This window comes from the organism of the source record quoted next, unplaced genomic scaffold, assembly GCF_019419815.1.
Source record: "Pyrus x bretschneideri cultivar Hongxiangsu unplaced genomic scaffold, Pyrus_bretschneideri_v1 Contig51, whole genome shotgun sequence".
NCBI lineage: Eukaryota > Viridiplantae > Streptophyta > Magnoliopsida > Rosales > Rosaceae > Pyrus > Pyrus x bretschneideri.
Window position 1 is genome coordinate 670,140 of NW_025999789.1, and position 72,089 is coordinate 742,228.

The following is a 72,089-nucleotide window of genomic DNA, read 5'->3' on the forward strand; positions in this document are numbered from 1 at the left end:
TTTTTTGCTTTTAATTTTTGTTTCTATACCTATTTCATTTGAAATTTTTTTATTTGGACTCGCAAAATTATGTTTTTATAGAATATACAGATATATAAAGTCACTTATATCATATTCAGTTACACAAAAACCAAAATGTAAATAAATATGTATAAATAACCCAAGGCCTAAGTTGGGCTTCACTCTCAAGTCTCGATCCACACAACACAAGAATCGGCCCAAATTTACAATTATGGACTTCTCTTAACTTATTAAATATTAAAAAAAACTAAGGCTCGTTTGTAAATATTTTTAAAATGATTAAAAGTGTTTTTGGTGAAACTAACTTTAGGCTTCAAAAGTACTTAAAGTGTTTTTTAGAAGAAGCATCAGATATGTACTTCTTACAAGAAGCAGCAGATATATGCTTCTTGCATGAAGCAATTAAAGTGTTTTTTCTGAATCCACTTAGATTTTTACTAATAAATGGTTTCAAAAACATTTTCACAAAAAAACTTCCAGTTAATTTAAAAATACTCCCAAACGAGCCCTTAACCATTTTAGTTTTGACAATTTGGATGGTTAAAATGCGTCACGATGTTATAGACAATGAATGGTGGATACAAGTACTTTCACTAAAAGGAATATATAGAATTAACAAATTAATTAACTAGATTTGATGAAACATAGCATTAGTAAGAGACTGCAGATAAGTAAACTCCAAACAGAATAAACAACAGTTGACATTTGAAAAACCTACGACAAATATAAGGGCGTCACCAGTATATATATACATCCTCGTTACATAAGTAGCTTTTCACGTCGCTCAATACTATTGGTGCATTCTTGATCATCAATGGTGCTAGTAGCTGAGTCGACATGATCCTACCGTAGCATCAATGGTGGTTTTCGAAATTGAATTGTTTGGGGTAGGATACTTAAAACCATGAGGCTTGCAATATTTATTGAAGTGAAGATTGCAGAGAAGTACAAGGAGGAATGCGGCGCTGTAGATAGAATAGGCAGGCATATTGAACCATGGAGGAAATGGGATGGTGATGTATATAAAAAAAAAAAGGTTGTGACTCCAAAGAAAAGGCCAAAATGATGGAAAATTGAGGGGATTGTTATTCCATCAAGACAGTAGCTGAAATGAATACATCTGCTAACCAAGATACAAGTGAAGGCAAGTAAGACTGATGGTCCAAGAAAGTTGAAGATTTTAGGGAGAGGGAGCTGGCTAGAGGGAATTTGGAAGGGGAGAAGCGCTAGTCCAATAGCCGCTGTCAAGCAAAACACGAGGATTATACTTGCCCAATCTAAGTTGTTGTTGTGGGACTTATAGTTAGTCCTCCAATCCGAAACTTGCTGCATTGCGGCTTCTAGGTTTGGTTCGCGATCACGATCGACTGGACTAATTATAAGAAGTTTGAGTAGTTGGATTATCTTTGCAATAACTGCAAGGAGAAAAGGCTTTAAGTTTCGATACCAAGCACTATTAACAACACAATTTATTCTGCACAAAGATTGGTGTCTTAGAGATAGTTGTTAGTAACAAGATTAGTTAATGGTTAATGTTGGTTTGTTTATGTACAACCTGTGGTATAACTTCCGGGTGATTTCATTAATGAGAGCGCAAAATCGGTTCTCAAAAGAGTTAAATATATTAGAATTTGCGTAAGAGAAATTTTATTTAAACTTATATAATATCTCTTTCCACCCATCTTAAATATTATATGTGAATTGTCCTTTTTAACTTATGACATAATTAACAAACAATGAAATTAAAATTCATTAATAAATTCACTCAAGAATCAAACTCTGTCATCACATCAAATCATATCATCGCATAATTTTTAGTTACACAATGGACAACCTAATTTGCTATCGAATTTTCCATCCACGAGATTCAAACATAAAACCTTTCACTTACAAGTGAAGATGAATACCACCAAAATATAGTACTAAGTGGCCAAAAGACTTCAAGTTAATATCATTGATTTAGTCAACTTAGGTTTCCATAAGATCTCCTGTACAATATTATAAGGCAAAAATTCTTGTAACCAAAGCTTCAATACCATATTAGACAACACCCAAAGGTAAAAATCATATGAATTTAGGAAATGGGTAAAGTATTAATCCTATCACAAATGTTACAGCTACATTAACGTTTAGACACACAAATATTCTAAAGCCCATTTATTTGTCTTAACATGTACCACTTTTTTTTTTTAATAGAAAAGTACGATATTTATTAATATAAGATAAAAATATACAAAGTGAAGGATAGTATGCTTAAATGAGCCTTGATAAAATCCTTGCTGGGGCTTTTAACCCGATCGAAGGGAAACAAAGCGTTATGCACGAACAACTAACTTTACTTATCCTCACACCAAGAGAGAGAAACAAGCAAAATTATAAAAAGTTGTCTTCCATAAGAGGATCCAGCAATAGCTCATAAGCAGTCCCCCTCCATTGAAATTCATCAATCCTGCTAATCCCAGATCGAGCAAGTCTATGGGCAGCAGGATTGGCCTCATTTCGAACATGATTAAGCTTAACATGGCCAAGTTCCAGCAAAAACAAACGGATGTCATTGATAATAGGGCCCATTATCAAAGTGTCATCCCCTGTATTCCTCATAGCAGCCAACGTGATCAATGAGGCTCCTTCAAACACCACTCGAACATCGCGGGAGCAAACTTGAATTACAAAACAAAAAGCCCTACAAGCTGCAATCATTTCAGCATGCAGGGGTTGAAGTCACTGATTCAAAACTCCCTGAACATGCTCCAATAAAACCACCATTGTAGTTACATAAGACTACCCCAGCACCTCCAATTCATGTTCTTTCGTTCCACGCCCCATCGAAGTTGCACTTGATCCATCCCCCCTCAGGTTTGTGCCATCGTTACTTCTGCACAGTTTTTGAAATCTTGGGAGGTAGATGCCAATTCTGAAAAGCTTCCAGCCATTCCACAGCTCGCAAAGCGACCACTTGCCGACATTTGATTTCCAATCCATAGCAGGTCATTTCTAGCACGCCAAATACTCCACAGCAGCATCAAAATTAACTCAAAGGTAGCCTTCGTAGCAATATGAGCTAAACACGAGGATTATACTTGCCCAATCTAAGTTGTTGTTGTTGTAGTCCTCCAATCCGAAACTTGCTGCATTGCGACTTCTAGGTCTGGTTCGCGATCACGATCGACTGGACTAATTATGAGAAGACTGAGTAGTTGGATCGTCTTTGCAATAACTACAAGGAGAAAAGGCTTTAAGTTTCGATACCAAGCAGTATTAACAACACAATTTATTCTGCACAAAGATTGGTGTCTTAGAGATAGTTGTTAGTAACAAGATTAGCTAATGGTTAATGTTGGTTTGTTTATATACAACCTGAGGTATAACTTCCGGGTGATTTCATTAATGAGAGCGCAAAGTCCGTTCTCAAAAGAGTTAAATATATTAGAATTTGTGTAACAGAAATTTTATTTAAACCTATGTAATCTCTCTTTCCACCCATCTCAAACATTATATGTGAATTGTCCTTTTTAACCTATGACAGAATTAACAAACAATAAAATTAAAATTCATTAATAAACTCACTCAAGAATCAAACTCTGTCGTCACATCAAATCATATCATCATGCAATTTTTATCCTACATTCATTATAATTAAAATCGTATGTGTTCAATTATAATATTGTACAGAAGACTTCAAGTTGGAAGTTCGGTTAAGTCACACAATGGGCAACCTAATTTGGTATCGAATTTCTCATCCACGGGATTTGAACCTAAGACCTCTCATTTACAAGTAAAGATGAATATCACAAAACCGTAGTACTAAGTGGCCAAAAGACTTCAAGATAATATCATTGATTTGGTCAACTTAGGTTTCCATAAGGTCTCCTGTACAATATTATAAGGCAAAAATTATTAAAACCAAAGCTTCGATACCATATTAAACAACACCAAAAGGTAAAAATCATACGAATTTAGGAAATGGGTAAAGTATTAATCCTACCGCAAATGTTACAGCTACATTAACGCTTGGACACACAAATATTCTAAAGCCCATTTATTTGTCTTAACATGCACCACCTTTTCTTTTTTTTTTTTTTTTTTTAAGAAGGGTACTATATGTATTAATATAAGATAAAAATGTACAAAGTGAAGGATAGTGTGCTTAAATGGGCCTTGATAAAAACCTTGTTAGGGCTTTTAACCTGGTCGAAGGGAAAAAGTGTGTCCTGCACAAACAACTAACTTTACCTATCCTCACACCAAAGAGAGAAAACAAGCAAAATTATAAAGAGTTGTCTTCCATAAGAGTATCCAGCAATAGCTCAGAAGCAGTCCCCCTCCATTGAAATTCATCAATCCTGCTAATCCCAATCGAGCAAGTCGATGGGCAGGGGAATTGGCCTCCTTTCGAACATGATTAAGCTTAACATGGGCAAGTTCCAGCAAAAACAAGCGGATGTCATTGATAATAGGGCCCAATATCAAAGTGTCATCCCCTGTATTCCTCATAGCAGCCAACGTGATTAATGAGGCTCCTTCAAACACCACTCGAACATCGCGGGAGCAAACTTGAATTACAAAACAAATAGCCCTACGAGCTGCAATCATTTCAGCATGCAGGGGTTGAAGTCGCTGATTCAAAACTCCCTGAACATGCTCCAATAAAACCATCATTGCAGTTACGTTAGACTACCCCAACGCCTCCAATTCATGTTCTTTCGTTCCACGCCCCATCGAAGTTGCTCTTGATCCATCCCCCCTTAGGTTTGTGCCATCGTTACTTTTGCATAGTTTTTACATCTTGGGAGGTAGATGTAGAAAAAGGTATGTAGGCTAAAAAATATATTTGTTATTGATACGTGAATGTGGAAAAAAATGGAAGAGAATGCCTTTTTTTCATTATCTTTCTCTACAAGATTACAAGGATATATATACATGATACAAGTGTGTAGGTAGGACAAGGTAGCCGTCCTAGTGTGTAGGTAGGACAAGGTAGGACAAGGTAGGACGGCTGTAGGACGACTTGACGGCTGTAGGACGACTTGACGGCTGTAGGACGGCTAGTGTGTAGGTAGGACAAGGTAGGACGGCTGTAGGACGACTTGACGGCTGTAGGACGGCTAGTGTGTAGGTAGGACAAGGTAGGACGGCTGTAGGACGGTTTGACGGCTGTAGGACGGTTTGACGGCTGTAGAACGGCTAGTGAATAATATTATATACAATTACACAAGGACTCCAACCATATTCCTTATTTGTCTAACACTCCCCCTCAAGTTGGAGAGTGGATGTCAAGAACTCCCAACTTGCGTAACATACCCGAAAACTTTTCTTTCCCAAGAGGTTTGGTAAACAAGTCTGCCAACTGTTGTGCCGTACCCACATGCTTGGTCTCTATTGTGCCATCTACAATCTTATCTCGTATAAAGTGACAATCCATCTCAATGTGACGAGTTCGTTCATGAAAAACAGGATTGGCAGCTATATGTAACGCTGCTTGATTATCACAAAATAAAATGGAAGGACCATCCAAAGGAATGTTCAAATCCTTCAACAAAAAACGAAGCCAAACTATCTCGCAACAAGCACCTGCCATGGCCCTATATTCCGCCTCTGCTGAAGAGAGCGAAACGGTTTTCTGTCGTTTCGTCCGCCAAGAAATCAAAGAACCACCCAAGAATACACAATACCCAGTAGTCGAACGGTGAGTGATAGGGCAACCTGCCCAATCAAAATCACAAAACGCAGTTAACTTGGTCTGGTTGTCAGAACGAAATAATAAACCTTGACCTGGAGTAGCCTTCAAATAACGAACAATACGAAGCGCATCATCCATATGAGATATCCTTGGCTCGTGCATAAAACGGCTTAGAACATGCACATAATAGGTGATATCCGGCCGAGTGATAGTGAGATATATTAACCGACCTACTAATCGTCGATACTTTTCAGGATCCTTGAGAAGTTCTCCTTTATCAGATAATTTTGTGTCATCCATAGGAAAAGCAATGGGTCGTGCTCCCAAAAAACCATAGTCCTTGAGAATCTCTAATGCATACTTGCGTTGAGAAATATAAATCCCTTGTTTGGAACGAGAAACCTCAATACCCAAAAAATATTTTAAATCGCCAAGGTCTTTTATCCGAAAATGATCACGGAGAAAAGACTTCAGAGAATTAATGGCACTAGCATCATTGCCTGTAATCACAATATCATCCACATAAATGAGCAAAGCTGTGAAAGAAATACCAGACTTTTTAGTGAACAATGAATAGTCAGCTTTGGATTGTTGAAAACTGGCAGAAATGATGGCACTAGTGAATTTGGCAAACCATTGCCGAGAAGCCTGCTTAAGACCATAAAGTGACTTGTGAAGGCGACACACAAGATTCTCCCCCTGTCGCCGAAGACCAGGAGGAGGAGACATATAGATTTCTTCATGTAAGTCACCATGTAAGAAAGCATTATTAACATCAAGCTGATGAAGAGACCAAGACTGACTAGCAGCAAGAGCAAGAAGACAACGCACCGTAATCATCTTAGCAGTAGGAGAAAAAGTGTCATGATAATCAATACCTTCAGCCTGAGTGAAGCCTTTAGCAACCAAACGAGCTTTGTAGCGGTCAATAGAGCCGTCGGAATTGTGCTTGAGTTTGTACACCCACTTACAACCAATGGGAATTTTGCCAGGGGCAAGGAAGTTAAAGTCCAAGTACCATTAGCATGTAAAGCTTGAAGCTCCTCAGTCATAGCACGTTGCCAATTGGGGTCAGTGGCAGCCTCGGCAAAGGAGGAAGGCTCCACAGTCCGACTGACAGAGTTAATGTAAGAAAAATGCCTGGGAGAGTAACGGTGATAAGAGAGAAAATTACAAAGTGGATATCGCGTACCTTGTGTAGAACCGGGTTGCGAAGTCGAAGATGGGTGAGATGGCAGAATCACCTGCGAGCAAACGTAGTCTTTTAAATAGGATGGAGGTTTATGGGCACGGGAAGAGGTGCGGGGAAGGGGAGGATTGGTAGGTAGTGGGGGGGTAGGGATGTCCGTGGGTAAAGGGGCATGGGGAGGAACGGGTAATGGGGTAGCAAGGGAATCTGTGGGAGGCCTAGAAGGGGAGGAAGGTGGAGGAGGGTGAGGCGTCGGGGCAGGAAGGGGTGGGTTATATGTAAAGTCCAGAGGGGGTGGGATGGGTAGGGTAGGCGAAGAGGATAGGATAGGAGGGTGAGAAACAGCATAAGGGAAAGTAGTTTCGTGAACGATGACGTCTCGACTAGTGAAAATGCGGTGATTGTCGAAATCGTAAAGGGTATAGACCTTTTGTCCATGAGGATAACCGAGAAAAATGCAACGATGAGCCCGAGGGGAAAATTTCGTGGTGGGAGTGACAGAGGTGGCATATGCCAGACAACCAAAGACGCGGAAGTGGTCATAAGATGGGGTTTTCGAAAAGAGAACCTCAAATGGGGATTTATGATGGAGAAGACGGGTAGGGAGACGATTGATGAGATAAGTAGCGGTAAGAACACATTCCCCCCAAAACTTGATAGGAAGATGGGATTGAAAACGAAGGGCGCGAGCGGTTTCAAGAAGATGATGATGTTTTCTTTCAACAACGCCATTTTGTTGGGGGGGTATAAACACAAGAAGTTTGTAAAAGCACCACATGATCAGAGAAAAAACTACGAAGAGATAAAAATTCACCACCATTGTCAGTACGAATGCATTGGATGGTAGTGCGGAATTGGGTAGTGACATAAGCAAAAAAATCCTTAATTAATTGTTGAGTGTCGGATTTATGTTTCATGAGGAAGACCCACGTAAAGCGAGAAAAATCATCCACAATGGTTAAGAAATAATGAGCACCAGAAAGAGAAGATTGACGATTCGGGCCCCAAATATCACAATGAATTAAAGCAAAAGGGAAAGTTGATGAAATTGAACTCAAAAAAAAAGGTTGACGAGTTTGTTTTGCCAACGGACAAACATCACAAATATGACTAGAATCAAAAGTACAATTAAGAGAGTTAGATGCTAAAGCTTGCAAACGAGTGGAGGAGGGGTGACCAAGACGCCTATGCCAGAGGGAGGAGGGGATGGTAATGATGTTGCAGAGAGGTTGACGGGTGGGGAGAGAAGAGGTAAGGGCCACAAGGTAATACAGATCGCCACGTCGCTTACCCACACCAATCATCGCCTTCGAAACCAAGTCCTGCAAAACACACCAAGAAGGAAAGAAGGTTATGGAACACGATAATCCATCTGTAAGTTTACCAACCGATAAAAGGTCCACTCGGAAATTAGGGACACATAAAACATCCTTCAAAGTAACTGATGAATTTAAAGGAAGAGTGCCGGTAAAAGTAATGGGAGCGGAAGCACCACTAGGCAAAGAAATAGGCGGCAAATGTGAAGGAGAACGATTAACCAAACATGAGGCGGAAGAAGTAATATGATCCGTAGCACCACTGTCAAGAATCCATTGACCATGACGAGAGGTGACAGGTAACAAACCTTGGGCAAAATCAGTAGTGAGCACGGCATTGGCCTGAGGAGGGGTGGTGGTGTCACGTAGAGCAGCTAGAACACGGGAGTGCTGCTCGGCAGAGAGGTCAGGCATGGCAAGCTGCAAGTCATGCAAAGTGGGATGGGCCCCGTGCACTTGGTGGGTCGCTGGAGTAGAAGAGGAGGCGGGGGCCTGGGTGCCTTGCATGTGATGGGCCTGGGTGAAATTATGGGGCCGGGAAGCAGAAAACCGTGGCTGCCGGGGAGGACTGGAAGGTGCATGGCTGCGGGAAGAACTGGAAGCAGTGGCACGGCGCGGTGGTCGCCACGGTTGGCCATGGAGGGGATGGCCAACGGGATAGCCATGAAGTTTATGGCAGGTGTCTCGGGTATGATAATCAAAATTGCAGTAGGTGCAGTGGAGGGGAGGACGAGCAGAGGAGGGACGAGACGGGCCACGAACAGCCATGGCAGCAAGTTGATCGACAGAGCGGAGGACGCCCAGGGAGCGTTGTTTTTCAGCTTGAGACGCCGAGGAACAGGCCTGACGAACAGTGGGAAGGGGATTCATTAAAAGAATCTGGTCACGAACAGCAGCAAAGGATTCGTTGAGGCCCATTAAAAATTGCATGAGTTGTTGACGGTCATGCTTGGCGTTGCAAGAGCACGTGCAGCCATCATTATAAGAAGCAAGCTCATCCCAGAGAGCTTTCAGGCGAGTAAAATAGGCGGAGATAGAAGAAGAACCTTGAGAAATTGTAGCAAGTTTCCGGTTGAGTTGGAAGATGCGTGGAGCATTACTCTGAGAGAAGCGTTCACGAAGATCATCCCATACAGCTTAGACAGAGGTGGAAAAAAGCACAGATTCTTGAAGGTCAGGTTCCAAGGAATGCAGAAGCCAAGAGAGAATCATGTCATTGCAACGACGCCAAGCCGCGTGAGCATCAGGGTCGTCAGAGGAAGAAGGTTCTTGGATATCGCCAGTGATGAAACCAAGTTTATTCTTGGCACTCAAGGAAAGCTGCATGCCACGGGCCCAAGATGTGTAGTTATCACCATTCAGCTGCTTGGATACAAGGACAAGATTCGGGTGGTCGGAATGATGAAGGGAAAAAACACCATCGGAAGAAGAAGAGTCAGCCATGGGAACGGCAGAGAAAGCTGCCGAAAAAAAAAATTAGGGCTAGGGTTATAAACCTGCTCTGTATACCATGTAGAAAAAGGTATGTAGGCTAAAAAATATATTTGTTATTGATACGTGAATGTGGAAAAAAATGGAAGAGAATGCCTTTTTTTCATTATCTTTCTCTACAAGATTACAAGGATATATATACATGATACAAGTGTGTAGGTAGGACAAGGTAGCCGTCCTAGTGTGTAGGTAGGACAAGGTAGGACGGTTGTAGGACGACTTGACGGCTGTAGGACGGCTAGTGTGTAGGTAGGACAAGGTAGGACGGCTGTAGGACGGCTAGTATGTAGGTAGGACAAGGTAGGACGGCTGTAGGACGGCTAGTGAATAATATTATATACAATTACACAAGGACTCCAACCATATTCCTTATTTGTCTAACAGTAGATGCCAATTCTGAAAAGCTTCCAGCCATTCCATAGCTCGCAAAGAGACCACTTGGCGACGTTTGATTTCCAATCCATAGCAGGTCATTTCTAGCACGCCAAATACTCCACAGCAGCATCAAAATTAACTCAAAGGTAGCCTTCGTAGCAATATGAGCTAACCCAGCCAACCAATCAAGCAAACTTACATTACTACCATCCTTGAAGTTCACAATGCTTGATCATCTATAACCCCTAAATCTCCAACATTTTCACAAAAAACAAACTAAATTTAAATATATATATTTTGAAACAAAATCTCTCACCTCTCCCACATCTCTTGGGGTATTGCTTACGAGCCTCCTCATCTTCCATCGGTTTGCGAATAAACCTCTATTCCTCTCCGTCTTCGTCAGCCGCAACTACTTCCTCGGCAGAGAAGCAGCTTTTTCCACACTCGTTGCCACCTCCTCTTCATCTCTCACCTTATTGGTTTGCCTCAGATTCTTTGATTTAGGTGGAGAAGCAAATTTTTCCACACTCGTTGCTACCTCCTCTTCAACTCTTGCATTTTTGGTTTGCCTCAGCTTCTTCGATGTGGGCGAATAAGCAATTTATTTTTTCCACACTCGTTGCTACCTCGTCAGCAACTCTCGCCTTCCTGGTTTGCCTCGCGTTCTTCAATTTCGGTGGAGAGGCAACTTCTTCCACACTCGTTGCTACCTCCTCTTCATCTCTCGCCAGAGAAGCCAGCAAATAACCAAGAATAAGAAGTAAGAGGGGTCATATAAGTAAGTAGTCTTTGCAATGAGTGTGCTAAAAAGTGAAAGAGTGTCGTAACTTTTAAAATTTTCTTTGAAAGATTATGTTTTGTAATATTTATGAGTGTAATACATGTAATTTATTTACTTGTTTTGTCTTCGCAAACAAATTCTGAAAATCGTTGTGAAATTTGTACTTGAATATTAAATTTAATTGATGTTGAGCAGGGGCTTAATTGGACTATTTGAGGAGGTTCAAGCATGCACGCACTACCTTCGTGTTCACAGGGAGAAAGTTCGTGGTCCAGAAGTTGAATCACGTGTTTTTTCCGACTCTAGACATAAAAGAACAGAAAACGACATTCTCCATATACACGAAAGATGAACTAATGGATTCCCGCATATTCAACTTTCACAATACACAAAAATTACAAATTAATCAAAGCTGAAAGGAACACTGATGTTGGTTGACTATGGACAACAGAATAGGGCGAATTAAGTGCCAAAGATAGTAATTTTTGCCTTGTCCAGTTTGATTCAGTTTATATCATGACATTGTTAACTGTTCTGAAGAGTTTATCGCATTTTGGTGTTCAATGCAATGCACAATGTAGCAAATTAAGCTAAAAATGTGTTTCGTTTATATAGATAGACCTGGAATGTTTTAAGTTTGAATCTCTCTATGTTTCATAACAGGGTGAATGAGAATTGACTCAAGAAAAATGCAGTGAGTTTTGCATTGAAATATCAACAATTCACATATAGATATCTGGATTGTTGAGTGACCAAAACATTGTGAGGTTCTTATAAATATTACCTTCTGGTCTATTTTGCAACAGGGATGGTGGTAATCATGAACTTGTTAATTACTACCTGCCCAATTCGTCAGGTCTGGAGTTTTTGTCACAAAAGGTCTCGGTATTAGTTAGAGTGAGATAATCTTATTTAAAGTCATTGCTTTTTTTTACCCCCACTAATGTGGGACTGCCAACACGCCCCCTCATGTGTAATCCCATTTAGTGGTTCACATGTGGAAATCCACATATTGGCAATTGAAACTCAGAGGTCGGCTCCAATGAAGTTCACACTATAAACATTCATTGTTTATCAACATCATCAACCAAACCATAAACTATATCAACACAAAATTATCACTCAGTAAAAGTATTCCATTTAAGTGTACAAGACAATAAGCTTACTTGCAGGATTTGCCATGAAAACTAGCAGCAAGGTTCTTCTCTTCTCTTAGATTCGTAATAGTTCTCACTTTCAATAGGACTAGTGCCACATGAACATGGTGATCTGAGAAGCGGGACCAAGCTATATTTATTGTCTAAAATGACAACTCCCCCTCCTATCGTGGCAGCAGTTACATGTCAGTTTTTAGAGTTTGAAACCAACTCTAGTTCAGAAGTTTGAGTTCTATTGTTTCCCTCCTCTGTAATTTATCATAATTAAATTACTACAAGTCCAATATTAATATAAGTCCATTTGTTTTCTTGACATAACTATGGTTTTATTATTACTCACATCATGGAAAAAACCAAACACATACTTGTTTTCAATTTTTTCAGGAAGTACTTCTTAAGAACTCAGAGGATATGTTAAGAATCAAGGCTTGTTTTCAAGCCTATACTTCTTGGTGACAAGCCTTTGACTTGTAAGGACCCGTAACCATGAAATCTGATACCATGTTGAATTCTTTCAAGGTGTTCGACAGATTGTTGTCTTCTATGTGAGGTAGTATATACTGTAGAAATTTCTTTATGTAACTTTTGAGTGCCTATAGAACTCGTTCCGCCAATGCTGCATCATAAAGTAGCATGATGCCGAAAAGTATAGCAATCAATTGAAGCAAAATTATATGTGTTGAATCATCTGGGCTTCAAAAAGATTGCATAGAAATTCGGAAGAAGATGAACAAATTGAAACAAAATTATATGTACTGGGCAATTGAGACTCACCTAAAACTGTTATTGAGCTATCTTGCACGGAATAGCGGACTTTGTCAAAATCAAATGCAAGTCCTGATCGCCAAATTAAAAAAAAAAAGATACGACGATAAAGATTTAGAGAAAGAGAGAGAGAAAGAAAGAATAAAAAACAAAATCCTACAAAGATATCCGAAATAAGCTATGAAACATTGTCCTTGATTGTTAAACATATTTGCTTTTATAATAGAAACTAGCATATGGGCACACATAAAGTGTGTGATTTTTGTTTTTGAGATAGAAAGAGAGAGGAAGAGAGTTATAGAGAATGTGGGAGTGGGAAGTTTGTTTTTTTTTTTTTTTTAATTTAATTAGAGATATGTTAGGATTACATTTATGTGAGGCTTTGAAAAAAAAGAGCAAAATTTGGTTGTGTGAAATTACATTTCTGCCCCATATTTCTTATTCATATTCTGTTTTAATTAGAGGGTTAAACCGGTAATTTCATAGAATTTTGGTTGACAATGAGTGTTTTATTAATTAGTAGAGATGATGATGATAGGAATGTTTTTAAGCATATATAGCCTTACAGGATGAACACATATGGACCTAAAAGGTTGAGTACATACGAAATTTGAGGATCGAGTTTTCTCAACGTCTACGTTTTGAACCCTCCCCCCTCTCCCGTTAATAATAATAAATTTTTAGAAAATAGCTTTAAATTTGCACATCAATATATATCAAAATTGCAAAGTTTAAAATTGTTCCAAAATGAACAAAAAAATCTAACTAGCTTCTTTAGTTGGGCGATCAATCCTTTTCTTTTTTCCAAAGCAATATTCTAATTCTTTTATATCATAAAACTTCGAACATTATTACAAATAAAAGAGCATACAAATCTATTCACCTTTGATTACCTAAGCTCTACAAATGTGCCCCATTTTAATGCATGATATTTTCATCACCATAGAAGGCTAGGCATTTGCTTTTTCATTTCCTTTAATAGGATAGAGGTGGAAAGGACAAGGAAGAGAGGTTGGTCCAATGAGTCCAGTTGGTTAAAGTTGTGACACCCATAAATACATAATGGTTAACTTTTTGACTTTTTTTCTTGGGCAGAAATGTTATACTTTTTGACTACCAAGAAAAGCAAATTAAAGGTCTAGTTTGAAGAGCATTACATGATACATTTGATGATCTGTTATTAGAAATTAGTGGAATTTATTTCAAAATTCACAGTATGTTCTACTCTAGCGTTATGTTTGGATCAAGAAATTTAAGATTATTAAGGATTTCAAAATGATAAAAATTAAAATGACAAGATTTTATTTTCTAGAATCTATGTATTTTCTTATTTGATTAACCTAAAAGAACAATAGAATTGAATACGAAATTTGTTAGTTTTAAACTCTCAATCATAAAAATTAGGAAATGATACCTATTTACATGGAATTTAAACTTGAGAATTGGAGGTCCCAAATTCGAAGTTTTTTTTTTTTTTCCACGGAAACTCTAAATTTCTATGTTTATAAACCTAAACAAGAAAATTGGTACATGTCAATTTATAAATTCTGACTTTATCCGAATTCTAATTTTATTTCTTTCATCCAAATATAGTGTAGAAAATCCTCACCGTGATCATTGAGTTAAAAAAAATTAAGTTGGAAACTATCTGGTTATCAAGTAAATATAAACCAAATAATTATGAATTTACCTTCTTTTTTTTATGAAAATTTTGTTAAAAGAAGATGAAAAATGGAAAAGTCCACATATACACAACAATTCTACTATAATAATGCCACTCCAGAAAATTATTGGCGTATAATGACCTTTTTTTAGGTGAAATGATGATGATTTATTTGATACTAATTGAAAATATTGATACAAACATAAAAAGAAACATTCGAATTCAATTTTAAGAGCTCCTGAATTCAAAGAGGTTGCAATAAAATTTAAGAGTTCCTGAAAATAACTCATAAGATGGTACCTTTTTTTGAACAACTAACGATGGTACATTCAAATATAAACCAGAGACATTTTGGGAACCGTGTAGATTCTAATCGCTGGAAGATTTTGTATTAAAAGGCAATATGAGAAATGCTAATGTGACTCTCTTGGACTCAAGTTTAACGTTATTTTTTGTGCCAATATATAAAATACTGTACAAAAAATATGAAATGACAGGAAGTCTATAAAATGTCTTATTTTTAAGAGAATCCCCTTAGTATTTCTCAAGCAAATATTGAACAACCTTAGTATTTCTCAAGCAAATATTGAACAACTAAGATTGCAGCCATGCGAGTTGGTTTACTATATTCCACGTTTTCTCTCTGTTTGGACGACTTTTTATTTTTATTTTTTAAGAAATATGTAGAAGTTCGATAACTCTAAACACTTACGAATGGTGGACACAAATACTTTCACTAAAAGAAATATATAGAAGTAGCAAATTAATTAACTAGATTAGTTGAAACATTGCACCAGTGAGAGGCTTGGGACAGCTAAACCTCAAACAGAATAAACGACGATTGACATTTCAAAAACCTATGACAAATATGAGGAAGCCACTAGTACTTCAGTGCACTAATCAGTATGTGTGTGTGTGTGTACACACACGTATCCTCGTTACATGATAGTATTTTCACGTCACTCAATACTACTGGTGCATGCTTGATCATCAATGGTGCTAGCACTGCCTCCGCATGATTCTGCCTTAGGAAGAATGGCGCGGGTAGGGTACCTAAAACCATGAGTTTTGTAATATTTATTGAAGTGAAGATTGCAGAGAACTACAAGGAGGAAGGTGATGACGTAGATAGACAAGGCAACAGATTTGAACCATGAAGGAAATGGTATGGAGATGGATATGAAGAAGGCTGTGACCCCAAATAAGAGGCCAAATTGATGGAAAATCGAGGCGATTGTTATTCCAGCGAGACAGTAACTGAAGTGAATAAACTTGCTTACCAAGATACAAGTGAAGGCAAGTAAGACTGAGAGTCCAAGAAAGTAGAAGATTATAGGGAGATGGAGCTCACTGGAGGGAACTTGGAAGGGGAGAAGTGCTATTCCAATTGCTGCTGTCAAGCAAAACACTACGATTATTGTTGCCCAGTCTAAGTTGTTGTTGTCATAGTTATTGTTAGTCCTCCCATCTGCAACTTCTTGCTTTGCAGCTTCTAGATCACGATCGGAATCGTGATCTCGATCAATGAGACCAATTATCAGAAGTTTGAACCGTTGGGTTGGCGTTATTGTAACTGCAAGGAGAAAAGGCTTTAAGTAATGATCCCAAGCAGTATTAACAACATAACTCATTTTATTCTGCACAAAGGTAGGTAGAGGTACTTGATGATGATATGGTTTGTGAGATTTGATGGTTTGAATGGAAGAGGTATTTGAATGCTCAGGAATAGTGTGCATGCAGAAATATAGACAGGCAAAGAGAGAGAAATGTCAGAAGTCTGGGAACTTACCTAGTAATTTAAAAAAGCAAACTTATGCTTGCTTGCATAGTTTTTATTTTTTTTAAGTTTAACGATATATTTTTATACTACACGAAGTGAGAATTTAGCTAAATTATATAATAAGCAATTTAAGTTAGAATTGAAAGTTTAGTTAAGCTATACAATGAGCAACCAAATTTAATATCGAATTCATTATCCACGATATTCAAACCTAAAACCTCTTACTTTTAAGTGAAAAAAAATATCATCAAATTATAGTAGTGAGTAGCTTGATGTCTTCTTTACAATATTATAATTGAACTAACAAGGTCAACAATATAATATGTTTGCTACCATAATTGACTAATTAGCTCAACAATATAATATGTTTAATATCGACTAATTAGTAATATAATATGTTTGCTATCATATTATAATTGAACTAATACGGTCACTCATATTTTTAGAATAATTTTTAGTTTTCAACGTGTTTATACGTTGGCTAAATCACATGAAGGAAACTTCGGATACGAAAGAATTAATTGTTTATAAAATTGATTTTGCAATAAGACAAACTTCAAAATTTAGAAACTTCAGACAACAAAGATGGTGGAAACCAAACCACTAACTACGGTCACTATCAAAGACGATGATATTCAAGATATTCAAAGACGATGATATTCAAAGACAATGATATTCAAGGGTGATGTCAATATATAGGACAAGAAACTTCAGATAACAAAGTATCAGCACTATACTTCTTAGTTCTTTTTTTGCCATGGGTGTAGGAACTTACCTGGTGATTAATATAAGCAAACCCAATAATTAATTAATTATTTCTAACACCATTTTCAAAGACATATTTTCTTCAAAAACTTTTCAAAGTAACGATGGTTAAAAAAGTAGGTTGAAATATTGGCAAAATGGATAATGGCAAACATGCACAAACCAATTGGAAGCCAACTGGAATTACCACTGAAAACCGGACGGAATTTGGAAGGTACGTCCAAATTCTAAACGACTTAAGTAAGAAAACAATATCAAGCTTTGCCTTCACGTTTATTCAATTGATGTCAAAAGATTAACATAAAATAAATTAAGAAAGAGGAACTTACTTCTGATTTCGTACACATTCCATTTGACAGCTTTGAATCAACCTCACTATCCAAACAAAACATCATCCTCAATAGAGATAGTTGAGTCATCACTTCCAGATTGCATATTTTCTGAAATTTCAAAACCAGAAATAACATGTGAACACATAGGGGCCTTCCGAATGAAAGAAAGAAAAAACCTGCATCATGACAGTAAGTAGAAAGAGAACAATATCCTGTTCGCAGATTGACGAAAGTAGAATACGGCTGCAAATACTTGGTGTCGCAATAGCAGTTGGACACTGGAATTGATTTACTCTTCAAATCTTGATCAACCTGAGAGAAAAGGGATAACTCATTCACTTCATGAACAACAAAAAAAGCATGAATATGGAAACTTCATGTAACATCCCACATCGTCTAGGGGAGTGATCCTTAAATGTATATTCTCATCCCTATCTAGCACGAGGCCTTTTGGAAACTCACTGACTTAGGGTTCCATGGGAACTCCGAAGTTAAGCGAGTAGCGTGCGAGAGCATTCCCAAGATGGGTGACCCACTAGGAAGTTCTCGTGCGAGTTCCCAGAAACAAAACCGTGCGGGCGTGGTCGGGGCTCAAAGCGGACAATATCGTGCTACTGTGGTGGAGCGGGCCTGGGATGTGGTGGACCTCAGGCTGGGATGTGACGATTTGGTATCAGAGCCTAACCCTAGCCGCATGTGTGTCGACGAGGACGTCGGGGCCCTAAGAGGGGTGGATTGTAACATCCCACATCGCTCAGGGGAGTGATCCTTAAATGTATGTTCACATCCCTACCTAGCACGAGGCCTTTTGGGAACTCACTGGCTTCGGGTTCCATGGGAACTCCGAAGTTAAGCGAGTAGCGCGCGAAAGTATTCCCATGATGGGTGACCCACTGGGAAGTTCTCGTGTGAGTTCCCATAAACAAAACCGTGAGGGTATGCAGGGGCCCAAAGTGGACAATATCGTGCTATGATGGAGTCGGGGGTGTGCTGGGGCCCAAAGCGGACAATATCGTACTATGGTAGAGTCGGTCCCGACTCCACCATAGTACGATGCGTGACACTTCAAGCATGCATTTATTGGAGAACAATTTAGAAACAAAACTAACCGAAATACAGAACTTGAAATACTTATACTTTATTACTCAAAAATACTTGCAATGCAGAATGAAATTACACAATAAATACAGAAATTAAAAAGATACTAACTTTAATGATTCAAAGGTAGAGGTTAGCGTAAAAGCTATGTCATTCGAACAATATTTCTGTCTCACTCTTGTGCTTGTGGTTCTACAACGTCTGCTCAACCAAGATACAACTACCTAATTCTACAACCCGCACTGGATTATAGAATTCTAGCAAATTTGCTTTGTGTGTTTACTTTTTGAAAGTTTGTACGGAAGTGAAGGAGGAAGAAAAGATTATCTCACTTGGAAAGTGTTATTGCAAATATATAAGTTGTTTCACATCCTTTCAAATACCTATTTACCATATTTGAAAGTACACAACTCTGTCTAAGAGATGTGTCTTTTAATCAAAACGTTTTTAATTAATAAATTAATTAAAAATTTAATCCAAAATTGAAATTAATAAATCTAATTAATTTTAACTTTCAAGGCCCCAAAGTGCCATTATCTTGATTAATTAATATTAATTGTAAATCAAGCGTAATCCACATAACCATAAAGTTCAATCATTCAATTCATTTCTAAATGGTACAAATTTTAATTATTAAAATAAAAGACTAGACCTATATAAATGGCAATGAAAACTAAATATTCCCCGATGTGGGACACCAAAAGTCTCAAAACTCTTACAGCATTTAGTGTCAGCCTAACAATATGAAGTTTTTCAACAAGACAATCCAAAGGGTTGTCCTCTCGGACATCTGAAAAAAATACACGCCCACAAGCAACACTAGCACAGTGCTTTATGACCCGCAAGAAAGCAAAAAACTAGTAATTCAGCGCCCAATAGCAGGGTGCAGAAAAGGAGAGAGTGATAGTATATGGGAAGGGAGATACAGCTAAAGTTTTGAGATTTTTGGATTATATAAGCGAGGGTACAATTAATTAATGAAATAGAAACTCAACAAGATTCCTTTGTTGAAAATAGAAATTAGGGTTCATTTTTGCGGTCAAGACCTTTTTCCTGATAATTTAATAATGAAAGTGTTGTCACTTAGTACTACAGTTTAATGATATTATTCTTCACTTATAAGTGAGGGGTCTTAAATTCGATTTTTGTCAAAAGCAAATTTGAACCAACTTATTGCTGATCCTTTGTGAAGCTAAACTCATTTTTTTTTTAAAAAAAATTAATAATATTACCGTTTTCTAAAATAAAAAAATAATTAAGGTGAGAACTTGAAAGTTGCCCACTAAAAGCAAGTGAGGTCTTGAAAGTTGCCCACTAAAAGCAATCGAGGTTGAATGTGATTCTGAGCCATAAGCAATCGATGTTGAACATGACTCTAAGCAATAAGCACGTCTATCTCGGTAAAAATAAAAGCAAAGATCTAATAAGTTCACACTTTGCTGAACTCTTTCTTTTTGCAAATTCTTAGTCTTCTTGAGCTAATTGTTACATACTACATAGGGAAGCCAAAACAAGCTGGGACCCACATAAATAAAAATAATAAAAATGATCATGAAAATCTCAAAGTCGCAGAACACTTTAATTGATGATGCAAGCGCTTAATGAAGGATGAGGATTGTTTGCTCTCCACGTTTCATACTCTTTTCGTCTTTTTTTATTTCTATGATCGTGGTTAAATCATGTTAATATTTTATTTTTTATTTTTTTTTATTTTTGTCTTATTATTTTTATAAAAAAAATTAATATAAAATGTTCAAGTTGCTTAATCGTAACTATATAAATAATAAGGAATGAGAAGGTTATGAAATGAGAGAGGGTAGACAATCAAGATCCCTTAATACAAACAAAACCAAAAAAATTACCAAGGAGATCTTAAATGTTCACTCTAGTACCAGAGGATACCCATTAAACTTGCTTTCTTTTTTATTTTACCCAATACACCTTGATGCCCATAGGCTCTGTACTCATTCAGAGGATGCTCAGATTAGACATACATGGCCTTTATTGTTGAATCCACATCGGTCATACAAAAAAAAATAATAATAGTTTAAATATTCTAAACCCATTCTAACAAATATCGAGGTCTTTTGTAATAAAATCTCACATCTGACGGATTATGCAGGTGGTAATTACCAAGTTGGGGACAATATCTATATTGTTGGAAGTGGCTTGTATGGCCCGTCTTTGATAATTCTATATGGTATCAAAGCCAGGGAGCAGGCCCGTACTGTACTGCCACGTGATGGGTGAGTCCCTTTGGCCTTGAGCGATGATGGTGGGTCCCTTGGCTCCGCGTGTAGGGTGAGTCCTCTTGGCTCCACGTGGTTGCCGATGTGTAAATCTTTCACATGTGATCCACTAATTGGGTCCCACGTGAGGGGGTTTGTTGAATCTCACATCAGCCATACAAAAAGAAAAGTAATAGTTTAAATATTCTAATCCCACTCTAACTAATATCGAGGTCTTTTGTGATAAAATCTCACACCTGACGGATTGTGCAGGTGGTAATTACCAAGTTGAAGACAATATCGATGTTGTTAGAAGTGGGCCGTATGACCCGTCTCTGATAATTTTATATTTATTATGACACAACACCAACAAAACAAGAGCACGGTACCATTCAGCAATTTTTTGTTTTTTTTTTGGGTTGATTATTGAAATTATCCATTAGTTACAATTTTCATTAACATAATTTTCTTTTTTTTATTTTATTTGTTAAGCTTAGTTAGAGGTGGATATGTGCTTGGCAACTCATCTTCCAAAGATTTCACCTTTTTTTCAAAGGTACATTTTATTGTATTTTACCTTATAATTATGTATAGTAAATAATTAATATGAAAAATTAGTATGTCCAATGATTGTTCTTGTTGTAATTTTCAAGTGTCGAATCCATGTGCGGATAGAAATAAAGACATATTTAATTGATGTATGTTTTTCATCATGTACCATTAAAATTTTGAAATGTTAAAGAAATTATGAATTGCTAGATACTTTTACCATACATTTTTTTAATTTAGAAATGATGGAGAGTTTATTACTTTTGCCCCTGTAACGTTGTGAATGTTATACATGAGCAGCTCAATTTGTGAGAAAAAGTAAAATTTGACATGTAGAATAAAATAAAACTGATGGGTAATAAAGTTTAAAGGGTAAAATGGTTAGCCATGTAGATTTAACTTGATTATATAGTACATCAGCTAATGGTTCCGTGTTGACATCATGAAGCAGCAACAACGCATCCTACCACCGTGGCTTAGAACAATAAATTAATAATAATAATAATAATAATAAGGAAGAGAAGTCTAGGTAGGCCAGCTAGATCCCATTCCATTGCATATTCTAAACAAGCTAGGACCCACATAATTAAAAAATAATATAAATGGCGTAACTGAAACTATCTCTCTTTCTATTTTCGTTATCTTCTATTCTTTCTTCTCACATTCTTTATTTATTTATTTTTTTTTAAATTAATATAAAATGATCACGTATTGATCTGTGTAAATCTAGAATATTCTGAATAGTGTGAATCGAAACCAAAAATATTGGTGCTTGAAAAGTTCAAAGTGTAGGAAAATATCATGAATTAATCCTTGGCAATTGATATTTTTCAAAGAACTTGAACCGACGGTCAAAAATTAAAAAAACTAAAAGTGTAAAAGACTTACTGAATATTTATATAAACGCTAATTGTATACTTGTTTTCTATATTTTTTCACTATATTTCAATATTTTATAATCTATCTATCGTTTTATTTTAAAATTTAAAATTTTGTGCATCACCATACAGTTACTTTTTTAGAAAAGAGTTGTTCCTTTTAAATCCCCATTAAGTCTGCATCAAAAAAGAATGTTAACCAACTTCTGTTAAGTATAATTATTGTAACAATATTTTCAACCAATATGACGGTTGCAATCAAAGTTACAGATCCAAAAAGTATCTTTAGATTATATTTAATATTTGGGTTTAGATTTTAAGCTAACCAGTCACTTAGTATTACGATCTAGTAGTATTCCACTATACTTGTAAGTGAGAGGTTTTAAGTTCGATTCTCGCAAAAAACAAATTTGAACCATATTATTGTTAGCTTAGTGTAGATAAATTTTGGGTTAAGCTAAAATTTGGGCAATTTTATCCTAAAACTTAGGTCTGGGTTAAAAAACCGGCCCATCAAAATTTAAGTTTTAAACTAACCAAATCATTCTCCAATGATTGGATCTAAAATAATTTTTGAGTTAAAGTAACCAAATCATACAGATTCCATCAACCAATGCCTTTGTGTAGCGACGACGAGCTTGAATTATATCTTCATCACCGTTTTCAATTATTTTGAACATAAAAATGCAATCAGAAAACAAACAAACAACCAGTAACTAACCTGTTAAAACACAAGAGGACTACTTGGAGTAAGCCAACGAAAAAATATACAGATGAAGTAGAAACTAAAACTTACTCGTTGGAGTAGTTTTGCCCATTCCTCTTTGGCTTCTGCACCAATGCAAGGATCAAAGTCAAAACTAGATAAGGGCAAAAAACATATACCATTGGTTGACACTCAAGTTCAATATCTTCAGCATGTATTTCGTGAAGCAAATACAGTGGCAGATGAATCACCTTCACTTCTTTTGGTCATAACTAACCTAATGTATCAGTGTGCTTCTCAAACTTTCTTATTACCAAAGGGGGATACTCTCTGTAATTGTCCCTTCATAACATTTCTTTCTTTTCGTGACCTAGTGAATAACATAGAACACTCACAACTCGTTACTAGCAATGCATAATTCTACATGACAAAATTTACAAAAGAAAGAATTCTTCCCGCTTCATATACATTTTTATTGGGACACGAGGCAAATAGGAGGGAGGGAGGGTTTCAGACCCTGCCCTGTCACCACAACAAGATTCGTCCCTCGCGTTAACATTATGCAAATCCAACAAAGGACTGTAAAATCAAGGTTTTTTTAAACATTATGCATATCCAACAAAGAACTGTTGAAGTTGTTGGAACTTCCTAGCCGTTAGGGTTAGGGTTCCTTGTTTTTAGGGTTTTTAGTCACGTAGAGTTTAATAATCCCTATACTTGAGGGACAAGTTTGTTTTCTGTTTTGACGTAGTCATGTACCATGATTATAGGACCTGTAAAATCATGGGCTGTTATTTCCCTTCCAGTTTCAGTGTAAGGCTATTTATTAGCTACAACAGTTATTTCATTTATTAGCTTTGCGTTACAGAGCTCTTTGGCTCTAACAAGAACTGTAAAATCAAGGTTGAAATCTTAAAACCCAAAAATTATTGAACCAAAGCTTCAATACCATATAAACAACACCGAGAGGTAAAAACCATACTAATTTAGGAAATGGGTAAAGAATTAATCTTACCACAAATGTTACAGCTACATTAACGCTTGGAAACACAAAGATTCTAAAGGCCATTTATTTGTCTTCTCATATACCACTTATCCTTGAAGTTCACAGTATCTAGAACCCCTAAATCTCCAACATTTTCACAAAATACAAACTAAATTCTTAAAAAAAAAACAAAATCTCTCACCTCTCCCACATATTGCTTGGGGGTATTGCTTACGAGCATCCTCATCTTCCATCGGTTTGCCAATAAACCCCGATTCCTCTCCGTCTTCATCAGCCGCAGCTAACTCCTGAGTCACTGGCTTCCTCAGCGGAGAAGTAGCTTTTTCCACACTCGTTGCTAACCCCTCTTCAACTCTCGTCTTATTGGTTTGCCTCGGATTCTTCAACTTCAGCGGAGAAGCAAATTTTTCCAAACACGTTGCTACCTCCTCTTCAACTCTCGCCTTCCTGGTTTGCCTCGGGCTCTTCGATTTTGGCGGAGAAGTAGATTTTTCCACACTCGTTGCTACCTCCTCTTCAACTGCGGCCTTCTTGGTTTGCCTCGTATTCTATGATTTCGGCGGAGAAGTGGCTTTTTCCACACTTGTTGCTACCTCCTCCTCAACTCTCGCCTTGTTGGTTTGCCTTGGGTTCTTCGATTTCGGCGGAGAACCAGAAGAAGTTCCGGCATTCGACTTCCGCTTGCACGCCATTCTGCTTACGGCGGAGAGAGACTGAATAGCCACAGAAGACGGTGGATCTTAGAGTGAGAGAGAGAGAGAGAGAGAGAGAGAAATGGGCGATAGGGTTTTTTTTTGAGTGCGTGGGGGATTGGATTGGGGTTTATGTTTTATAGTGGGCCGTGAAATTATGGAGTGGGGAGTGCGCGGCGTGTGGGCGGGAAAACGGAAATTTGGAAAGTGTGGTTTGAATTTTGAGGTGACGTTTGGTTGTGGATCATAAGGACTTTTGGGGGTGTTTGGTTGCAGGGGTTAACTTTTCCGTGTATTTGGCTCTATTTTTGTTTACATTTTGACATTTTTTCCGATTTGTATAATATTAATTACCAAATTTACCATAAATGTGTGTTATAGTTGTGTAAACGTAAACAAACGATGAATGCATGTTGAGAGTTAACAGAAAGTTGTAATAAGTGAGAGTGAACGTGTTAATTTCGTAAATATAATCCGGTGTAATTTTAAGTACTATTAATCGTTGGCGAGAGCTCACATGCATGATGATCAACATTTTTAGTATTTTTTTTTCATAAATTATAACTCATTGTGTATAATAGAGATAAAAAAAGACTTAAGAAAGTTCAATAACTCAAAAAGAAAAATCAATTTCATGTAAATGTACTAATTGTTGTTGCCTACTACTTAGACATATTTGGGTTCTTTAATCTTTTGTTTCAAGAAAGTGATTTTAATTCGAGAAAATAATGATTATGTTATTTTTGCTCTATTTTTGTGTTCTTTTTGTTTTCAAATTTTTGTTTCCATACCCATTTTATTTGGACTTGCAAAATTATGTTTTACATAATATACAGTTATATAAAGTCACTTATATCATTTGCAGTTACACAAAAACCAAAATGTAAATAAATATGTATAAGTAACCCAATGCCTAAGTTGGGCTTCACTCTCAAGTCTCAACCCACAAGACACAAGAACCGGCCCAAATTTACAATTATGGACTTTCCCTTTACTTTTTGTTCTAATGTATTTTATTAAAAGTATTTTTGGGGAAACTAATTTTTGGTTCCAAACACTTAAAGTGTTTTTTGAATGAAGCACCGAATATGTATTTGTATGATCCAAACATCTTGTTCTCCAATTGTATATTCGATCGGTCACTTGCAAAGACAAAACATATTCGTTTATATCAAATATCCCTACCTCATGTTATATTAACATTAATACTAGGCAAACGGAATTCCTAGATTAATTAGGGTTTCTTTTCTTTTTTCGTAGTAAGAAAGCAGTACGGAAGCAGTTTTTTAGTACAATTGTTATAATATTATGTAATGGTGTAATCTATCCACATTTTAAATCACGTTGTATTAGTAATGTTATACTTGAATTATAAACCAGTTGGTAAATGCACGAATGTCTCATTGGTTCCTTCATAAAAAACAATAGAAAATTTAAAGTAATTGACATTTCATCCCTAACAAATGTACTTGACAGATTATGAATGTAATACTGAATGTATCATTGCTTCCTTCAAAAAATTAACACTTCAATCACCCCTTGGAGGCATGCATTTAAAATGAATTAGACCAATAAAATTGACAATTATTATCACAAAAACATAAATATCACGTCTCTATTTCAACTATGCAAAAGTCTTTCAAATGTATGTAAGTGGGAGAAATGCATTCACAATAATAGATGATACCCATAATAATAAAACTATTTAAAATAAAATTCAAATGATGTATAACAAAGTAATGCATAAATCAAATAAGTATGTAGATAGTGCAAATTAAAATCATCATTATTAATTCACCAAAATATCATTTTAATTCAAGAAATGGGAAGTTGGAAAAGGGGCATGTCATCCTCAACAGATTCAATTTGGCCCACAGAGAATTTCGAAAATCCGTTGGAAAAAATATTTTATTTTGAAAATAGAAAAAATGTCGTGTAGTTGGTGCCTACGTGGCGGAGAATGCTGACATGGATGTGTAAGCAGTGTGCTCACGTGGAGGGGAGTAGCCAAGTTGCTGTTGGGGGCTGAAAACGGACCCCAAATGGCCCACAATGTCCACTCCGACAACCGGTTTCCGCACCACGCTAGCGGGTTCCCTTGCTTCCACATTTGTCCATCTCATTTGTTTGAGATGCGATGATAATATTATTTTAATTAATTGTTGTAGGAAGCAATATATATATATATATATGCTTCTTGCAGGTAATCAAAATGAATAGAGTTGTATGCTCTTCCATTTGTAATAATGTTCGAAGTTTTATAATTTAAAAGAATTAGAGTATTGTTTTGGGAAAAAAGAAAAGGATTGATTGCGGTTGGCCAACCAAAAAAGCCAATTAGATTTTGTTTTTCTTCTTAAAATGGGGACAACTAGTGGCAAGCCACAGTTATCCATCTTTTTCGGGGGTCGGCAAGACTTATAGAGACATTTCAGTCTCCTCCTGGCTACAAGTATGCCTTCCACACCAGCAGCAGAGGGTTTCGAACCCAAGACGTCTAGTTGTTAAGCGATTCGACCTTTGATAACTTGTTTTTTTAAAAGTGATCAAAGTATGGAGAGATTTTTCAGTGTGACTAGAACACGAGGTGGTACAATACGTGTCACTATACAAATTGTGGGACATGTGTGTTGAAAAGTTAATAACTTAAAAATTAAAATGTTCCACCACTTATATAAACACATGTGTACCACCTGTGTTCCGTTCATAATGAAAATTTTCTCTAGAGTATGAAAATTAGTATAAATGTATTTGATAATTTTTAATGTCAAAATGATATAATTGTATACAATAAAAAAAGTGGACATGATAGTAAGGGTGGTGGCGACAACAGCAACAATGAGGATAGTGGTGGTGATGGCAGTGGCAATGGTGGGGATATGGTGGTGGAGTCAATAATAAGGCGTGGTGGTTGAGGTGAAAAGGTAGCAGTGGTCGTAACAACAATGATGACTATTGTGGTGGTGATAACATCGTCGGTGGTGATGATATTGTCGATGGCAATGGTGGTGACAACCATGCTGATTATGAAATCCCGTTCCTGGATTTCACTATTGTAATTTATGTATTTTGTATTTGAGGGATTTTATAGTATTTTTGCGAATTTAAATTAATTTTAGATTTTAATTACTTGGTTACAAAGTTCAAATTTTTAGAAATAATTATTTAAAATCCGTAGACCTTCGGGGGGGTCACTCTTAATGTTTTCGAATTATGCTCGATCCTATAAGTGCGTAAGGGAAAACCGTTCGTAAATCGGAGTTGAAACGAAGAAATTAGAGTCGTTTTAGTTGTTAAAAAAAACTAAAAGCTGTCAGATGGCAGTGGGAGAGATGGAGAAAATGAGAGAAAATAGGGAGGAAGAGTGAGGAATCAGGAAAGAGAAATGAGGAAAAGGAGAGAGGGGGAGGAACCAGCTAAACATGAACCTCCTTTCGACCCGCAGACCCAACCTGATTGTATCTCCCTAATTTGGTCACTGTTGACGACAGGACTGGTGCCATAATGTTCCTCACTTTGATCCTGGTCGAGCCCTTACCTTAATTGTACCTGTGGATTACTATATTTGACGATCGAAGCACGAGAAACTCGTGGCTCGCCAAAAACCCTAGAGCAATTATCTCCCTTTCCGGCATCGATCATGGTGGCGCACCACCTGGGCTTGGTAGCCATCCCTTGCATGAGTAAAACTTGACAATAATCACTGTCATTGGACCTCCGACGGAGGAGTGGCAAAGGCTTGATAATTTTTAACCACCCGGCCTTTTTCGAGGTGTTTTTAGGTGTTTCTTGGCCGAAATAGACTTCGGCCCAAATATGAAAGTTGTTCCCCTTGTTGTGTTCTACAATTTTGCAAAATTTGGTAATTTTTTGAGTTAGTTGGAAAATTGGGTTTCTGTTCATCGGTAACTGCCGCATGCGGTGGCGAGTGGTCAGTGGGCTAACTTTGTCTTTCTAGGCTAAATTCAATATTCTAAATACAATTTTTGACAGTTGTTTTGATGTGATTTCATTGTTTAAGCCTAGTTTCATAGATTGTCGTTCCTTGACCTTTGTAGTAAACGATGAACCGACCGCTAGATTGTCACTAAATTTTAGTAAGGATTTGTACGTATTATTTGAGGACCTTAGCAACTTACAGATTGGAAATCCAGTGATGGATCTTCCTGATTGATTTACTAGCATTAATTTTGATCAAAATGTTTTTATTCATTCTTAAATACTAAAATTAATATTACTAGAGATTATGTAGGGTTTAGTGGGCCTATATTGGTTAGTGAGTTATCCTGTATGGGACGCCTGTGAGATATATATATATATATATATATATATATATAAACTCTACAAATGTGACCCATTTTAATGCATGACATATTCATCACCAAAGAAGGTTAGGTATTTGCTTTTTCATTTCCTTTAATTGGAGACAGGTGGAAAAGACAAGGAAGAGAGGCTCGGTCCAATTGGCTTAAAGTTGTGACACCCATGAATACATAATGGTGAACATTTTGACTTTTTTTTCTTGGGCAGAAATGTTATACTTTTTGACTACCAAGAAAAGCAAATTAAAGATATAGTTTGAAGAGCATTACATGATATATTTGATTATCTGTTATTAGAGATTAGTGGAATTTATTTCAAAATTCACAGTACGATCTACTCTAACATTATGTTTGGATGAAGAAATTTAAGATTACTAAGGATTTTAAAATGACGAAAATTGAAATGACAAGATTTTATTTTTTAAAATTTGTGAATTTTCTTGTTTTGTTAACCTAAAAGAACAATAAAATTGAATACGGAATTTGTTAGTTTTAAATTCTCAATCATAGAAATTGGGAAATGACATCTATTTACATGAAATTTAAACTTGAGAATTGGAGGTCGCAAATTCCAAGTTTTTTTTTTCCCACGCAGAAACTCTAAATTTCTATGTTTATGAATCCAAACAAGGGAATTGGTGCATGTCAATTTATAAATTCTAACTTTATCCCAATTCTAATTTTATTTCCCTCATCCAAACATAGTGTAGAAAATCCTCACCGTGACCGTTGAGTTAAAAAAAAATTAAGTTGGAAACTATCTGGTTATCAAGTAAATATAAACCAAATAATTATGAATTTACCTAATTTTTTATGAAAATTTTGTTAAAAGAAGATGAAAAATGGAAAAGCCTACATATACACAACAATGCTATTATAATAATGCCACTCTAGAAAATTATTGGCGTATAATGACCTTTTTTAGGTGAAATGATGACTGACACACCCCGACCCAGAAATCCACTTGGACCCTGAATCGAGCTGTGTTGGCCGACACCTGGAAGGTGACGAAGCCATAAAATGTGATAGTGTATAAAAAGTGAATGAATTTGAATCTAAAAGTGTCTAAGTACCAGAGTGCGCTACGAATGGGAGCGAACCCATTTCACACGCGATGCCAGAGCATAAGTAAAGTACAGTAATGTAGGTAAGAATCATACCCTCAAAAATATTCATCAATACTAAGATTCGCCACAGATTCTTGTCGATACAAACTCAGCAGCTAAAACCTGGAGGGCACCAAACAGAAGGTGTGAGTAAGCAATAAAACCAAGCTTCCCAAAGTTACTACCTCTCTAAAAGTAATGCCCCTAAGTGTAAAACCCGTATCGTTTTCCATAAGATAGTACAACATATATACATATATCCAAACCATACTCAGAAATGACCAAAACCACGGTTTGCCATCAAATCCACCATACATTAATAAGTAGGCCAAATGAACTAAATCAATACAAAGTGATATATCAGTCAGAGTCATCTAAAATGACATGTACAACTTATTCGTATCTCATCAATCATGGCTAGCATATAAGTCGGAGTCACCTATAGTGACCTGTACGACTTATCCATATCTCATCAATCATGGCTAGCATATAAGTCGGAGTCACCTATATACTTATCCATATCTCATCAATCATGGCTAGCATATAAGTCGGAGTCACCTATAGTGACCTGTGTGACTTATCCATATATCATCAATCATGGCTAGCATATAAGTCGGAGTCACCTATAGTGACCTGTACGACTTATCCATATCTCATCAATCCTGGCTAGCCAATAGCTCAATAAGTACACCTGCACACGAGTCGGAACCACCTAAAGTGGTCTGTACGATAGGACTTGGTGTAAATAAATATGCTCAAGTGCTACGATCACGTGAAGACTGGGCGAATAATCGCGGGTCACCTACGAGTCGGAACCACCTAAAGTGGTCTGTACGACAGGACTGTGCACCTACCTTGGATCCAAGGTGAGCATAAGGTGCGAGAGGTGAACATCACGTGAAAGACTGTGCCCTGACCACGGGCGGGAGCACTAACACCGGGATGTAGGTTTATGAGCTCTCAATGCATCTCAATATAACATGTGCAACTCATGGCAACCAGTACGACAGTATCGAAGTTGCCTAGCACATAACTATAGTCATGCTATAACGCAATCGATTCAACTAATACCATAACTCACTTGAACTTACCTGGGTGTCCTACGTTCACCTTTGCACTTGAAAGCATTCCCAATAATTATATGCAAGTAATATACATATGGATATATCATGATGCAATCTACTACTCAACCATGTCGTAGCATTTTCAGTTATAAACAATATGGTGTGAAGTGTACAATCAATAACGTCCTACTCCCAAACTACTTATTTTCAAGGATAATTATCCATAACAACCCAATTAACTCTAATTTAACTAACTAATTTACAAAATTAAAACTTGTCTTTACCAATTTTCTTCGCATTACTCAATTTCCCAAGCAAGGCTTTTGCCTTAAATATTTTATGGCTGCATCTAACGTCTCGTTAGACTGCTTACGTACCCTAAATAGGGATCAAGCCATTCGTAGTTCATATAGGTACTTCAAGCATTCACAATAATTATATGAAGGTAATATACCTAATCAATTTAAAAGTGTTGATAGAACTCTCAATAATGTACACAATAAAAAGGAAAAGATCCACTCACCTGGAGTCCACGCTATACTTCTCTAGCGCACGCATTGAGGCGTCCTAAATGATCGGTCCCTGTGGCCAATTATCAAATCACATCTCAGAACTCTTATCCGTAGAATACGTAATTCACATAAAACACAACCGCAACGACATTCTAAAATGGGTTGAGACCTATTGACCACAAGTCAACCGTCGATCAAAGATCGACGGTAGGGTTTACAACACTGTATAACTTGACTCGAAAGATCTACATATCAGATTTCCAATCCGCAACTCCCAACGATCCACAATATGTTTCTAGAATAACATATTAAAATTTGATTACGATCCAACGGTCAGATCTCCACCAATTGCCTAAAACAAGTGGCCGTGAACATTTATTTTACTAACTTACAAATCCAATTCAGGAAGATCCGTAAGTCGGATTCCCGATCCATAAATTCCTATGATCTTTAAATATTACGTATTATAATGTATCCAATTTTGGTGACAATCCAACGGTCGGATCGTCGATTCACATTTTTATCAAGTAACGTATCGTAACGAATTTAGGTTCCAACTATCAACCTACGTTATTCAAATGACAAAACTGAATTCAAAACATTCGACGTAGCCTAAAAATAGCATTGGCAGCTCACTGGCCACGCGCCGCCCCGACTCGCCGGAAAATCCAACTATTTCCAAAAATTCTCAAACTTCACAGAAATGAAGATCTCAGTGAGTGGAGCAACTTTCATACCTGCCACGAAGTCCAAAAGTGGACGGAAGATGGTCAATTTTTCCCACGAAGCCGGCGGGTGCCTAAAACTTCCCGACGTCGATTCGTTGTCTACGGTGGTCCAACGGGGTCAAGGTTGGTTGGGTTTTGCTCCTGGGATGATGGGCTACAAAGCCCAAGTGATGGCATCGGCCATCGCTTTGCCGATTTGCCGGAAAATCGAAAAGGGTGGCCGGAGCACCATTGATTTTCGTAAACTTTCGTGGCCTCAAACCGCCCCATACCATGGTTAATCAAGGTGGTTCTTGGGTAGGTTTTGTAGAGGGGAATGAGAGCTTCAAGATGGTGGTGGTGGCATCGAAAAAATCCACTGGAGTTGGCCGGAATCGGCCTTGGAAGATGGACCCGCGGTGGTGCGGGTATGGGTGCACGGGAAGCTTTCCCCCCACCTTTTTTTTTTTTTTTTTTTTTCTTCTTTCTTTCTGATTGGCTGCAAGCTTCACTTCTCTCTTCTAATTGGTTCCTTGTCCCTTTAATTTAACTGGTCCACTAATCCCACAAGGTGGGAATTCAAATATTTAAATAACCAATTTCAAGCGTCCATAAGTATACCGTTATAATCCGGACTCGCAAACGGTTTTTGCCAATACGTTCGTACCAATGAGTACTACGAGGATATGCTAAAAGAATAAGTCTCACATCTCTCAAGTCGATGGTCAACAGAAGTCAAAGTCCTTGCCTCTAGGGCAATTTCGTAAATTCACGCTTTCAAAATAAAATAAAAACGTAAAATTTGGAACGGGTTGTCACAATGACGATTTATTTGATCCTAATTGAAAATATTGATACAAACATTAAAAAAAAAAAACATTTGAACTAAAATTTAAGAGTTCCTGAATTCAAAGAGGTTGCAAAAAAAATTAAGAGTTCCTGAAAATAACTCTTAAGATGGTACATTTTTTTGAACAACTACCAATGGTACATTCAAATATAAACCACAGACATTTTAGGAACCATGTGCATTCTAATTGCTGGAAGATATTGTATTAAAAGCTAATATGAGAAATACTAATGGGACTCTCTTAGATTCAAGTTTAACGTTATTTTTTGTGCCAATATATAAAATATTGTGCAAAAAATATGAAATGATAGGAAATCTATAAAGTTTCTTATTTTTAAGAGAATCCCCTTAATATTTCTCAAGCAAATATTGAGCAACCAAGATTGCAGCCATGCGAGTTGGTTTGCTGTTTGCCATGGAGTGCAGGCTTCAACACTGAATTCTCTCACGTGTTTTTGTATTGTAGGGATGCGAGTTGGTTTGCCGTATTCCACGTTTTCCCTCTGTTTGGACGACCTTTTTTCTTTCTTCTTTTTTTATTTTTTTATTTTTTTATATTTATTTTTTAAGAAAGCTCTACTTGGACGACTTTAGAACTCTTCAGAATATTTTTCTATACCGTTCCACGTTTTTTCTTGTTCCTCGTTAGATTTTGATTTTTTTTCTTAAATTCGGTGTAAAGATAAATTTACATATTTTATTGAAGTTTTGTGAGAATAGTTTAAAGAATAAATTTGGATTTAAAAAAATATTGATAGTTTAATTAAAAATAATATAGATGTAGAAAGTAAGTTGAGTGTAGACAAATTGTAAGAGTTCAAATAAAAAAAATATACATAAGTAACAAATTAATTAACTAGATTAGATGAAACCCCAAACATAACTGCAAGGAGAAAAGGCTTTAAGTGGTGATCACAAGCAGTAAAAGGAAATATATACAAGTTTGATAACTCTAAACACTTATGAATGGTGGACACAAATACTTTCACTAAAAGAAATATCTAGAAGTAACAAATTAATTAACTAGATTTGTTGAAACATAGCATTAGTGAGAGGCTTGAGACAACTAAACCCTAAATAGAATAAACAACGGTTGACATTTGAAAAACCTACGACAAATATGAGGAAGCCACTAGTACTGCAGTGCACTAATCAGTATATGTGTGTGTGTGTGTGTTGTGTATACTTACACACACATCCTCGTTACATGACAGTTTTTTCACGTCATACTATTGGTGCATGCTTGATCATCAATGGTACTAGCACTGCCTCCGCATGATTCTGCCGTAGGATCAATGGCAGGGGTAGGGTACTTAAAACCATGAATTTTGTAATATTTATTGAAGTGAAGATTGCAAAGAACTACAAGGAGGAAGGTGACAACGTAGATAGACAAGGCAGCACATTTGAACCACAAAGGAAATGGTATGGAGATGGATATGAAGAAGGCTGTGACGCCAAAGAAGAGGCCAAATTGATGGAAAATCGGGGCGATTGTTATTCCGCCGGGACAGTAGTTGAAGTGAATAAACTTGCTTAACAAGATACAAGTGAAGGCAAGTATGACTGAGAGTCCAAGAAAGTAAAATATTACAGGGAGATGGAGCTGGCCAGAGGGACCTTGGAATGGAAGAAGTGCTATTCCAATTGCCGTTGTCAAGCAAAACACTACGATTATCGTTGCCCAGTCTAAGTTGTTGTTGTCGTACTTACTGTTAGTCCTCTTGTCTACAACTTGTTGCCTTGCGGCTTCTAGGTCATGATGGGAATTGCGATCTCGATCGATGGGACCAATTATCAGAAGTTTGAGCCGTTGAGTTGGCGATACTGTAACTGCAACGAGAAAAGGCTTTAAGTACCGATCCCAAGCAGTATTAACAACAGAACTCATTTTATTCTGCACAAAGGTAGGCAGAGATGGAGATATATCGGGATGTAGAGGTACTTGATGGTGATATGGTTTGTGAGATTTGATGGTTTGAATGGAAGTGGTATTTGAATGCTCAGGAAATGGTTTGCATGCAGATATATAGACAGGCAAAAAGAGAGAAATGGCAGATGTCTGGGAACTTACCTAGTAATTTAAAAAAAGCAAATTCTATATTTAATTAATAAGGGTCACTTTGTGATGCATGGCGTTGACATGTCTTGGAATCTTGACACTGGATATTGTTGTGAGTTAGCCATTTATTTTAATTTGACAAATTAGTCAATTTTACAATAAATGAAAGGGTAATTTTATTATATCATATATCTACACCTAACTTAAATTATTAATATGAATTCTCTTTTTAGCCTATTATGCAATTATCTTAAAGGATAAAATGCGATTAAAATTTTAATGCATCAATACACCATTGTGATATACAGAGAATTTGAAGGAATTAAACAGCCCCCAAATTACATACACGTACGCCATGATTAGAGTTCTTGCTCAATACCCTAGACATTTTGTCATGTGATTGAGTCTCTTAGTTCATTTGGATGGTAGATGCATTTTCTATGATCAATCTTCATTCGAACAAAACAAATATTCAATCGCTTCACTTTAAATATGGATCTATTCGGTGTGGCAGATTTAGAAATTAAGAAAGATTTTTGTTTATTCGTTCACACAAACAATCATAAATCATATATATACGTAAATATATATTTTCAGGTTACATTTAATATTTGCCGGCTCCAATTATATACATAAATATATGATTTGTGGTTGCAATCATATATATTTAATATTTGCCGGCAACCATCATATATTCTTTTTTGCTTTGTTTAGGTTTTTTCCATAAGCAACCACAAATAAATTAAAAATTAAGGACTTTGCTTACGTGAATCATAATCATTAAGGGTTTAGGTGAGTAAGGTCATTGTGGAGGAGGCAGAGTCATATTTTCAGTTCTTTAGATTTTATCGTATTTTCATTAATATATTGTGTGACAGCTCACAATTGTGAAATATTCTCAAAGACTATTCCTCGAAATAGACGCGGCGATTGAAGTGGTAGATGGTGCGTGAAGTATTACATCACCTATATAGTGCGTGAAATGCCAATCAACTGACCCGCTTTCCTTGGCTAAAGTAAAAGGCATTGATCCCATATGAGAATGAACTTCTCCGTAATGTAATAGAAGAGTCACAGTCTCTTCTCCATTATGTCGCCTAGATAATGCGTGCAACATGGTAATGCAATATTATCATTATTGTCACTCATATATTTAGAATAGTTTATAGTTTTTAACGTGTTTATCTGTTAGCTAAATCGCACGAAGGAAATGATAGTTTATAGTTTTTAACAAACGATAGTATCTACATTAAGTGGGGAGAATGTGCATAACCTCACCATGGACAAGCAATAATATGGTTTAAATTCATCTTTAACGAGAGTCGAATCTAATATATCTTACTTATAAGTAAAAAAAAAAAATTATTAAACCATAATATTAAGTGGCAAAAAGATTTTTGAAGTTGATGTCACACCACTGCAAATTAATTATTTGTAACTTTTTTGGAAGTTGATTTGGAAACCACTGACTAAAGCAAGAAACTAGAAAACGTCCAAAACAATATTAAATGAAAATTGATGACTGTTGCCAAGCAGTACTTGCAATTCCGTTGAATCATATATCACGAACTTGAAAGGCAAATTGCTTTTTAGTCGGATAGGCCTCTGAAACTCTGTCTTGGTGTATGACATCATTGGAGATGCAGAGTGAGCCTTAATTTGGTACTGAGGTGATTCTGAAAAAAATAGTTATAAAAAAAAAGTTCCCAACTTTTTTATATTTGGTAAACATTCAACTTTAGCTTTTTTTTCACAGTTTTGGGTGTAAAAGAAACAAAAAACACAAAGCTGCAAAAACTAGTTTTGAAAAATTTTTCACATCTGTTTTACATAAAAATATATCAAACATTATAATACTACTTTTTTTTTTTTCAAAAGTACTTTTACGAAAAAAGTTTACTAAATACTCTGCTGTATTATTTCACAGCTACTTATTCTCAAAGCACAGCAGAAATATTTTTTTTTCAAAGTACAACAATATCAAATGAGACCTGAATCATGCATCATACTTCTTTCCATGTGTGTAGGAACTTACCTGGTAATTAATATAATTAATTAATTATTTCTAACAACCAAGGACATATTTTCAGTTATTTGGGTTTTAAGAGATATTACGTAGGATCCCTCAAAATTGAAATATTTTCGAAGACAACCCCAGAATTGAACAGGAGAGGGAATTAGTTCAATTACAATATATGATGGTGGATGAAATATTATATTGGCGTCCGAAGAACCGGAGGTGAATCAAATATTATAACATTTTCTTCACAAAGTTTTCAAAGTAATGATGCTTAAAAAGTAGAGAGTTTTAACAAAAAAAAAAACTCACGGTATTGTTCACTTTAACGAAAAATCATATTTTTACACTAAAAAATCAATCTTAATACTATTCACTTTACCCATTATTTTGTCCTTGTCGTTAAAACTCAAAGTTTTTATACCTTTTTCATTAGTTTTTCTTTAAAATAGGATGACAGATGAAGTATTGGCAAAATGGATGATGCAAAACATGCACAAATCAATTGGAAACCACTAAAAACCGCACGGAATTTGGAATGTACGTAGCTCAACATGTGTTAAAAAAGGGTTCATTTCAAAAGAAAACTGTTATTAGCACTTCAAAAATTTTATTTTAAACTTCTCACGGGTGTATTTTTCTTTCTAATTATAGAAAGTTTGGAGTGCCAAATGAGATTTTTGGAGTGCTAATAACAATTCCCTTTCAAAAAATCAAACTAAGATTCCCTAGGTCAAATATTACAAGGAAAGCTAATGAAAATGACTTGAAAGCTGACTTTTAACGATAAGGATAAAATAAAGGGTAAAGTGAATAGTACCATGACTGATTTTTTAGTGTTGAAATGTGGTTTTTCGTTAAAATGAACAGTGCTGTGAGTTTTTTGTTAATATTATAAGAATTGAACGGGACAAAGTTGGATTGTGATTGGGGAGAATATTTCCACCTGGGGTTTTCTTTCTTTTGGTTTGATAACTTCCACCTGGTTTAGGAGGACAAGAGCAATGACATTTAAATTGACCTTATTATTCACTTTAAAATAGCACTTATTTTTGTGCAACTTCACATGTTAGGTGAGGCGATTCCTATTCATATATATATATATATATATATTTTTTTTTTTTCCATTTTTTCATGTTTGGTCCTGGATGTGCCTTGGATCTACTTGAGGAATTGTGCATGAATCTCTTCCACGTTTGGAGCGCCGTCATCTCATTTTTATTGACCAAGTCATGAGTAACATGCACCCAACACTTAAGCAAATTACTTCTCTAATCGATCAATTTGTCTTCTCACTTATTTTTTTCTGGTAAAAAAGACTTGAAAATTTGAAAATTAACATAGTGTTGCAGGACATTTATGCCAGTCCACTAATTTGACATAACTATTGGAACCTTAAGCTATGGATTCTTCAAATGAATCTGTCATTTTCCTTACTAGATCATGCAATTGATTCTCCCTATTGAATTAGGAGGATTTGTGTAATTTGCCAAGATAGTTGCCTCACTACAATATAAAGATGATTATGCCTCACACCTATAAACTCTCAAATAAAATTCACTCATTCTCTCAAATTGTTTTCATATGTAACACATTATTAGTACTTTTGCTCTAACCAAATCAAAACATGCAATTTGATTTTTTTTTTCCAACCATTTTAGGAACAAATTTCAATTTCTCTGAATATGAAAGTAGGATCATTTTTGCATTTTGAAGTAAATTATTCATTTTATGACTTCAACTTTATGTCAAACCCGTAATTATATGTTCAATAATACCAGGAAGCATAAAACTTTCACGATACGAAAAATAACCACGGTGCATGATAAACATGTGTATATCATATGTAACCTTCAGTAATAAAGTCTTCGATAACCTGCTTACAATGCCTGTTTGACAGAAAAACATGAGCTTTAGTTTACAACATCACAGTACATAAATGATACAAAACATGCAACGGATAATACTGCAAGCGTAAATAAGAATAGTTGCAGACTCCAATTCATTCATTGGCTCCCAGGTGTCTTCGTCAGGCCTGTAGCCCTTCCAATAAATCTACATACATCACAAGGGGCAAGCAAATTTTGCATGAGGAACTAATGAATTTAGATTTGCATTAACCATTTACTCGCATACTATATCGTTATAAATATTTAAAGAACATGCATTTATAAATTTCGAAGTTCATACCTTTAAGTTTATTCCTTTCTCATTTTTTTTCGGGGTCACCAAAACATACTCGTCCTACGCAATCAACTTCAAAAATTTCAGAATCATCCTTAACATTCCTCCAACATTTTCTTCCTTTTCTTCCTCTTCTTCCTCTTCCTCATCTTCCTTCCGAAAGAATTCAAGCATACTCTTCTCGACATCCGCCTCTAAATTGCCAGTCTCAACCAACTTTAAACAGATGCACAACTTTCTCCATTCCTTGAGCATTTTGAGGAAATCTTCAGCAGCTTCATTTCGGACCTGATGTGTGAATTGGACAATAAATTATACAAAAAGAAAAATTAAAGCACCACATCAAAGGTGAGGAAAATGGTAGGATACAAACACAAACCTCTGTCTCTGGATGGTTCTGTACTTCTGTTCTAGACTCTTACAAGCGTATCCATTGTAGTCAACAGCCCATATCTAAACGACATAAACAAGAAACAATATCAAGCTTTGCCTTCACGTCTATTCAATCGATGTCAAAAGATTAACATAAAATAAATTAAGAAAGAGGAACTTACTGTAACAAGATTGATATTGGCCAAATGCGCACCAAGCCACAGGCCAGTAGACATCGCTCCACAACCCCCAAATATAGGTCCAGGAGCCTTCCTTCTGATTTCGTACACACTCCATTTGGCAGCTTTGAATCAACCTCACTATCCAAACAAAACAGCATCCTCAACAGCGATAGTTGAGTCATCGCTTCCAGACTATATATTTTCTGAACTTTCAAAACCAGAAATAACATGTGAACACATAGGAACCTTGCAAATGAAAGAAAGAAAAAACCAGCATCATGACAGTAAGGGCTAGCTTGGTATTGCTGTGCTTTGAAAAAAATCTGTTTCTGCTGTGCTGTGAGAATAAGCAGCTGTGAAATAAAACAGCAAAATGTTTGGTAAACTTTTTTGTAAAAGTGCTTTTGAAAAAAAAAAACAGTATTATAGTGTTTGGTAAACTTTTATGTAAAATAGATATGAAAAAAAACCGGTTTTTCAAAGCTGGGTTTTGCAGCTTCTTGTTTTTGGCTTTTTTTTTCACCCAAAATTGTGAAAAAAAACTGAAGCTAAATGTTTACCAAACACAAAAACAGCTCCCAAGTTTTTTTGATACCAGCTTTTTTCAGAATCACTTTAGTACCAAACCAAATCTAAGTAGAAAGAGAACAATATCCTGTTCGCAGATTGACAAAAGTAGAATACGGTAGCAAATACTTGGTGTCGCAATTGTAATTGCACACTGGAATTGATTTACTCTTCGCATCTTGATCAACCTGAGAGAAAAAGGATAACTCATTCATGTTGGACTTCATGAACAACTAAAAAAGCATGAATATGGAAACTTCAAGCATACATTTAGTGTCAGCCTAACAATATGAAGTTTTTCAACAAGATAATCCAGAGGGTTGTCGTCTCGGACATCTGAAATAAATACACGCCCACAAGCAACACTAGCACAGTGCTTTATGACATACAAGAAAGCAAAAAACTAATAATTCAGCGCCCAATAGCAGGATTCTTACTTTTTAACGTAACAAAACCATGAAACAAAGTATTTGGAAGGAGAATCATGAAAAGGTTTCTTTCAAAATATCTTACAGTGTCTCGTGACCTATAGTACCGTTGTGCAGTAAAATATAATAGCCCACCAATTGCTTCAAACATTTCCACAATCTTACAAATGTAGGGTTCTTCTTTCGTCTCTCCCTAAACATAAAAATGAATGGGAAACATTGTCAATTCACATGATAGGCAAATAAAACAAAAGTACATATAAACATTCTGTGCACATGAATCACGCACTACAACCAAAATTTCAGTTGAGTATGTTTCTACTTTGAAATATAGCACGTCAAATTACATAAATATAACCCTTATGTTGTGGAAAATAATCATTTATGTGAAATTTCAATGAATTGGCATGTCAGGAATCATATAATTTGGGGATTCCAACAATAATTGAGATAAGCAGATGGATTGATAAGCAGAAAATTGGTCAAAAAGTTATTTTGATATTATCATATTAGCAATCAACATTTAAGTAATAATCTACTCATTAACAATCATGTAATATGATTTACAAAATAAGATTTAAATAGATGGTCTCCTTAACATTACCCTTTATTTCAATTTAGTTTCTGGTTAAACTTAAGAAGTCAATGCACTAAAAACAAAGAGGTTACAAAAAATTTACATCATTTTTGTATTCCATCCATACGGCTAAATGGTAAAGTTAGTTTTCTAAGAGGGCAAAAATCAGTTGACATGTGATATAAATCCAATAAAACATTACTGTGATCAAAACTAAATCTTCAAATTATTGATTTTGCTAATTTTTGTAGTGTTGCAGTAGGGAAACAATTATGATTATACACTCACATAATGTAGTAGACCAATTATCTAGTCCTCCTTTTCACTTGTGAGTGTTTCTATATTGATTACTGCTAAACAGCTAATCATGAAAACTCACTTCCAACCTGTTGAAACACAGAAGGACTACTTGGAGCAAGCCGACGAAAAAATTTACACTTTGACTAACAGATGTACGAGACTGTCCCAAAATTTACACTTTAGGTATGACTCTGAGACAAAAAAAACTTGATGTACTAAGTGTTGAAAACCACAAAACTTTAGGATAGTAAACAGAGTTTAACCCTAAATTAAACTACCTCAATCATTTTTCGAGATGGAATGTCAATAATTTCTTGTCAATAAGGAATCTTAATAATGTTACATGGGTATATTGATGGAGAGTTTGATGACAACCAATAGGATCCAAATAGGTCAAGAACGGCTAGTGCAAAAAGATATGATGGGCCTAATTTGCCTTTAAATCTAAGAACTAGTAATATCTCTTTAAATGAGTACATGAGGCGTCATAGGATGATACGTTCCCGTGCCACAAACAAATACCTACAACAGGATCTTGTTGCACATCTTTGGGCCAAAAGAAGCATGGATTAGGCGTTTAAGTTTTATGTTGTTAAATGTTTTTTTTTAATGTTGTTAATTTTTTTTTTTTTTTTTTTTTTTTATGTTGTATAAGTTTTATATTGTTTAATGGCTTAGGTAGTGATAGGAAGGAAAATAATAGAATTTTTATTTTTTTTTTAAATTTTTTTGTACAAAAAGAAAAGAAAAAAATCAAATAATGGCTAGCTGACATCAGCATGATGTCAGCAATTAGCTGTTGGGATTCAAACCTTTGGACTGATCAGGACTGGCTGGTTGGTTGGTTTGGGCGAGCCGGTTGGTCCGATTCTCCTTTTGTGGCCCGATGGGGCTCACGAGCCCTTTGGCCTAGCCTACGGTTGGAGACAATTTTCATGTTATTTAAGACAATTTTTGGTTCTATGTCCCTCTAACCGGATTAATTGGAGATGGCCTTATGTATGGCTGAATAAGCCAAACACAAATTATATTGGGTAATAATATTGAGCGCACGTGGAGAACTGACATTAAAACGCGGATGTTTTGACTGCTCTGACGAAATGATAAAGGCTGTTGGTTTGCCTTTACGGCCCAACTTGTCAAATTCAACTTATCTTGGGAGGTTCCAACTAGACCCTTTTGGCGTTGCGCTTTCATATTCTATTTGTACCACGAGTCTAAAGCCTAATATAAAGTTCAACTTATGCTTAAATATTCCAGTTGCAGGGACGGAGGGACCCAAACTCAATCTCCTACTCTGAAACAATCAATAAGTTTGTTGGTTTAACCACCATTCGCAAGAGCTTAAGTCGTTAGGATTTGGGATAATCGCACCAAAGGCTCCTGGAAATTCTACATATTACACACATATATGGTTGTAAAGCTTGTGTTTACAAACTCACACATCATATATTTGCTAATATGATTCGGTCATTGCAAATGAAATATGATTATCAAACAAACAACAGTGGATTGAAACCAACCTTTCTCATCGAAGATATGAACGACTTGTTTACAATGCCAACCTGAAACACAAGGTATGCAAAAGTAGGAGTCAGACAACTGAGCATCACTGAATCTTCTACAGTGGAATTGAATTCATATCGACTTCCATCTCACATACAACGCAATTCAATTTTGGAAATCTAATTTGACAAATTCTTGCTATATGCATAACTAAAAATTATAATAGAAAAAGGAAAAAAAGTATAGATGTTGTGTTTAAGGGCATAATTAACAAGCAGCAGACAGATTGCATACAGCAACATCACCAACATCTGAGCCAGAGAATACAAAACAGAAGATGCAGCAGATGGAGAATAGAGAAAATAAGAGAGAACGGAGATTGAGGAAGAGAATGAAGAAAATAAAATACGAGGTTCAGAGGGAAACAAAACAAGAGGGAGAAAACGAAGACATCAAAACTTTTTAAACTGTGAACTTATGAATGGACCATGATGATCTGTGCTCTTATCAGCATTTTATCTTTGCCTATTGGTTTCTATTTTGTCCTCTTCCTTCGCAATCTCTCACGAAACCACATAAATTTGTACCAGACCAGTCTTTGCCCCATATCAAATGATCACAATTTGGATCTCAAGTGAACGTAATGAAAAACATATTTGGACATATTGACACAGTGCTGGAGAAGGTGCAAGTGCAACATGAACAATCATCGTGCATTGCAGAAAACATGGTATAAAATTGACCAATGATCTTACTGTTTCACTGTTTAAACGCACGCATCAAACAACGATGTCTGCTTTACTTGCAAACTTGTGGATATCTTCATGGACACACTTCTCATCGACCAAATTCTCGGCGGAACAATTTTGAACTGAAAATTCAGAAGGCAAGAATACTGTGACTCTGTGGCCCACCTCCGTTTGGAGGCAATAATTTTCACACCAAACGGTCTCAAGCGCTTTGCCAATTCAATTCCAATGTTCCCATATCCTAAAATGAAAACCTGCATGCATTAGCAAAGAAATTCCAGTTTAAAAACTGACTTGAACATGAGTAAACCAACAATTCAAGTTGCAAAGCGCTAAGCATAACCTCCAGATCTTCTCAATCTGTAAAGTATCTAAACTTTCGAGCAGAAGAGCATACTCATAAGAAAAATAATAAGAGTAAAAAGAAAAACACTAGAACTGCAATCTGCATTCTAGAAAGTTTCTATCTGAAAACCGCTAAAAAGAGGGAAAAAAAAACTTTGGGGGGGTGGGGAGAGAGAGGAGAGATTCACTGTTTTTCCAGTTAGTGTTTCACCAATTGGATCCCCAGCCTTCCTCAGCTTTACAGAAATTTGCATCTCATTCTACGATGGTAGAAAAATTACAGATAAAATGAACAGACAAGAATATAAAAATAAAATAAAATAAAAAAAACTAAATTCAACAGAGCCACTGAATATACTTTTGATATGGAACAACAAATGTTTACTAAATAAAATAGGAAATAAATTGCAAGAAAAGCCAGAAATATTGCAATATATACATGACTAGCATCTTATAGCTCACAACCAAATTACCAATCAAGATGAGTGTGAACAGAAGAGAATATTTCATAAAATTCCGTCCGAACATAATAGATCTCATGACATGAAGATGCCAAAAGATAGTGTGCGAAGATGAATTTCACAAAATTATTTATACACTTAAATCCATCCAAAATGTTAATTTTCAAGAAATAGTCTGAGAAGAATCAAAGGAAGCAAGACAGCACAACTGCATTATGATTAGAAGGAATCATCACCATACCAGACATCCCTCCAAAGATAGATAATTGAGAATAATAACAAGAAATAGGGCAATATTTCAAAGGATAATAAAACGAACCCTTCTACGAAATCTGGGAGTTCTACTGATTATATTTCACTCAAAACTTACTCTCAAACTGGAAAGAATTGTGCTCCGAGGTTAATCTCAACAACCATTTTCCTAACAAAGCTTCAGTAATTTAAATAAATTTGTTTGTGGAGAAGAAAAAGGTCCAAATAATGTGGACTTCTTGTGTGATAGCTATTGTCTGGCTAATGTGGAGTGGAGGGAAATAAAAAACACGGTTTAGGAAGATCTTTAGGAGGTGGAATTGGAGGGGTTATGGGATACACAGTTAGATTTGGGATATCACTGTAGGTATCAATATCGTTGGAATTTCAGGATGTACACGCAAACAGGAAGGCGGCACTCTCTTAGATTTTCTCATGCATATTTAATAGTTTTGGACTGTACTTTGATGTTTAGTACTGGTGGGTTAATTGTATCATCAATTCATAGTCAACTATGTCTACATTCTTCGTATTGCTAGCTGTAGGATTACTTTCTTTATGTAAATTCTTTAAGTTTAGCTACCGCCTGGCAACTCTTACAACTGTTTAAACCCTCCTTAAGAGATGAATACAAACACAGACATTCACAACTTTGTACAGAAAGCGATGACCAAATTCAAAGGCAAAAATTGGTGAGGCCCCTTGAATGATCAAATTGAAAGGATATGACACGATGAAAGCATTCAACAGAATCAACACTATGATGCCTAGGAAAAAAAATTTGAAATATCATAAGGGTAATAAAAATTTAAATAAAAAAGTTTATTAAAAATAAGTTTAAGCCTAACTTGCTTTCGTAGGCGGCCCAACATCAGATAAATGGCCGTTTTGGCACATGAGGCTGCATTTCCAGTTAGATGGCTCGGAATTCTAGCAACTTTGATTCCAAACTTAGTTGCAGAATCAATGTCAACGGCTACAGCAAATAAATTTAAATTGTAAATATAGACACCTAAGACAAACGCTCTTTTTATAACAATTTGAAACACATGAAAATGACCTTCCAGGCCGACACCATACTGCATTACAAGCTTCATCTTTTCTGCACGGGAGAGAAGATCTGAATCTAACTTCATGATCTTCACTATACAAATATTGTAATTCTGGATAACACCATGCACATCTTTAAGGGGAACATCATCTACCTACAATAGTGAAAATTGAAATACTGAAGGAGCACTGGAAATCGATGATGGAACATATACAGGAAGAAGCACTAAGATAGATAGTGGAACATATGCAGAATAATCACGGGAGATTGATAGATGGATACATAGATTATAAGTTACAATTGGCTTGAGAAAACTTTACATCTATAATATTTATATTATATGTGTAGAAGTTTACTCAAGCATATATCAATGTTTTAGACGTAATTCTGGGGACTGGCTTGATTATAGATAGATGTACTAATTTACTCAAGCATATTTATTTATAGTGCACACATGATCAAGTTGTTATATTCCTTTTATTTAAGCCATTTGATAAGGACTGATTGCAAGGGAGTGAGGGCTTCATTGACTGGTGTTCATAGCTCTGACAATTGACAGTCAAACAGTTCAATAACTAAAAATAATTCAAAGCGCAAACAACACAATCCACATAGAAAACAAGAACACAAAAACAGCAAGATATATACTTCTTTGGCTACATCCACCATGACACACTGAAACCCTCGCAATACAAACGGTCAGACTTCTTCATAGGTTCACAATGAGCCAACACATGCCTCACTCCAACAAGAAATCTTACCAATCTTCATACGCCCTGAATTACTGTCTACTTTAAGCCAAAGTCATATTTGTTTTAGCAGGGCTAGTGTGTATTTCAATAAGCATCTCGATACAATGTTAACAATAACATTAATAGCAAGAACAAAATGCTATTTCACAGCAACAAAAGAATTAGGCGTCCACCACTTGATACATATGTCATAGGCTCTCCAAAACCAAATGGGGAGGAGATTCATCCTCATTACATTGTCTTGACTGGCCAATATATTTTGGTCAACCCAAGGGCACCTCAAATTGTTAGATCCCATATCGTCCATGGGAATGATCCTTATGTGTATATTCTCATCCTAACCTAGCACGAGGCCTTTTGGGAGCTCACTGGCTTTGGATTCCATGGGAACTCCGAAGTTAAGCGAGCAGCGTGCAAGAACACTCCCATGATGGGTGACCCACTGGGAAGTTCTCGTCTGAGTTCCCAGAAACAAAACCGTGAGGGCATGGTCGGGTCCTAAAGTGGGCAATATTGTGCTAAAGTGGACAATATTGTGCTACAGTGGTGGAGCGGGTCCAGAATGTGGTGGGCCCTGGGTCAGGATGTGACACAAATAGCCTCAATGGACCAGAGTCTGTATTGGTTAGAGAGGTTGGTCTACCAGTATAAATTTTCAAATGTCCATAATACTATTTCCCATCTTTTTGACTCAGTATTTACTCAAATTCGAATTATTTCTAAGAATTCTGGCCATGTCCCTGATGCACAACCAGTAACGAGAAGCGGAAGAGTGAGAGAAAGAAAGAAAGAGGAATGGAGATAGAGACTAATATTCTTCTTAATCCATCATTTCTAAATAAAGTTTAAACTATCCTAAACCTTGTAGACACCCCCTACCCTACCGGAAGTAGTACAAAGATGGGACAATGTCTTGATGTTTGGTCATCTTTTCTGCACCTTAACCTTGACTCTTCCTGTATCCTGATGCTCTTGAGCTCCAATTTGCCTTTATTTCTTGGCAGTTTCGTTAACATATGTGACCTCTGAATTTGAATTTAATCATTCAAGTACAAGCACATCGTGCCACCTGATAAACAGAGTAGTAACAGCAAAGCTAGCATGCAGCGGGGATAAGGAAATTGAAGGTAATTGCCGATAGCTAGAGAGAGAAGGAAAAACCTTAACAGGGCAATAGCAGCGTATGCAGTAGGCGGGTGTAAATCAGTAAAGCCCTAAATAACTTTGCAGGATCTAGTCCTCCAATTAAGCAAACTATTCTAACATACACAAATAAAATCTAGCATCGTAATATCTTAATTAAACTTGTGTGAATGAGGGATTTTGATTGGCTTTTCGAACAACTAAGATTACCCTCAACCCAAGACGGCCCGTCGAAAAAGTTTGTTAGGATAATCAGTATCAGTATCAGTATCCGCAGGTATAAAACATTGCGATGATTATTTCATAACAAGTGACTGCTTCTTCAAATCTGATAAGATTAGTAAATGACATTTACTATAGCTATGGTATAATACAAGATGAGCAACAGAAACGATGAGGCAGCTGTTGAGAATAAGTTTCATATTGATGGGAGGAGGGATTTTGCATAGACTTATAAGAGGTTGGGTTACTCCCCATATTGTCAATTGGTTTTATGGTGGAACCTCAACTTTCTTCATGGTACCGGAGCTGGTTGTCCCACGTGTGAAGCCAAACAGCCACATGTGCTTCATGTTACCCCATTATGTTGTCCACTTGTTAGGCTCGAAAATTCGCCACATGTGACGGATATGTTGAGAATGAATCCCACATTGATGGGAAGAAAGACTTTGCATAGACTTATAAGAGGTTTGCTTACTCTCCATATAGTCTCAATCTCGACGGCACCATTCAAATTCTAATTGAAATTGAAATTCAAGCCCCGAACGAGATGAGACGTGGCCGAGAGGATAGAACTACTCACTCATTCACTCCTCACGCGCACCCACTCAATGATGAGGACTGACTGGTCTGGCTAACCGAGGAGGTGGAGGAGGAGGAGACCTCAACCCGAGAGTTCAAACTTCAAACTACCACGAACACATTTTTGTGAAATAAAATTGTAGTAACAAGTGGCAAATTGCCACCGCATTTAGGCCCCTTTTGGTATTTTTCATAACCAAAAGCTGATTCACTTTAAATCTAAACAATAAAAAGTGTTTGATAAAAATAAAAATATTATGTTTATTTTAAAAGTAACGGCCTACATGCAGCAACTTTAAAAGCATCACGTAAGTTGCTTTTGAAAAGTTGCTTTCATAAAAAGCATAGTTGAGCTTTTAATAAATATTTAAAAAAATGGGTTATGCTAAGTAAAACAAAATTTCAAAATATACAAATCAAATGATATATCACCAACAGAAATAAGCACATTAATCAATATTTATGTAATAATTTATCATTTTCATACATTTTCACTATTAAAGAACCACCATCTACCATTCACTAACCTTACACCACCACCAACACCACCACCGTTACCACCAACATCGTTGCCACAACCACAATTGCCACCATGACTACCACCACCACAATCAAGACCACCATCACCACTGTCATCACCAGCTCAATTGCCGCCACCACCATCAACAACACCACCAGTTATGACGGCAAGCACCAACCTTACACAACTCCATCCATCACCATCAGCATGGTTGTCACCACCATCGCCACCGACAATGTCATCACCACCGACGATGTCATCACCACCACAGTAGTCATCATTGTTGTTGCCACCACTGCTACCTTTTCACCTCAACCGCCATGCCTTGTTATTGACTCCACCACCATATCCCCACCATTGCCACTACCAACACTACCGTTGTCATCACCACCACCCTTACTATCATGTCCACTTTTTTTGTTGTATACAATTATATCATTTTGACATTAAAATTTATCAAATACATTTATACTAACTTTCATATTCTGGAGAAATTTTTCTTTGTGACCGGAACACCGGTGGTACATGTGTGTTTATATAAGTGGTGGAAAATTTTAATTTTTAAGTTATTAACTTTTCAACACACATATCCCACCATTTGTATAGTGACACGTATTGTATCATCCCGTGTTCCAGTCACACTGAAAAATCTTTCCATACTCTGATCACTTTCAGAAATACAAGTTATCAAACATTGAACCGCTTAACCACGAGCTGGTGGCCCAGTGGTAAAGAGCGGATTGCAAGGCTTCCATCAAATTAAAAACTGGAGGTCTCAGGTTCAAAACCCCTGCTGGTGTGGAAGCCATACTTGTGGCTAAGGGGAGGTTGAAATGCCTCTATGGGTTTTTCCAACCCCCGAAAGAGGTGAATAACTGTGGCTTGGCACCAATTGTCCCTTTTTAAGAAGAAAAAAAAAATCTAATTGGCTTCTTTGGTTGGCCAATCAATCCTTTTCTTTTTCCCAAAGCAATACTCTAATTCTTTTAAGTTAAAAACTTCGAACATTATTACAAATGGAAGAGCATACAACTCTATTCATTTTGATTACCTAAGCTCTACAAATGTGCACCATTTTAATGCATTACATTTTCATCTTCCTGTGCGAGTTCTTCCCTCTGTTTGAGGGTGGTTCTCACATTCTTGTGTGAGTGATCCTGATCGTGCTTCTGTTTGCTGATGCTGGTCCTAGCTGTGGCTGGGATTGATAGGTAGCTTTTTGTTTTTGTTTTTTTATCTTCTTCTCCCCTTCCATCTGCTACTGGTTCTTCCAATTTTCCTCTATGTCTTTCCCAATTCTTCAATCCCTGTGGGTATCCCTTGTCATGGGCCTTCCTTGCTTCGTTTTTCAGCCATGGTTTCTGTTAAGTTCGTGTGTAGAGTTCTGTTGTTGTATCCGGCTCGGGTGTCTCCCACACCACCACGTTCTCCTTGTTGTATGCCATTTCCGGTGGTGTTGCTCAGGAATTTCTTGGAGCTTCTTTCCGATTGTTGGCTTCTCTCTCGCCGATTGTCTCTTGTTGATGGCTATGTGCAAGTGACGCCTGTGGAGGGGATGATATGCGGTGGACGGAGGATCGGGTGGCTGGCTGATTCTCGGATCGGCGATGACGACCACAGTGGATGGTTCTCGATTGTTCATTTTCGTTTGGGCTTCATTGTTGTTGGGCTCTTTTTCTATGTTTTCTTTGTTTTTCGGCCCGTTCTTTGTTTGTTTCTTGGAATAATTTGAGCCTTTGTTTGGTTTGTAAGTGTGTGTTTGTTTTAATAAAAGTTCCTCGTTGGCGATCCTTTTGGATCCCACTTAAAAAAAAAAAAAAAAAAAAGGTTGGGCATTTGCTTTTTCATTTCCTTTATTGGAGATGGGTGGAAAAGACAAGGAAGAGAGGCTCGGTCCAATTGGCTTAAAGTTGTGACACCCATACATAATGGTTAACTTTTTGACATTTTTTTCTTGGGCAGAATTGTTATACTTTTTGACTACCAAGAAAAGCAAATTAAAGATATAGTTTGAAGAGCATTACATGATATATTTGATGATCTGTTATTAGAGATTAGTGGAATTTGTTTCAAAACTCACGGTATGATCTACTCTAGTATTCTGTTTGGACGAAGAAATTTAAAATTACTAAAGATTTTAAAATGACGTAAATTGAAATGACAAGATTTTGTTTTCTAGAATTTGTGAATTTTCTTGTTTGGTTAACCTAAAACAATAGAATTGAATACGGACTTTGTTAGTTTTAAACTCTCAATCATATGAATTAGGAAATGACACCTATTTACAAAGAATTTAAACTTGAGAATTGGAAGTCCCAAATTCTAAGGTTTTTTTGTATTCATCAGGATTTTAAAATAATTTATTAAAATCCTTAGAAATCCGGGTATATTCAATTAGGATTTTAAAGAAGTTTATAACATTCTAGGTGTATTCAATTAGAAATTGATTTTAAAGAATTTGAGAAAGTTGAGGAATTAGAGGAAATTGGAGAGATTTTGTAATGTATTTTAAGCATCCACAAATCTCACCTCTCCTCATGAGGTTTCGAGGGAATTGAATCAAAATTTTATATGGAATCTCTACAAATCAATTAAACTCCATAAAAATTCATGGATTTATAAATCCATTAAAGTCTTTCAAATTCTCAATTGAATACACCCCCCTAAGTTTCTATGTTTATGAATCCAAAGAAGGAAATTGGTGCATGTATAAATTCTGACTTTATCTGAGTTTTAACTTTATTTCCCTCATCCAAACATAGTGTAAGAAAATCCTCATTGTGATCGTTGAGTTAAAAAAAAAAAAGTTAAGTTGGAAACTATCTGGTTATCAAGTAAATATAAACCAAATAATTAAGAATTTCCTATTTTTTTTTTTTTATGAAAATTTTGTTAAAAGAAGATGAAAAATGGAAAAGTTCACATATACACAACAATGCTATTATAATAATGCCACTCTAGAAAATTATTGGCTTATAATGACCTTTTTTAGGTGACATGATGACGATGTATTTGATACTAATTGAAAATATTGATACAAACATAAAAAAAATAAATAAATAAATAAACATTTGAACTAAAATTTAAGAGTTTCTGAATTCAAAGAGGTTGCATTAAAATTTAAGAGTTCCTGAAAATAACTCTTAAGATGGTACATTTTTTTGAACAACTAACGATGGTACATTCAAATATAAACCACCGACATTTCGGGAAACATGTACATTCTAATTGCTGGAAAAAAAAAAGTTTTAAAAGCCAATATGAGAAATGCTAATGGCACCCTCTTAGACTCAAGTTGAACGTTATTTATATTGTGCTAAAAATATAAAGTAACAGAAAATTCATAGAGTATCTCATTTTTAAGAAAATCCTCTTGGTATTTCTCAAGTAAATATTGAGCAACTAAGATTGCAGCCATGCGAGTTGGTTTGCTGTTTGCCACGGAGTGCAGGCTTCAAAACTGAATTCTCTCACGTGTTTTTGTATTGTAGGGATGCAAGTTGGTTTGCTGTATTCCACGTTTTCTCTCTGTTTGGACGACTTTTTTTCTTTTTTTTTCAAGAAAGCTCTACTTGGACGACTTTAGAACTCTTCAGAATATTTTTCTATACCGTTCCACGTTTTTTCTTGTTCCAAATTAGATTTTGGTTTTCTTTTTTTAATTGGGTGTAAAGATAAATTTACATATTATATTGAAGGTTTGTGAGAATAGTTTAGAAAGTAAATTTAGATTTAAAAATAATATTGACAATTTAATTAAAAATAATATAAATGTAGAAAGTAAATTGAGTGTAAACAAATTGTACGAGTTCAAATAAAAGAAAATATACATAAGTAACAAATTAATTAACTAGATTAGATGAAACCCCAAACACTACTGTAAGGAGAAAAGGCTTTAAGTGGTGATCACAAGCAGTAAAAAGAAAGATAGAAGTTCGAATGGTGGACACAAATACTTTCACTAAAAGAAATATATAGAAGTAACAAACCTCAAACAGAATAAACAACGGTTGACATTTGAAAAACCTACAACAAATATGAGGAAGCCATTAGGACTGCAGTGCACTAGTCAGTATATGTGTGTGTACACACACACACACACATCCTCGTTACATGACAATTTCTTTCAAATCACTCAATACTACTGGTGCATGCTTGATCATCAATGGTGCTAGCACTGCCTCTGCATGATTCTGTCGCAGGATCAATGGCGGGGGTTGGGTACTTAAAACCATGAGTTTTGTAATATTTATTGAAGTGAAGATTGCAGAGAACTACAAGGAAGAAGGTGACGACGTAGATTGACAAGGCAGCACATTTGAACCATAATGGAAATGGGATGGAGATGGATATGAAGAAGGCTGTGACCCCAAAGAAGAGGCCAAATTGATGGAAAATCGGGGCGATTGTTATTCCGCCAGGACAATAGCTGAAGTGAATAAACTTGCTTACCAAGATACAACTGAAGCAAGTAAGACTGAGAGTCCAAGAAAGTAAAAGATTACAGGGAGATGGAGCTGGCCGGAGGGACCTTGGAAGGGGAGAAGTGCTATTCCAATTGCCGTTGTCAAGCAAAACACTACGATTATAGTTGCCCAGTCTAAGTTGTTGTTGTCGTACTTACTGTTAGTCCTCCCGTCTGCAACTTGCCTTGCGGCTTCTAGGTCACGATGGGAATCACGATCTCGATCGATGGGACCAATTATTAGAAGTTTGAGGCGTTGGGTTGGCGTTACTGTAACTGCAAGGAGAAAAGGCTTCAAGTACTGATCCCAAGCAGTATTAACGACAGAATTCATTTTATTCTGTGCAAAGGTTGGTAGAGATGGAGATATATTTGGAGGCAGTGGTACTTGATGAGGATATGGTTGTGAGATTTGATGGTTTGAATGGAAGAGGTATTTGATGGTCAAGAAATGTTTGCATGCATATACATAAACTGGCAAAGAGAGAGGAATGGCAGATGTCTTGGCAGATGTTTGGGAACTTAACTTGCTAGTAATTTAAAAAAGCAAATTCTATAATTATTTAAAGAGAAACCAGGTTCTCGTTCTTCTTTTTTTAACGTTGAAACCTTATTCCTTTTCGATTTTTAATCAAAGTTCCTTGATTTTAATAAAAGAAAATTACAAATAGAGTATACTTTTAAGGGAACTTTCATGAAAAGGGCTTGAACTAAGTTTATTTTAATAACAAACCATGCTATACTTTTATTTAATTAAAAAAACTTAAATTTTAATGAAAACCCCTTAAATTTTAATAAAAATGACAAAAGAACTTAAATTTTAATGAAAATGACATAATTATAATATTTATAAAAAAAATCTAACACAGACACTGTTTATGAAAACTTACGACATTATTTATGAAATTTAACAACACTATTTATAAAAATATACACATATATTTATCCGCAAACGTAAGCGTGATGATGTATTCGTACTGTGTACACAAATTTCTCCTCTTCACATGTCCATGTTCAAACTCCTACACCACTGGCGCTGAAATAATAGTTAGTATTATTGCACATTTTAATATATACGTGTATCTATGTACATGTAATGAAAACTGTGCAATGCACCTTTTGCACACCTTGTGTGGTGGCACCTGTGCTTTTGTTGGCATTGCTATTGCTATGGACTATGGAGAAACCCTTTCTTCTTTCAAGGGGTGTGTTATCCACATACATTTTTTTACTTTTCACACACCTCTTGTTAATTTATATCCGTTGATCTTCTTCATTTTATCTGATCTAACGACCGAAAATTAGAAGGGTGTGAAAAGTAAAAAGGGTGTATGGATATCACAACTCTTCTCTCTATCTCTCTTATTCGGGCGCAATATAACAAGAATTGGCCCATTAAGTTATTTTCCCTCTTTAACCCGAGTTCAACCACCAATTTTACATGTGGCCTCTATGTGTCATATATTATTGATTGACACGATTTAAATTTATAATAGCATAATTAAAAAGAAAAGATTTTTCAGTACATCAGAAATCCAATCTAGTACACCAAGTGTCATCATAAATTCATGTTAGTGGTTGAAATTATATTTTTCAAGTATTCAACTGCATATGATGATACTAGATTGGAAAACTCTTTTCTTGATCGAGAAAGGGCCCCATAATATAAAGAGGGACTCTGAATTTGCTTTTGTACTCAAACCTCTTAAGTAGGTACAAGTTTAGGTCATTGTCACCGGGTTTTTAATTTTGGGGAATGCTAATGTGATCGTACACTTGTGAACTTTCACCCTCATGTTTGAAATTGACGTATTACTAGTCTCCATTACATCAACCATTCGGTCAATCTGTTGTGGAAACCAGTTTGCAGCACCTCCCACTTGCCCTTTCTTTGTAGCAACTCCTTTTTGCTTGTTCTCTTTTTTAACTTGTGTATCAGATTGTTGAGTTCTTTTTTTCTTTCTTTCCAAACATTTTTCATTAATTTGAGTGGGATAGCATCGTCAGAATCACTACTTTCGACTTGAATGTTATCATTCACTTCAGATTTATAATTATCTTCATATGAAAGTACACCAGATGAGGATGCCCAACAGCCCAAGCATAATCACCAGTAACGGTGGTATTCATAAACATCTTATCTAGCTTCTCTTCCATGTCACGGCTAATTCCTTTTCTATGCAGATTTTTATATTTTTTATTGATCTGCAATTTAAATAAATATCACCACTAAAGGGAAAAAATAGCACACTAACAAGAAAAATGAATTCTTTAGTAAGAAAACCATAAAATCCAAAACTTGAGTTCGTACCTCCAAAGAGCTCAAAGAGATATGGATGTGAAAAATTAAAGGGGCATTATAGGAATAGAGAAATTTTTATTAATTCATAAAATGGGTTTATCATAATAATGTGGTTAAATTTCACTTTTGGCAAAAATCGAACATAAGACCTTTCACTTACAAATCAAGAAAAATATCACTAAACCATAATACTCAGAGAGATTTAACAAACATGACCTTATTCATCTTTTATACATTATCTCTTATTGTTTTGCTTAATATTTATTTAATCCTATATCAATGGCTCACAATCACATCCACGAACGCGTAAACAAATGTTGCTAGCTATAATAGATTAATGGGATTAACTATAAATTTCCTTCCTTCTACTTCCAACTTTCATATTGAATTTCCAGGAAGTTCCCTCCCGTGAAAAAAATGTATGGACCTCCCAAGCCGCACTAAGTCTGATAGTCAGAGTCCTTATATCTCTTCATCTCTATCAACCTTTGTGCGGAATAAAATGAATTGTGTAGTTAATACTCCTTGGTCATGCGCACCAAACTTTCGGAATCTGTTTGGGGCTATTCAATTATGCACGCAGCTATGTTTATCTTTTCGCAAGATATAGCAACACGCCTACATCCAAACATTGGAATGGTGTTAAAGACATCCTTCGTTACCATAAGGGTACTTTGAATTTGAGTTTATTGCATCCGTAAACATCATCGAGTGTCGCCGCCCCCTAGGTTCTCAAGTTTATGCTCGACTTTTTTGTTATGCTAATGCAGGTTACTTATATGACCCATACAAGGCACGTTTTCAAACGGGTTATATCTTTACTGTTGGAAACACCGCCAATGTCTTGGAGGTCAACCACGTAGAATTTAGTTGCGACTTCTTCAAACCATGCTAAAATTCTCGCCCTACACAAAGCTACGCATGAATGCTTTTGACTGAGAGATGTTGTTGAGCATATTCAAAGCACATGTAGTCTTTCTTTCGTCGTTGACGTCCTACAACAACCTATGAAGATAATGCTGCTTGTGACGACCAGATTAAGAAAAAGACCAAACATATTAAGCCAAAAAATTTCTTCTAACATCGGTAGGAAGAGCATTTTGAAGTCAAGTAAATATGACCTCAAGACAACCTGCCGACCTTCACAAAGTCACTGTTGAAGTCTATCTTCCAGAAATTGTCTGATTTCAATAGTTCTCATTTGGAAGTTTGTCAAACTCAGGGGAGTATCCAAGAGTATACTCACTTGATCTTAATGTACTCTTTTTCCTTACGATTATAATTATTTTTCCACTTGATTTTTGCTACTTGACCAGGTTTTAACGAGACACATATTCTGGACTGGTAATACTCTTGTGTCTCCTACTATCATCTCGAAGACATTTAGTTTTGACTTGATGCAAGTTCTCACGTTTCTCCTTAGACTATGAGTTTTATCCTACAATGGGTTTTTACCATAGCGAGTTTTTGTGAGTTTTAGCTTTTATTCATTTCTTTCGGTTTGTTTTGAAACTCGTATTCGCTCATTATACTGATGATTTCATCAACTAAGTATTTACACACTCAAGGATAGTGATAGGATATAAATTATAGTACAAGTGTGCTTGTATAAATCCTTGGTAAATGGTTTACTTTTTTAGAGAGCAAATTTCTCTCTCCTCATGATTTACTATAAATAAATGCACATACAATGGAAAATACACACATCTAATATTTTTCAATCCTCTCTCAACTTTGCCGCACTCGAGAATATATAGGCCACAACAAATACTAATTTACCCTAAAATTATATATATTAGAACAAAGTTAGATTAGACTATCACTCAGATAAAGGAAAACTCATTTTATTGTTCGAGAAACTTCCCCAATTCATAACAGCACTCTTGTACGGCTCGTTCCCAGGATTCAGAGAGGGACTGTCAATTATTCCTTTTTGCAGTCGACCTTTGATTAAGCACTTATGTCAGTGTCACCGTTGATTAAGTGCATAGATATAAGTACATAGGAGAAAAAAACTTTTGGTAGTCGACCGACCCGACTCTAATGGCAATTGATATCTCTCATTCTTCCCTCGCTTATATTATATATAAATCACCATCTCAAACCTTTCTCATTGACTCAAACTACATAGGAGAAAAGACTTTGTATTCGACCGACCCGACTCTAATGGCATTTGATATTTTTTCATTCTTCCCTCCTTATATTATATATAAATCAACATCTCTCAAACCATTCTCCTTACCAACCATCTCTGCCTCCCTATATATCTCCATCTCTACCTACCTTTGTGCAGAATAAAATGAATTGTGTTGTTAATACTGCTTGTGAGCAGTACTTAAAGCCTTTTCTCCTTGCACTTATTGCAAAGACAACCCAACTGCTCAAACTTCTAATAATTAGTCCCGTTGATCGCGATCACGATTGTGATCATGACCTAGAAGCTGCAAGGCAACAAGCTCCAGATGGTACGATAGTTACTAACTATAAGTACCACAACAACAACTTAGATTGGGCAAAGACAATTGTCATGTTTTGCTTGACAGCGGCGATTGGACTAGCACTTCTCCCCTTCCAAATTCCCTCCAGCCAGCTCCATCTCCCTGTAATCTTTTACTTCTTTGGACTCTCAGTCTTACTTGCCTTCACTTGCATTTTGGTAAGCAAGTTCATTCACTTCAAATACTGTCCCGCTGGAATATCAATTGCCAGGATTTCCCATCATTTTGGCCTCTTCTTTGGAGTCACAGCCTTCTTCATATCCATCACCGTCCCATTTCCTTTGTGGTTCAAATGGGCTGCCTGTTCTATCTACGTTGCCACCTTCCTACTTGTAGCTCTCTGTAATCTTCACTTCAATAAATATTACAAACCTCATGGTCATAAATACCCTACCCCAAAGAATTCAATTTCTAACACCGCCATTGATACTGCCGTAGAATCATGCCGAGGTGGTACTAGTACTGTTGATGATCAAGCATGCACCGATAGTATTGTGTGACGTGAAACAACTCTCATATTTTATATATATAGACTAGTGCCCTGCAGTACTGGTGACTATATACCGACTATAAATAGAATAGCTAGATTTATTCCTCAAAATAGGGATCCCATATTTGTGGTAAGTTTCAATGTCAACTGTTTTTGTTTTGGAGTAGAATTCTCTCATCTCCTCTCATACTTAAACAATTACGATTAAGTCATGTCAACATCTTGTTTTGAATTTATATATATATATAAAAATAAAAATAAATAAATAAAAAAGACAAAAACTAAAGTGTGTAAAGAGGAGAGAGAAGGAGATAGAAATAGGAGAGGAGAAAATCCTTATGTTTGGAGTTTAGTTATCTGCAGCCTCTCACTATTAATGCTATGTTTCATCTATTCTAGTTAATTAATTTGTTACTTTTATATATTTGTTTTAGTGAAAGTACTTGTGTCCACTATTCTTTGTCCATAAACATCATGACGTTTCTAAGCATCCCAATGTCAAAATTGGAATGGTAATGATGAGTAATATGTTACATTTATCACATTTTTAATAAAGTTAGAGTCCACCAACACATATTGGTCACATTTCTATTAGAGAGTTGATATATATGAAAAATGTGGTAATAGTAGTATTTTTTTTGTTTAATGAAATGAAACACATAAGGCTGCATCTCCAAGAGACTCTACAAAGAGAGAAATTTTAGGGTCTGGCAACCACACCACGTGCTCGTGCATACCCATACAAAATACGCCACATATCCCATCCTCTTTGATTTGTCATGCTAACTCTACCCCACTTTAGTCCCTCCTTCTCTCACACAGCAACCCTAATCCGGTTTTCCTATCCAAGAACCTCTCTTATAAAGGACCCCATATAATAGCAACAGTTGATTTTTAACTCTATAGAGTCATTGTTCAATTCCCAAATGTTAAATAATTAATAAAATTCAAGGGTGGATCCGTGAGTTTTTTTATTTTTTTTCGGTCAAAAACTAGATTTTGTCAGATTAACCATTACAGAGTTTGAACCCACACCGTCATGCAAAGGCTCAACACATTTCCACCACTGTTTCAATTTCAACTGTTTTCTTTGGAAATGATTAATAATAAAATGTTCAAAGTTTTTGGAATAGAAAGTTTTGTTGAAGATGAAAAGTTAAAAAACCTAGCAAAATTACTTTTTCAATATTGTTCACCCACAAAACTAGCATAAATTTAAACAAAACTGTTGGAGATATTATAGGATAAAAAATAAAAGGAAATCCATGATTGTAGATTTGGGGTGTTGGGTGTGTGTAACTGCAACACAGAAATATAATAAAAAATTCATCGAGGTTTTTGTGATAAAACTCCACATTAATAATATCAATAATAATAATGATGGTGAGTCATGTTGGGCTTAAATCTTTGGAAAAATTACACCTTAAGTATATTTTTAATACTTAATTATATGGTGAGACAACATTTTTTAAACATTACAAGGAGAGATAAAAGTTAATATATGTAGAAGATGACATCATTGTCTTTTTTTCTATGAAGTGTAAGTTACGAAAATATCATTTATAGTGGTAAAGTCTTTTCACACTTATATCTCCTTCATGTGTTTCTCCCTTCTCTCTCTCTCTCTTATAGCCACCACCGTTTCTACCAGACTGAGCCTTGTTGATGGTGATGATGCAGTCGTTGAGGTTATAATCGTTCATACCTTCGATCACATCCGTTATGGCCTGCTCATTGTCAGGTAAGGAAGTCAATTAAGGTGTTTAATCTGTTTATGCTTTACACTCGGTAGATGGTGTTGGCTTGAGTCAACAATAATACAATAGGAATGTAATTGTGTTTCCTAGTTTGGGTATAACTCTCCTTTTATCTCTTTAATATTCCTTGTAGTACAAGGATTGAGTATGTGTGTGTGGTGTGTGTGTGTGTGTGTGTGTGTGTGTGTGTGTGTGTGTGTGTGTTGCCTCCTATGAGAGAAATATAGAGAAGAATATTGAAACCCTAAAATTAGTTTTATCTTGGTATCAGAGTAAGTTTCGATCTATCTCTTCCTCTAAACCCTCAGATTCATTCACTGCCGACTTGGGATTTAATTGGTGGCTGTCTAATAGCCATTTGCAACCAATGACTACATTCAAGCCCAAGGTTTCGAAGCAAGAAACCTTCACGTGTAATCTCAATCCAGAACAAAAAAAATTAAACAAAGCCGCTTCCATGGTTGAACAAGTTTATTTTCCTACTGTAGGATCACTTATCTCTAGCAAGCCTTACAAATGTCCATGCCAGCGGGATGGGTTGTCTGGGTTTAAAGCCCAAGGTGAAATAGGCCAGCGTGCAGAAAGCACATCGCAGGTGCTGGGCCATGCGCCGACGTCAACAGTTACAACATTCATGTGGGCTCACCGAGCCCATCAGCAGACAACTTGGACACCGATTTGGACATAGATAATTTGGACTAGCAGCTATCCCTATTAAACTTTATGTCGTCCCAAGAGAAATCCAATGATCCAAGTAACACAGGCATTGTTTTAATGGTATCTGTTGATTTTGATAGAGGCTGGATTATTGACTCCGGAACCACTGATCATATGACTTATGATCGTACTTTATTTAGCTCTACAACACCACCACCACGGGATAGTATTGTCACTGCTAATGGAGGTGTTGCCCAAGTTACAAGGGCGGGTTCGATAACACTCACTCCTACTCTCTCATTACACAACTGCTTACTTGTTCCCACACTTTCTAGCCACTTATTATCTGTGGGACAAGTTACTGAGCAATTAAATTGTGTTGTGCAAATGTTTCCGTCTTTTTGTTTACTTCAAGATATTCAGACTCAAGAAATCATTGTGGTGTGGTACTAAGAGGAGAGGGTTGTACTATGTTGACGATGTTGCATAGGGGCGTGTTCATCAAGTTCAAGGTTGTGGAAATGGAAAATTGAAGACTGTTTAGTTGTGGCATTGTCGGCTAGGTCATGCCTCCTTTGGTTATTTGCGAAAATTCCTTCCATCATTATTTAATAATATTCTAGAGTCCTCGTTAAAATGTGATGTTTGCACATTAGCTAAAAGTCATCGAGCTTCTTATTCTCCAAGTTTGAATAAAAGAACAATTCTGTTTGAGTTAATTCATTCTGATGTATGGGGGCCATCTCCGATTGCTACTCAGCATGTTGTGCATTGGTTTGTAACATTTGTTAATGATTGCACTAGGATGACTTGGTTGTACCTCATGAAAAATAAAAGTGATGTGGGTGACGTCTTCAAAGCATTTTATCACATGGTCTATACTCAGTATTCACTTGTTAAAGTACTTCAATCAGACAACAGTGATGAGTATCTTAATCAGGATCTTTCTCAGTTTTTTACGGAAAAGTTCTTCATGAAACTATGTGTCCTCAGACCCCACAACAAAATAGAGTTGCCGAATGAAAAAATTGGCACATCCTTGAGATTACCCTGCCCTTCTTATTGGTAGATGTGCTCCTAAGACATATTGGCCTGATGCAGTCACTTATGCTATTTATATCATGAACCGAATGCCATCACATGTTCTCTCTTTTAGAACCCCTTTAGCCGTGCTTGCTGATCATGTTTTGCTCCCTTTCACTCTTTATCTCGAACCCCGGGTTTTTGGTTGTGTGGTATATGTTCATCTTCACAAAAATCAAAGAAGCAAGCTTGATCCATGTGCTGTGCGGTGTGTGTTCATCAGCTTTAATCCTCAACAAAAAGGCTATAGATGTTATCATCCATCCACTCGCACGTCACCATGGATGTTACCTTATCTGAAAACTGAATTATTTTTTCCTCCCAGCCATACTCCTCAGGGGGAGACAACCTCAGGTGAAGGTTATGGCTAGTTTGATATTATGCCTACTGTTTTTGTAAATAGCCCAAATAGGCCTTTAGATCAAATCGGCCCAGATGCTACTGGCCAAACTGGCCTAGATGAAGCTGACTATGACTGCCCTAATAGGTGTGCTGACCATGGCAGAGAGAATGGGCTAGGACCGTGTGATGTTTGCCCAAGTGGGACGCATGTTGTACCCAGTGAAAAAAATGATAGGTCGCATGTTGACGTTGTTATCTGCAACCCAAATAATGACGTTGTTGTTGCTGTCTGCCCGTCTGCAACTGCCAATCTAAGTGGGCCAAATAGAAATTGTGTTGTTGGTCCGAGTGGGCCTTCAAGGGTGATAACTGCCCCAAATTCGAGTAATAGTTCCAGTGAGTTAGTAGATAGTAACAAACTCCCTCATACTTCAACAAATATTCTCGAGGTAAGTACTCACTCGAAAATTATTGAACCACTTTATGTGTTACCTCCTCGACAGAATTAAGGAAAACCACCAGATAGGTACTCTCTAGAAAGGAAGGTGTGTTACTCCATTGCAAACTATGTCTCCACTTATCGACTCTCATCGAGATACAGTGCACTTGTTCAGCAAATGGACAGAAGCAATGCAAATTGAGATGGATGCGTTACAAAAGAATAATATATGGAGTGTAGTTACACTGCCCGATGAGAAAAAACCAGTGGGATGCAAATGGGTGTTCACTATCAAATAGAAGGCAGATGAAACGATTGATAGGTACAAGGCAAGGTTAGTGGCAAAGGGAGTTGCGAAAACCTTTGGGGTTGGTTTTCAGGAGACGTTTGCTCCCGTTGCAAAAATGAATTCAATTAGAGTGCTATTATCTCCTGCTGCTAATTTTAAACACGTGATGTACCATTTGTGTTCCGATCACAAGGAAAAAATTTGCCTCCACCACATAAACAAACCCTAATTTCTATTTTCAACAAAAGAAACTTGAACTATTTTATTAATTAATTGTACCGGCACACATAATCCAAAAACTCAAAATCCAAAAATCCTAAAAAGACCTTTTGCTGTATATATAATTTCAACAATCTCTCTCTGTATGCTATCACTCTCCTTTTCTGCTTAACAAAATGAAACGTTTTATTGCAACGATAATCCAACTGCTCAATGCTCTGATAATCAGTCTCGTCGATCGTGATCATCTCGATGGCGAACCAGACCTAGAAGCCCCATTGCCGTAAGTTCCAGATCGGAGGAAGTACTATAAGTTCCTAACCAACAATTTAGATTCAAAGATAATCGTCAGGTTTTGCTTCATATCAACGATCGGACTAGCACTTATCTTCTTACAAATTCCTCCTGGCCAGCTCCTCTCCCTGTGACTTTTGACCTTCTTGGACTATCAGTCTTATTTGCCTTCACTTGTATTTTGGTGAGCAAATCCATTCACTCCACTCTCTCACCGGAATATCAATAGCCGGCCTTTCTCATCACTTTGGCCTCTTCTTTGGGGTCACAGCCTTCTTCATATCCATCACCATCTCATTTCCTTTGTGGTTCAAATGTGCTACCTATTCTATCTACGTCGCTTCCTTCCTCCTTGTAGTTTCTGCAATCTTCACTTCAATAAATATGGTATCGAAGCTTTGGTTTCAATCATTTTTGGGTTTTAAGATTTCAACCTTGATTTTATACAGTTCTTTGTTGGATATGCATAATGTTAAGAAACCTTGATTTTACAGTCCTTTGTTGGATTTGCATAATGTTAACACGAGGAACGAATCTTGTGGTGGCAGCAGGGCGAGGTGTGAAACCCTCCCTCCCTACCTCCTATCCGCCTCTTGTCCCAATAAAATGTATATGAAGTGGGAAAAATTCTTTCTTTTGTAAATTTTGTCATGTAGAATTATGCATTGCTAGTAATCAGTTGTGAGTGTTCTATGTTATTCACTAGGTCACAAACAGAAAGGAAGAAATGTTATGAAGGGACAATTACAAAGAGTATCCCCCTTTGGTAACAAGAAAATTTGAGAAGCACACTGATACTTTAGGTTAGTTATGACCAAAAGAAGTGAAGGTGATTCATCTGCTACTGTATTTGCTTCATGAAATACATGCTGAAGATATTGAACTTGCGTGTCAACCAATGGTATTAGCTTGATATATGTTTGTGAAATGCTCTACGATTTTTTGCCCTTATCTAGTTTTGACTTTGATCCTTGCATTGGTGCAGAAGCCAAAGAGGAATGGGTAAAACAACTCCAACGAGTAAGTTTTAGTTTCTACTTCATCTGTATATTTTTTTCTTGGCTTACTCCAGGTAGTCCTTTTGTGTTTCAAGCTCGACGTCACTACACAAGGGCGTTGGTTGATGGAATCACTTATGATCTGTATGATGATGCCCATGTGCAAATGAGTATTCATGATTAGTTGTTTAGCAGTAGTACATATAGAAACACTCACAAGTGAGAAGTAAGATTAGATTAATTGGTCGTCTACATTATGTGATTCTATAATCATAATTGTTTACTTATTGCAACAACACAAAAAGTAGCACAATCAATAATTCGAAGATTTAGTTTTGCTCACAATAATGTTTTATTGGATTTATATAACATGGCATCTGATTTTTGCCTTCTTACAAAGCTGACTTTACCCGTATGGATGGAATACAAAAGTGATGTACATTTTTTGTAACCTCTTAGTTGTTTTGAGTGCTTTGACATCTTAACTTTGACAAAAAAAGAAACTAAATTGAAATAAAATGTAATGGTAGGAAGGTCATCTATTTAAATCATATTTTGCGAATTAGATGACATAGTTATTGATGATTTGATTATTACTTAAGTGTTGATTACTAATATCAAAATAACTTTTTCACCAATTTTCTTCTCATCAATCCATCTGCTTATCTCCATATTGTAATGCCCAAATTATATGATTCCTGACATGCCAATTCATTGCAAATTTCACATAAATGGTTCTTTTCCACAACGTAAGGTTTATATTTATATAATTAGACGTGCTATATTTCAAAGTAGAAACATACTCAACTGAAATGTTGGATGTAGTGAGTGATTCATGTGCACAGAATGTTTTCATGTACTTTTGTTATATTTGCCCATTTTGTGATTTGACAATGTTTCCCATTCATTTTTATGTTTAGGGACAGACGAAAGAAGAAGCCTACATTTGTAAGATTGTGGAAATATTTGAGGCAATTGGTGGGCTATTATATTTTACTGCACAATGGTACTACAGATCACGAGACACTGTAAGATATTTCGAAAGAAACCTTTTCTTGATTCTCTTTCCAAATACTTTGTTTCATAGTTTTGTTACGTTAAAAAGTAAGAATCCTGCAGCTTTCAAAAAAAAAATAATAATAAGAATCCTGCTGTTGGGCGTTGAATTATTAGCTTTTTGCTTTCTTGCAGGTCATAAAGCTCTGTGCTACTGTTGCTTGTGGGCGTGTATTCTTTTCAGATGTCCTAGACGACGACCCTCAGGATTGTCTTGTTGCAAAACTTCATATAGTTTTGAGTTTTGCAAATCTTGCCCCAGTACGCTGTTCCTACGCACGATTTTGTTTCAAGGGGTGTTACTCCCACACAATTTGAGGCACGAGTTCAAGTGCTAGTGTAGTGTAGACTTTTTTTTTTAAATATTTTATAAAACAATTTGTGAAAAATGCAGGGTAATGGTGTTGCTTATGGAATTGGATCCTATCCGAATTCAAATTGTGAGAATTATAGGAATTCTTAAATCTTAACTATTTATCGTGTATTGTGCGATCAGAAATTATTTAATTTTTTTATTTAAAATTAAACACAAATAGTACCTGCGAAAAAAACTGACCGCATGATATACGATGAACGATTAGGATGTGATTGTGATCCTTATGATCCTTGCAAAGTGGATCCTCTTTCGTTGCTTATGATGAAGGTTGTCATATACAATCAGCCAATAGTCTTTTTGTGGAGGATGAGATTGTTGATGTGCCTGCGGTAATGTCTTCTAAAGTTTTACCTATCTTTTTTTAAAATAAAATTAACATAGATTATAATAATTTATTTTTTGAATATTTTAAAGTAAAAATATTTAAATTCTGAGAAAATTGAAAATTGCTGAGTCCAAACATGTATTTATTGTTGCAGTTATATTTAGAATAAGAATGTGATTGTGTAAATCTTAGTTCATATAGGGATATTTTTTAATATTCCTATTAGTTAATATCTTATTAGAGTTGTAATCCTAAAAATGTAAGGATTTAACTTATCCTCCTACTATAAATAAACACATAATGGGCGATACATCACATACCTCACAATTAAATCTTTCTCTTCGCTCTTTTATTGCCCCTAATCTCCCCCTCTCTATTCCTTAAACATGTCAAAAAAAAATTATGGGAATTATACGGCACGGCCATCGCGTCGCCATAGAGCCGTCGTTGGCACCATTGCGCTGGCTTGCAACCAAGTCGCGTGGAGCACGCCACCATGATGATGTCGTTTTGACATTTAACCCATGGTTGCAGCTCTTTGAGCTTATCGTGAAAAAAGACAACCTGACTTCCTTGGCCTAGGTTTGGTTTGGATTGGGCTTGTAACTTTAACCTATCTATCAGTAACTCATTTGTTAGGTTCTGCCCTCGCACTCATAGCCTATCCCAAGCAACCAGTGTGTTGCTGGGCCTGGTTCTGTGTCTTTGGCCCACTTGTAGCAAGCCTGTATCGCTTGCTGGGTTTTGCCTATGCCTCGGCCCATTCGCTAGCAGCCTTATGCTATTGGGCTTAACTACCCCTGTCCTAAAACTCGAACCCAACTTCGACTGGGCTTTGAGAGCGCCAACCCACACGCCAGCCTTCAGCTGTTTTGGCGCAAACCAGCAGCTTTTGTTGTTGGGCTTACCCAGACTACACAGCCTGAGGCCTGCAGCCCTTCTCGAGGCCTAATAGCCTGCAACCGAACTGTAGGGTCTATCCCTGCGTTAATTTTTTCGAACCCATGCCAATTTTTGGCATCCCTGCATTATAAATCATGCCCAAATATATTTTGGGGTACTTTGGTTTACGCTAATTAATTCTAATTTAATTATCTTTTGGTATATCACCAACTGAAGCTAATATGACTCGTATGTCATTATTTTGCTTCCACGATCAACCCCGTTTGGTCTCGATCTATTGAATAAATTAAAACTGATCTGTAGTCCATTAATATGATAATTAATCCAAAATTATTGACTTAAATATCACTTTTGGACATTAACGATTCAATAATTCATTTTTATACTTTGAATTGTTGACATCCTTTCGTAGTCCTGAAACTCTCACACTTGAGGTCCCAAAGCAACTCAAATCTATTACACTTAAATTAGCATATTGCATTATGTGTTCTTGCAGGAACCTCTCCTTTATGAATTAATTGTTCATAAAACTAAATTGAACTTGTAGTTTCATATTTAGTGCATTTGAAACACAAAATAATGGTTCAATACATACAACAAAACATGGAAGAGAAACAAAAGAAAATAATAGTAAGACTATTTTAAGTCATTATGCATGTCGTAATTTTTTGCTCCTTAGTATCCTATTGGCTCTTGTGAACTCTCTGTTTGCAAAATAACTTAGTAATCAAGCTTTCAGTAATACAATGAAGGTAAAAGTCCAAAATAATTAATGTAAAGAGAAGCAAATGAAATCATTTAAAACATACCTAACACTAATACATTAAAAGTATCGTGATAACACCTAAATCAAAGCAAAAACATTTTAAATGGATTAAAATGGTTAGCAACAACTTAAAAAAATCAAATAAAAACAAACAACTCTAACCATTCGTCATAAGTGTTGCTTCAAAACTACAGCCTTTTTCTTCTATAACCTCGTATAATTGATCAGTGGAGCAAAATAAAAATCAAAAATAAAAAATTTATGGTGGTGACATGTGGATTTTTGATAAAAAGACAAGATTACCTTCGAGGCATACTAGGATTCTCTCGCGCATGCAACGGACAATAGCTGCTCAATTAAGGAAGAGCCAAAGGTGATCAATATGGTATTTATTCAAATTTCTCTCATCACTCCTTATCAATCCCTTAATGATTTTATTCAAAAGGTAACTCCCATAACTTCTTATTTAATTTAGGAGTAATTACCATGTTAATTGCAAGATATTATTTCACATAATATCTTGCAATTATTCTCCAAATTCCACCATATATGGCCGGCCATTCTCCACCCTAAGGATCAGCCACCCTCTTATAAATACTTCTTTTATCCCACTAAAATGCTAAACCATTTGCTATTCATAAACTCCAAAAATACTTTTTTTTTTTTTTTTTTTTAAGAATTTTAACTTTGGCATCGAAGATTCTTCTGCCAAAGCCCTCCCCATTCTTCATGAGCACATGAGGCATTTGGCTTTAATTTTAGTTGTTATTATTTTGCAAGTGCATTTTCTTCAAAGTGGAAGATGGCGGAAATTTGCATCCAAATCATCATCGGTTTGCTTCTTTTTTTTTTTGAAATTTTGAACACCTAAACGCAGTGAGATTACCAAGCCTAACTTTAGGAATTAAGGAAACAACATAATTAACATTCTAGAATCAATTAAAAAAACAGTAAGTTTCATCAAAAGTTTGGTACTAAGAAAAACAAAAAAATAAAAATAAATTAAATGGTATAGAGAAAGATGCAAGTCAGTTCAAATGAAGGGATTTCTTGCAAGCATGGTTTACAAACACACACCATGAAACAATATAAACTCTACAAATGGAATACAAAGTATAATGTAATATCGTAATGTATGCAATCCAATTCAGATCGTAGAAAATATATAGAACAATTCATGCATCCATATATATAAACTCAAGGGACATTACAAATAGTTGCATCAGTTGCCATTATAAATGGTTCATCAAATTCAGGTCGTACAAAATATATAGAACAATTCATGCATCCATACATATAAACTCAAGGGCCATGACAAATAGTTGCATCAGGTGCCATTATGAATGGTTCATCAAATTCAGGTTGTAGAAAATATATAGAACAATTCTTTACCCATGGCTTTTGATTGAATACAATCATCTAAATTAAGAGGTCTTAACACCATTGATGCGTCACTTTTAAATGTCCTGCACCATGAGTAACCAAACACCATCAATAGGCACAAAATCATTAGAAAACTCACTTTGCAAGTGAAGCAAAGATATTTAGCATGAAAATATAAAATTTAAAAAATAGTAGCAAAATTTATTCCTATCAGGGCATCTACTATCAGTATGAGGAGTATATACTATCAAAGAATAAAACAATTGAGATCCACCATAATCAATCCGGAAAAATATAAACACCATGGTGGAAAAACATTTATTCAATTTTGGCTAACAAATTTGTTAATTACTACATGCATTCATGTCACCACACTTGACCAATTGACTTTATCTCTTATTGGTTTGGAGTAAACTAATGTGCCGATAGATTAAATAAAAAGGTACCAAAAATAACACATAGAGATACGAAATCAAACAACATAAATTGGTCAAATTGCAATTATCAATATGCTCGGGAGACTCTGAAGGTATAGTGAGAGAGAGATAATATTGAGAAGGAAAATGGGTATGCAAGCAGTAGGAATGAGTGTATTGTAATTGATTAACCATTCTCATCTCTATAACGCGTCTAAGGTGGTTTCCACTGTCCTCCGCTCTTTACAACCTCTGCATTGTTCTTGTAATCGTGTCCGCCGAGTAGTTAACTGCATAATTGAGTTTAAGAGGATAATTATTATGTTTTTGTTTTTTAAAGACAGGAAATGAGCATTCAATTAGTGTTTATATAAATATTCATTAAGTCTTTTAAATCTTTATCTCTTTTAATTTTCGTCCATCGGTTCAAATTGTTTTTAAAAAATGTCAATTGCCAAAGATTAATTCATGATATTTTCCTACACTTTGAACTTTTCAAGCACCAATATTTTTTGCTACGATTCACACTATTCAAAGGATTCTAGATTTACACAAATCAATATGTCACCATTTATATTAATTTTTTATATAAAGATAAAGAGAAAATAAAGAGTGTGAGAGAAAGGAAGAGAAAGAGATTAAAAGATGAGGGGAAAGAATTTAAATCTATGCCATTTTGAGTTTTTCAACATCATTTATATTAATTTTTATCCGGTCTACATAAACTTCTCTTTCTTTTTATTTTCTTTTTCAATTAGAACTGGAAATCCTATATTTTACATATCTATATGATTGAGTTCTTGGATTTCCGAAATAGTGTATAAAATAAAGAAGTACTTCGAATCATTGTTAATTTTTGGTTCGAAGACACGATGGCAGCACGGCAGCTCGCGTTTCTTTGCATTTGATGATTCCTTGAATCAGCTGATCTGCTATCTAATCAAGTCATATGTAAATTTATTGTACGAACCAATTTCCACTGCTAACCTTTTTTCCCTCCGATGGTAAACAGATTTTTGACACGAATATTAAAGTTCTCACGTGTCTCAGTCTCTTATCTATCTATATGTTTGTAAACTCCCATTGGTCAAAAGGGGTATTTAACAGGAAGATAATTGACTTGGAGGACACTCGTCTCTTATTTATCAATCGTCTTCATTTTCAATTAAAAATTTTGTTTTTTGTTCGAAGTTAAACTTATTTAAAGGTTTGATTGGCGCACGTAAGACTCATATTGCTTCCCTTTTACCACCAATTACAAGGTATACTGTTTTTTTTTTTTTTTTTTTTTTAGTTTTAAATCTCAACTCTTGTTATGAATATAAAATTTTTTCTTCTAATCACACTATATTCTAAATTATTCATTCATCTTATACGTGTTATGCCAAGCCTAATTATTGTTGAAGCAATTGTTTTTGTTTTAAAATTAATTTAAAATTGGTTTTATTTCGATTCCAATTTTTTTGGATTTTTGTGAGAAGGAATAAGATGGACTAGAAGCTCAAGACAAATCTTCAAAAATTAGATATCAACACATATATTGGTTAAAAAAAAAAGGAACATCAACGTATATATTCGATTAAGAGATAAGTGAAAACAATGATTTTCCAATTTTAACTCAATTATAATTTTAGTCTCAGAATTAAAAATTCATGAATATTAGTCCATGAATTTTTAATGATGTAAAACAATAGTCACTTTGGTTAATTATGTTAGAACTTTTATC

The 72,089-nt window shown here is 36.0% G+C and overlaps 1 protein-coding gene and 1 pseudogene across 3 annotated transcripts; both read right to left on the reverse strand.

The window, feature by feature from the left end:
- Window positions 1-15,400: 15,400 nt before the first annotated feature.
- Window positions 15,401-24,606, reverse strand: LOC103954019 (annotated as a pseudogene).
- Window positions 24,607-38,934: 14,328 nt separating this feature from the next.
- Window positions 38,935-45,452, reverse strand: LOC103954020 (DNA (cytosine-5)-methyltransferase CMT3-like). 3 transcript variants are annotated; one of them, XR_007252991.1, is made up of 8 exons: window positions 45,106-45,446; window positions 43,987-44,234; window positions 43,249-43,290; window positions 40,550-41,041; window positions 39,854-40,056; window positions 39,679-39,752; window positions 39,306-39,587; window positions 38,935-39,170 (listed from the first exon to the last, which is right to left on the reverse strand). XR_007252991.1 is itself a non-coding variant. In XM_048570027.1 (6 exons), the coding sequence occupies exons 3-6, from the start codon at window positions 43,255-43,257 to the stop codon at window positions 40,486-40,488; spliced, it is 348 nt and encodes a 115-aa protein (XP_048425984.1). In that variant the 5' UTR covers window positions 43,258-43,290; window positions 43,987-44,234; window positions 45,106-45,452; the 3' UTR covers window positions 40,343-40,485. The 3 variants fall into 3 exon arrangements, 1 of the variants encoding a protein (XP_048425984.1); XM_048570027.1 differs by lacking the exons at window positions 38,935-39,170; window positions 39,306-39,587; window positions 39,679-39,752; window positions 39,854-40,056 and having other exon boundaries at window positions 40,343-40,608; window positions 40,689-40,796; window positions 40,934-41,041; window positions 45,106-45,452; XR_007252992.1 differs by lacking the exons at window positions 38,935-39,170; window positions 39,306-39,587; window positions 39,679-39,752; window positions 39,854-40,056 and having other exon boundaries at window positions 40,550-40,608; window positions 40,934-41,041.
- Window positions 45,453-72,089: the final 26,637 nt, after the last annotated feature.

Excerpts from the sequence above, each read along its gene's own strand:
- LOC103954020 (XM_048570027.1), bottom strand. Across the intron at positions 40,797-40,933 it reads ACTATAGGTCACGAGACACT|CACTGTGCTAGTGTTGCTTG; the intron begins GTAAGATATTTT and ends TATGTCATAAAG. Across the intron at positions 40,609-40,688 it reads TTGTTAGGCTGACACTAAAT|GTTGATCAAGATGCGAAGAG; the intron begins GTATGCTTGAAG and ends TTTTTCTCTCAG.